Genomic DNA, 72,089 nt, shown 5'->3' on the forward strand with positions numbered 1-72,089 from the left:
TTCTGTTTGAGCTCAAAACCTTCACACAACCACTGCATTTCGATTTTCCTCAAAACAAGTAAGTTTTTCGACCCTCATGTTTCTCCAAGCCATGGTATGTTTCTAATAGGGTATGTATCACTGAGTTCATTGTTGCTTATATCATAATAAATGGTCGAGTTATGTGGAAGAAATCTGATGTTAAAGTGTCATGTGCAAAGTGGTTTTTGTATGATTCTTTTGCTTTAGCTCGATTTGTTGATTATGGCTGCTAGAATATGCATGAATGATGTTTGTTTGACATGTTGGTGGGTGTAGTTTCATTTTCTGGGCATGTTGATTCTTGATGATTTTACATGATGAATGTTGCTGCTATACTGTCGAAACCTTAATATTTTCCAGAACAAAACAGGGACTGTTCATATATGCATAAGTGTTGTTTATTGTTGTTATGTTTGCTGCATAATATCACTATCTTCATTGCCATGCTGCTGATGCATTCTGTTTGGATTTTGGTCGATGTTGATGGTTACATGATGATGTTCATGATGCTGTTAGAACCCTAGCAATGTTTCCAGAAATTCGCATGAATGTTCTTGTTGGATATTGTTTTGTTGTATGAACATTAATGCCCTGCTGTTGTTATTGGTATCTGCATGATCATTTGTTACTGCTATGCTATTTACTTGCTGTTGTTGATGATGAACATTGAATGATGAATGCACTGTTGTATTGAACCCTAACTCTGTCCAGAAAAACTCCCATAGTTATGATTGTTTTAATGTTAGTTGATGTTGTTTCATGGCCACGATTATTTGTTAATGTTATTATTCATGTTGATGATTGACTGATGAATGTTAGAGATGATGAATTACATGTTGTCCATGTTAAACTCTACTCTGCCCAGAATTTCTCATGGTTGTTTTGGTTTTTTTTGTTGTTTATGATGTGTTGGCTTGAAGAACATTGTTACTGCCTTGCCGTGTAAGTTGTTTACATTTGGTATGTGCTGTTGGAAGATGGCCAAATGCCCTGCTGTTTTGCTATTTTAAGCTGCCCAGAAAAATCCTTTGAATTGTGCTTGTCATGTTTGGTTGTTGTTGGTTAATGTTACATGATGAACTTGATGCATATGCCATGCTGTCTGCTTGATGTTGTTGTTCATGATTCGATGCTTGCAATGTTGGCCATGCTGTTAGAAACCCTAGGGTTTTTTAGAAACTCAGAATTTGAGTCCATTGGCCAGATCACTGTTTCATTGGCTGAGGACCAATGAAAACATTTCATTTGCCTTGCCAAAACGCTGCAGTTTAGTTAAGTGACTGCGCTATTTACAAGTATGCCATCGGTTGACCATGTTTGACCCCATTTGCCATGCTATCTTGTTCATACTTCATCCATTATTCACTCAACTTAAACAATTCATTTTTAATTCAAATTTCATCCAAAAATCATGAAACTTTTTGCATCATGTTCATGAATGTGTCCTCTATTTTATCATGATTTTTAATTAATTTTCCATTGGCTGGATTTTTAATTGATAAATATTTTCTTGACATGTATGCATAAATGATACATTGTGCCATTTCAATTGTGAAATACTCATGTTATATCCAATGCCTTTGAATTTTTTTGTGATGAAACTAGACACATTGACCTTTGTTTCCATGTAGAGTTTATACATTTCTCATTTGTGGTTTGCTAGTTGTGAATTTTTGAACTAGGGTGTGACAATTTGTGTCACACCAATGATATGCAAATGTACAATTTTTGTTCACATGCTTCCTTACATCCAATTGACCCCAAATTTTGCATGAATCATCTATCACATGTCTAGTTTGTGTATGAATTTTCTTGGAATTAATCTTGCTGTTTTCCATTTGATTGTGAATTTTCTTCCATGCTTAGTCACTTGTTGACTTTTTGTGCTATACATTGCCAAATCTTTTGTGAAATTCTCAAATCTTATTGTATGACCATGAAATTTCATATGTGATAACTAGACATCTCAAGCTTTGCATTGGTGTTAATCTCATTCATTTCTCTTCTGTTTTCAAATTGATATGATTTTTTGAAGTTGACCTATGCTTGTTGACTTTCACCATGCTTACTTGAATTTGGTTTGACTTCATGATTTTACTTGACTGCCTTCCTCTCATCCAAATGCCATGAAATTTTACATGTCTACCGTGCTAGATGTTAGGATTGAGTGTGATTTATTTCATGATTTTTGAGATTGTTTGGGTTGACTTTTGAAAGAGGTCTTGCTGTTGACCTATTTGTGCTCCTTCTTGCCATGCTTTGCATCCTTTTGCATATGAAATGACATTGATGCATGATATAATTATGAATCCAATTGAGAATGCTTCCTGAATGTTTAAACTTGATTTGGGTTGACTTTTCCTTGCTGCCTTGACTTTTTCTTTCATCTTTGACCCTAGGCTAGTCCTAGTGGTCTTCTGAGCTTATGTTGAGTTCATCTGTTTCAGGTTAAGCACCAATGCCTTGAGGATCATTCTAATGCGCTTGAGTTTGATTGTTTAATGTGCTAACTTTTGTTTTGTAGGTTGACTCATGTAACTTGAGTCTTTGTGCCTTGCACAATTGGTCCCTCTGTGGTTGACTTTTGTTTATCCATTTGCCTTTGATTTTGACTGTTGAGCTGTTTACTAATTGGTTTGACTTTTTCAGGTACTTTAGTTGCTTAAGTTCTTTGAACTTGCTTGCTTTGCTATTTAGCATTTGCTTTGAGGTATAATTACTTCTTCTTCATGTAGTCTGGAGACCCGGTCTGTTATTTGACCGGGCAAACTGTCTGAAGTCCTCCTTAAGAGGCAATGCCTGTGTTTGTTTAAATTTGTCCTAAGCAGGAAAAGTCCTTCAAGTAAGGCAATTGGTGGAAGGTAGGGATAAGCAATCTATCCCCCACTATTCAGTGTGTCCTCTCTTTGCTCCCATTACATGGTTGAAGCATTGAGATAAATACCCAAGATCTATAGAGTCAATAATGTGGAAAGAGCTCCATCTTTCTGAGCTCCCACACTTTCTTTGATGCTCTCCCTGATTAGGGATAGAAGCAATGAGGCACACCCCTCATCTCCTTTTTCATCTGCTTCACCTTAGCCTCTCGATGGCAAGGTTAAGAGCGACATTTACCTATTACAGTGGACTTTCATAGTCAAACCCTCTTGTATGAGCCCCTTTTGTTTGGCTATAGAGTGTGATGTCTGATATTCATTGATTGATTGCTTGCTTCATATACACATGTTTGCTTTCATGCTTTGTGCACTCATCATCATTAATTGCTCATCAATGCATAATCATCTCATTTGTCTTTGTGACATTATCATTGCTGTTTACCCATTGAGGACAATTGTAAGACCATCCATTGGCCATTGCTCCTATGATATGGAAGTGAGTATAAGACCATCACCTTGGCCACTCATCTTATCTTTGCCTGATGCATTTATTTGATTGTATGTGAGGAAGCAACTGTAAGTCCCTGCAAGTTGGCATTTGCTTTCCTATGATCACATGTTGTTTTGCTTGTTTGTATGAGAGGATACAACTGTAAGTCCCTGCAAGTTGGCATTTGTATTCCTAGGATCATACTGTGTATGTTAGAGTAAGTCCAGACAGATTGGCATCTGACATCCGTGTTTTGCTTTCTCTGTTTATGTGAGGTTGCAACTGTAAGTCCCAGCAAGTTGGCATTTGCATTCCTATGACCATATTGTTGCTTTTGTTCTTGTATGTGAGGATCCATTGTAAGTCCCTACAATGTGGCATTGGTTTTCCTATGAGCATCTGTGGAGTTAACCTAAGTCCAGACAGATTGGCAGTTAATTTCCATGTTTCATCTTTGTTTTCTTTTGAGGAGATTGGTGTAAGTCCATTGAGTGGCTTCTGATATCCATTTCTGTTTTAGGAGACTGGTGTAAATCCATCTATTGGTATCCGGTATCCGCTTTTTATTTCTTTGCCTGTGGAGATTAGTGTAAGACCATTGAGTGGCTTCTGACATCCCGTTTTGTTTTAGGAGATTGGTATAAGACCATTGATTGGCATCCGATATCCGCCTTTGCTTTGTTTGTTTATTATTATCCATTCCTATTCCGAAGGCCACACTTGAATCATCTCCCATATGATTTCAAGAAGTGAACCTTCTAAGAAGTTTTACTATCCATCCTCATCCATTCATCATTCATTATGTCCTGAACCTTTTCACACTATACCTTTTAAACTTGACATAAGTGTTGTGCAAACATCTTCATGTTTTTCTAACTAAAAACCTGGACCTCAAGTCCTTGACTTTTTTCAAACTCCATTTTCATAATACTTCCTTCGAATCAATCTTAATCATACTCTGACTTCACTTTCATAATCACAATCAATTAACTTCACTCATTCACTTGTTTTGGCTTTGCCCATTATTAATCTTTTCACATTAGCCATAGGTTTCAATTATCATTGTGGTTGATGTAAATCTTGCCTATCCTTAGTGAGTCGACAGTAAGACTTCCGTACTGAAAACAGGGCTAACCCCTCTAGTACGTCGAAGCTATCCTCGCATGGTGGATGTTGTTTCTTGGTCGAGTGTTCTCCCATTGATAATGAAAAGCCTCAGTGCTATTGTTTAAAACTGAATCCACCAACCTTTTGGAAATCTTTTAGCCGAACTACGGCGTTTTGATCCTTACCTTTGATGGAAGGTACGTAGGCAGCGGGTTCATCCGTTCAAACCCAATAAAAAATGTATATTCTTTTCTCATCATCCCAATCATGTTTGCACAATACTTATGTCATAACAAATAACAATTTAGTACAACAAGTGTGAAAAGGGCTCCCTAGGAGTACCTAGGACGTAGTGGGTGCCTAACACCTTCCCATTGCGTAATTTACCCCTTACCCAGAATCTCTGATCTTTTTATTAGTTTTCTACGTGTAAAACTTCTTAGGCTTTTGTTCGCTTTTTAGCCAGTCCTTTGGATAAATAAAAGTGCGGTGGCGACTCGAAATTTCAATGTATCTCTTAGCTTATGGTTTAATCGATAGATCATATAGCGACGAATACACCGCTACAATAAGGAAGTTTGATGATTGGCTTGACAACTTTTTATTTCTTCTTTATAGGCATTATCACAACATCCTCCCTTGCTTTCTCCGTTTCTTTGATTTTTAACTCAACTTCCAACAACCCCATCTTCTTCTGCAATGTTTTCTTCCGATTTCTCAGTAGACTTACCACTTATGGTCACCATAACGTTAACATTATTATGCTCACGAGGATTTGTCATTGTACCACTAGGCAAGGTATCTGGAGTTTTAGAATTTGAGACCAATTATTGTGCTATCTGATCCATATGAACTTCAAGATTTTTTATAGAGGCAGTGGTGTTTTTCTGATTGTTTCTAGTCTCTTATTAGAACTGAGTATTATGAGCAGTCATTTTTTTAATGGCAATCTCCCAGTCTGCTTTCTTTGGAGCTTAATGTTGATGCTGTTATTGGTATTGAGTATGATATTGACCTTGACCCTGTTGTGGAACATTCCCTCTCTGATCTTTCCAGGAGAAGTTTGGATGATTCTTCCAACCTGGATTGTAAGTGTCGGAGTAGGGATTATTCAACTTCAAAATTTTTATCTCTTCAATTTATTGAGGGGTTGCAAAGCAATACACCGTGTGGTGATGTCCATTACAAATTTCACAAGTGATGGTCTGAGCAGGTTGAACTTGAGCTACCCATTGAGTACCTATATTCATAGCTTTCAACTTCTTTTCCACTTCAACAGCTATTGTATCTTCCAAACAGATTTTATTAGTTTCCAACTTCAGATCAATGACTGCCTCAGGTTTGCTCGTACACCTATCATACAACTTTAGATGCTCATTTGCAACTATCACTTCAATGATCTTTTTAATTCCGGTGGCTGTTGAGAAATTTGTTGAGCCACTGATTGCTGTATCAATCAACTATTTTGTCTTTATTTTGAGCCCATTAACAAATATTTGCATCTGTTCAGTATGATTCATATTATGAGTTAGGTAAGCTACCATGACCCTTTTGAATCCTTTGTAGGCATCTCCTAAAGACTCACCCTCCTTCTATTTGAAGTTTAAGATTTCATACATTTTTCTCAGAAATACCGATGCTGGAAAATACTCATTTAAGAAATTTGTTTCCATCTATTCCCATGATGTATTACTACTGGCTAGGAGAGAATAGAACCATTCTTCCGCCTCTTTAGCTAAAGTGAATGGGAACATTCTTAACTTCTTTGCTTCATCAGTATGACCATCAATTTTCAAAGTAGTACTCATGGTCAGAAATCTCTGCAAGTGCTTGCTTGCATCTTCATTTACCTTTCTGGTGAAAGGTTTTCTTTCAAGTTGATTGATTGTGCTAGGATGAAGTTGAAAATTAGTCACATTCACCGGTTGGTTGACAATTGTTGATCTACCACCTGGTGCATTTGCACTTCCATAATCACCAAGGAGTCTTTCCGGAGGTGGAGGTGAAATTGGAGGAACTTCAGCCATAATTTCTGTTTCTGAATCTGAATCTGAGTGAACCAAGGGAACTTCTTCTTTGGAATTTGGTCTAGCCACTCTAGTATGTTTGAGTCTCTCGTGAAGGGTTCTCTCAATTTCCGCATCAAAAAGAAATCCAGCCGAGGGATCTCCTCGCATTAACAGATTAGACAGATTAGTGAGTGAAATTATATAAATGATAAAAAAATAATTTTATTGCAGAGCAATAAAATTTTAATTAAACTAAAATCAAACTCTATATTTTGGCAGTCCCCGGCAACGACGCCAAAAACTTGATCGGAAAAATAACAAGTGTACTAGTTTTCCTTTTGTAGTAATAAAGGGGAACTTCCCCGAATGTAGATCTCAAGGACTATGTGTTAATATCGAGTTCAAATAATTGTTCAATTAAACAAAAACTAGTGTTGGAGTTTTAGATTCAAACTTATAAAAATAAGGGCAAATAAAATAAATAATACTATAAAACAATGGTTTCAGGGAAAAAGGAACATGCCAGGGAAGGTGTATAATTTGTCCCTGTAACAACTCTGAGTCACTATTGCATCAACAAATATCAATTAATTACTACCAGTTCTCAAGAGTATTTTCTCCCAAGGCGTTGGTGAGAGAATATTTAATCATTCAACCCTAATCTCTATGTTCATAGAAAATTACCGGTGAAATTAAGCCTTATTATATTAAGAATCATCTGGTTCATACATGGTATCCATAGTCTTAGTTGATATCTACTACAAAGTAATCTTATGAAAACCTCATCAATGGCGATCAAGACAAATCGATAATCATACATCAATCTCAATTATTCAGAAAGAGAAAGCATTACACACATCAAAAGATTACTGTAATTATAAAAACAATATTGTCATTGCAATTGCAAACTCAAAGTCATTACAGATATAAATTAGGGACACCCCTAACATTGGGGGGTTTAGCTACTCATATTGTTCAAAACAGATTCAAGATAAAAATTAGTCATTACAAGTAATTGGATGACTTGGATCTTCAATTGCTTCTGCTAATGAAAGTCTTCCGCTATCTGAATTCCTCGATCTCTCCAATTCTTGATTGTGTGATAATTATATGTGCTCTATTCACTCCTGGCCAAAAGTCCCCTCTTTTCTCGTAGAAACTCTTCTAAATAGTGAAAATCCCTTAGCATTGGTTGAGAATCCCCAGAATGCCCTTGCTGCTCAAGTCTTGATAAAAACACAAAAGCTAAAATAATTAGCGATTGGGTGAACACGACCCGTGTCAGCTGACACGGGTGGCCGTGTTGCGCCCCTGTTTATCTGATGCATATTGCTTTCATCTCAGGTAGGCTGACACGATCCGTGTCAGCTGACACGGGTGACCGTGTCACGCCACTATCTTGGCTTCTCCTGATGCTTGTTAAGGCCCTCCTCCTGACACGGCCCGTGTCAAGTGACACGTGTGGCTGTGTCAGACTTCCTGTAACTTATCAATTTCCTTCCTCAAACGCTGAATTTGTCGACTTTCTTGCACTTAGTCATTTGGGTTTTCTACTTTGACCTGAAGAGAATCAAAGCAGACAACCAAAGTATAAAATCCAAAAAACACGAAATAAAACTAAAAAATGATAAAACGCTCAATTAACTTACAGAAATTAAAGCTGACTTGAAAGGTAACATAATACGAACAAAGTACTCCAGAATCCTTGGCTTCTTGTCGAATAAGTGATGAAAATACAGTAAAATTGGTGACCGATCAACCATCTCTCTGAAGGAGAATGGCGATCCAAAACGCAGTGGAATTTAAAATTTCTCCTTTAATGATCCTTACGAATGGGCATGATCAGTGATAGAATCGTTACCTCTTGTGGCGATCACGAACGTTGAACGATGACAACGCCTCTACTTAGTCCACACGAACGGATTCCTTCAATCCCAGTGCTAGCTGCTATGAATGAAGGCTTTGAGTGAGAGAGAGAAAGAAACGAAATTGCAAGAGTGACAATGCTTCTACCCAAGGGTTCTATTTATAGAACCACTTGTGTGGGTTGCAAGCTAAAAAGCCCACTCAAGTGTATATGGCCCATATCTTATAATATGCCAAAATCACTTAAGCTCGTGGTACCTTACCATGTTTCGTATTCTACTTAAGTACATCGTACCTTACGATGTTCTATAATTCACTTAAGAGCACCGTACATTACGGTATTCCTTAATTACTCTATCTCTCATCAATCCGTCCTTTGTGTGTGACCCTATAGCTTTTCGCGGAATTGGTAATTATATTAAATCACGTATTTAACATAATAAACAATGAGCGGTATCTAGCAACACATCACTGCTACCCAAGACACGAAAATATCATGTGATCTGACAAATCCTTCTGTGATAATAATTATGTGTATAATTTCCCTTTTGCCCTTATGTCTATATCGAACACAAGGCATAGACCGTGTCATCCTTGTCCAGTTCAATATTGGGCCCATAGACATTTATCCTGTTACGCAGGATGGGCAAATTCCATCTAGGTCACTCGTGTCCCTTAGCATGCGTCGTGGAGTACCCATCAACTGTCTTTATGGTTATCCAGTTACGGACAACGTTTGATCAGCAATAAAGCACTCGACTCTACATCTAGGGTCCATTGTGGTTTCAGGTCGAAGAGTGGTATACATCATTATCACATGAGAACAACTTATGACACTTTGCATAACTTTCTATATAGTACTCTCATAGAGGTTCAATCCGGTATAAATATTACTCTTAATATTCATACCTATGTTTGAGACTTGATAACTCTTTATCCATGATCCATGAGATGTGATCATCAGTCTATAAACATAATAGTCTTCATTCTTTAATGTTATTCCACTTCACAATAAAGCTCGACTACATATACTTTAAGAATAGTGTCCTTATGTTTAATGTGATCTCATGATTAAGTCATACTTGATACATTAAACGGACTAGCTATTCTAGGGACTTTATTAAACAAACATAATAAAGAAAAAGCCTTTTATTATTAATAAATAATTCGATACAAGTACCAGAAGTATTGGCCTCTAGGGCTTACACCAACAATCTCCGACTAGCACTAGAGCCAATCAGGCATACCCCTAATGCCCATAGATCTAGTATGGCCATCATGCTTCTGCTGCGCAAGAGGCTTTGTCAGTGGGTCAGCAATATTGTCAAGTGTGGGTACTCTGCATATTTTCACATCTCCTCTATCTATTATCTCTCGAATGAGGTGATAACGCCTAAGTATGTGTTTGGATCGTTGGTGAGATCAAGGCTTCTTAGCTTGTGCGATAGCACCATTGTTATCACAATAGAGACCAATGGGATCCACAATTCTAGGAACTATGTCAAGTTCACTAATGAACTTTTTGATCCAAACAACTTCCTTTGCTGCACTTGAGGCAGCAATATACTCGGCCTCGGTTGTAGAATCAGCGACTGTATCTTGCTTTGAACTTTTCCAGCTCACAGCACCACCGTTTAAGCAAAACACATAACCAGATTGCGATCTAAAGTCATCCTTATCTGTCTGGAAGTTAGCATCGGTGTATCCAATTACAACCAACTCTTCCTGACCTCCATATATCAAGAATGAGTCCTTAGTCCTTCTCAAATACTTAAGGATATTCTTGACAGCTACCCAATGGGCATCACCAGGATCAAATTGGTACCTACTCGTTGCACATAAAGCATACGAGACATCTGGTCGAGTACATAACATGGCATACATGATAGATCCTATTGCAGATGCATATGGAATCTTATTCATGTAATCCCTTTCCTCCTTAGTTGAAGAGGATTGTGTTTTTGACAAACACAAGCCATGTTGTATAGGTATGAATCCTTTCTTGGAATCATGCATGTTAAAGCATCTCAGCAATTTGTCTATGTACGTACTCTGACTTAGGCCAAGCAGTTTTTGTGATCTATCTCTATAGATTCTGATTCCTAATATATAGGTTGCTTCACCTAGGTCCTTCATAGAAAAGCATTTCCCCAACCAAGACTTTACTTGTTGCAGGGTAGGGACATCGTTTCCAATGAGTAATATGTCATCTACATATAATACCAGGAACACGATCATGCTCCCACTAACCTTTTGTAGACACAAGGTTCATCTTCGTTCTTGATGAATCCATATTGTTTTACCGTTTCATCAAAACGAAGATTCCAGCTTCTGGAAGCTTGCTTCAATCCATAGATTGACCTTTGTAACTTACATATCTTTTGGGCTTCTTCTGGTATGTCAAATCCTTCAGGTTGTGTCATGTACACATCCTCAAGAAGATTCCCATTAAGGAAAGCAGTTTTGACATCCATCTGCCATATTTCATAATCATGATATGCAGTGATAGCAAGTAAAATCCGAACAGATTTAAGCATTGCAACTGGTGAAAAGGTTTCATCATAGTCAACCCCATGAATTTGTTTATATCCTTTTGCAACCAGTCTTGTCTTATAGGTATGTAACTTACCATCCATGTCAGTCTTCTTTTTGAAGACCCACTTGCATCCTATAGGGTTAACTCCTACAGGAGGCTCTACCAAGGTCCAAACTTGGTTTGTGTACATGGAATCCATTTCAGATTTCATGGCTTCTAGCCACTTCTCAGACTCGGGACCAGTTATGGTCTCTTGGTAGGTCATAGGCTCATCTTAATCCATGAGTAATACATCACCTTGATCTGTTATGAGATATCCATATCTCTCAGGTAGGTGACGTATCCTGCTTGACCTACGATGGTCTTGTTCTACTTGAGCAGGTTGCTCTTCCACAACTACTTGTGTTTCCTGCTCTAATTCCTCCATAGGTGTATCAATGCTTTGTGATTCTTGAATTTCTTCAAGCTCTACTTTCCTCCCACTGATTCCTTTGAAAATAAAATCCTTTTCTAGGAAAACTCCAGTTCGAGCGACAAACACTTGCCCTCTGAAGGATTGTAGAAGTAATACCCTCTTGTTTCTTTAGGATACCCCACAAATAAGCATTTGTCAGATTTGGGCTCAAGCTTAGTTGAAATTTGTCATTTCACATAAACTTCGCAACCCCAAATCTTCATGTAAGACATATGTGGTTTCTTACCACTCCATATCTCATATGGTGTCTTCTCAACCTTTTTGGATGGAACACGGTTAAGTGTGTAAGCTGCTATCAATAGTGCATGTCCCCAAAAGGAGTTTGGAAGATCGGCGTGACTCATCATAGATCGGACCATGTCTAACATGGTTCAATTTCTTCTCTCAGATACACCATTCCATTGGGGTGTTCCAGGAGGAGTAAGTTGGGATACGATCCCATACTCTTTCAGATGGTCATCAAACTCTAGGCTTAAATACTCACCACCTCAATCTGATCGAAGAGTTTTAATATGCTTACCTAGTTGGTTTTGTACTTCATTCTTGAATTCCTTGAACTTTTCAAAGGACTCTGATTTGTGTTTCATTAAATACACATAACCGTATCTACTGAAATCATTAGTAAATGTGATGAAGTACTGAAAACCTCCTCTGGCTGGTATGTTCAGTGGTCCACATACATCAGTATGTATGAGGGCTAGAAGATCATTAGCTCTTTCACCTTTTCCTGTGAATGGAGACTTTGTCATCTTTCCAATTAAACAAGATCTGCATGTCTCATATGATTCATAATCAAAAGAGTCCAAGAGTCCATCTTTATGGAGTTTGGAAATGCGTTTCTCATTTATGTGGCCTAATCGACAATGCAAAAGGTAAGTTGGATTTAACTCATTAGGTTTCATCCTTTTAGTATTAATGTTATAAATAGGCATTTCAAGATCAAGGACATATAATCGATGGTTCATTTGTGCAGTAGCATAGAATATATCATTCAAATAAATTGAGCAACAATTGCTCTTTATTAAAACGAAAAACCAAACTTGTCCAAACAAGAAACGGAAATAATATTCCTGCTAATTGCAGGTACATAATAACAGTTCTCTAACTGAATTATTAAACCACTAGGTAAAGTCAATACATAAGTTCCTACGGCTAAAGCAGCAACCTTTGCTCCATTGCCAACTCGTAGGTCGACTTCACCTTTTGCCAAATCTCTACTCCTTTTTAGTCCCTGCACATTGGTACAAATGTGAGAACCGCATCTAGTATCTAATACCCATGATGCAGAAGTAGATAAATTAATTTCAATAACAAAAATACCTGAAGTTGAAGTCTCTACTCCATTCTTCTTATCTTCCAGGTACTTTGGGTAGTTTCTCTTCCAGTGTCCGGTCTTATCGCAATGGAAGCAGGTGCCTTCTTTTGCTATGCGTCCACTAGGCTTTAAAGCAGCAACGGTGGGTTTGGGTTTGGCAACTTCCTTGCCTTTCCCTTTATCACCCTGCTTAGTGGGCCTTTTGTTCTGTCTCTTTCCATTTCCGATCATCAGAATGGACTTCCCTTTTGACTTCAGATTCTGCTCAACAGTTCTTAACATGGTGAGCAGTTCAGGAAGAGATTTGTCCATATCATTCATATTGAAATTTAGGACAAATTGACTGAATCTATCTGGCAACGATTGCAAGATCAAATCAGTCGCAAGTTCCTTTCCGAGGGGAAAACCCAATCTCTCAAGGTTTTCCACATACCCAATCATCTTGAGCACATGGGGACCTACAGGGGCTCCCTCAGCTAACTTGCCTTGAAAAAGGGCTTTTGAAACTTCAAACCTTTCATGCCTTGCTTGCTCTTGATAGAGCATCTTCAGGTGTTCGATCATATCGAACGCTGCCATGTTCTCATGTTGCTTTTGTAATTCTGAGTTCATGGTAGCTAGCATGAGACAAGAAGTTTCATTGGCATCATCAACATGCTTCTTATAAGCATCTCTTTCTGCCTTAGGTGCAGAACTAGGAGGTTCCTCTTCAGGAACAGGTTTCTCCAAGACATACAACTTTTTATCATGTTTGAGGACAATCCTCAGGTTTCGGTGCCAATCCAGAAAACTTGTCCCAAACAATTTTTCTTTGTCAAGGATTGATCGCAAGATGTTGTTAGAGGTGTTTGTTGTCATGGTAATCTACATAAGAATTAATGAAAATATAAGTATCAATAACATATTTAATTAGGCCTTTAATTAAATATGCTCCCACTATTTTACTCAAAAACAAATGACCCTCACCATTTGATTCGAAAAATCCCGTTGGAAGATTTTCTAGTGGCTCGAGATCCATATTTCACTTTGTTTTAAGTCCGCGTAGGCGGATTACACAAAACTAGGTTATTTAGGTAGGAACTCCTTCCAATTGTATCTAATACAACTCTCGAATATTTTAGTTGGGTGAATAACTCCTTATTCCAATCCATCACATGGATCATTTCCAACTTTTGCTTCTAAACATATATAATCTTATTATAATTTGTTTAGTTAAGTTTGACCCATTGTTTTAATAATTGGATATTACAATTATCCCATCGCACCTTACTAATATAGAACATGCACCTCGCGTAGGCGAAACCTACATTATCCGATACTAGTCTTGATGAGTGTTAAAACTTGGAAAGCATAAACTTAATATTTAATTTGAGGGGATTTGCAATTATTTTGATCTCACCGGCTTATTTATCATATAAATCGTCTCTCACATGCATCAACATACATTCACATGCATCAACATACATATATAATGAAACAGTTATGGCCCCTAGCGCAATTGTTCTCCCAAGCCAATGAGAGAACCTAAGCTAACCTAATAAAGATCTAAGCTTCTCCAAGCAAGATCTTCAAGGTTGTCCTCCTTTGGCACTGACTTCTTTGCTTTCTTCATAACATTAGATTACATAAAGAAACTCGTTTTACATACGAGGGAGTGAGATAAGAAAAGAAGTTACATTGAGAGATTAAAAGAGAGGCACGACACGCAGGTCATATTTTAAAACCCAAAACAAAATAAAGAAAAACTAAGGCCATAATCGATCACCACAAGACAACAATAATAAACACATAATTATTATTATTAATTTTAATTCTTTTAATTAATTAAAACCAAATTAAATTTCGACGACCGATCACACTACGCAGAGTTGGCCGAACGGGTGTATTCTGTCTTGCGTTAACCGGTTAACCAAATGCGTTAACCGGTTAACACTGTTGAAAAACTGTTAGAAAATTGTATTCCGTCTTGCGTTAACCGGTTAACCAAATACGTTAACCGGTTAACACTGTTTGAAAATCTGTTAGAAAGTAGTATTCCGTCTTGCGTTAACCGGTTAACCATATACGTTAACCGGTTAACACTGTTTGAAAATCTGTTAGAAAGCACAACTCTTGTGCAGTCACAACCCCAATCGCATAACTCTTTGACAACACAATCCTTGTGCCGTCACTAACCCTAATGCACCAATTTCAGACCGTCAAACACATCTCGATTGTTGATTCAGTATGATTGATCAACACGTCATTGCTTCACCATACTAATGTCGAATCAAGAAGCAAACGACCATTGATCGCTCAAAGGAAAACAACCATTAAGTGTTTGAATGAATGAAACAGGAACAATATATCATATATACCATATTTTGCATCAGGATTACTTATATCATATATAAAACTTGATCGATCTCGATTTAATTACTCGTTTATTCTTTGATTCATTCTGTCTTTAATTGTATTATTACAGAAAAAAACAGTTATCCGATTCATGGTTTCGTAAGTGGCTCTGATACCACTGAAGGAGAATGGCGATCCAAAACGTAGCGGGATTTAAAATTTCTCCTTTAATGATCCTTACGAATGGGCATGATCAGTGATAGAATCGTTACCTCTTATGGCGATCACGAACGTTGAACGATGACAACGCCTCTACTTAGTCCACACGAACGGATTCCTTCAATCCCAGTGCTAGCTGCTATGAATGAAGGCTTTGAGTGAGAGAGAGAAAGAAACAAAATTGCAAGAGTGACAATGCTTCTACCCAAGGGTTCTATTTATAGAACCACTTGTGTGGGTTGCAAGCTAAAAAGCCCACTCAAGTGTATATGGCCCATATCTTATAATATGCCAAAATCACTTAAGCTCGTGGTTGTTCGCTGTGTATTTTGGCGAACAACCTCTGGTTTACCAAAACTTGTAGAATTGGGTTACTTGCAGGATCAACCACACAAATCCTAGGACATGTGCAGATCTAGATGGTCTTGAAGATGTCTAGAACCACTTTCATATCTTTCATTTTTGTTCTCTAAGTGTTTTACGTCGAAATATGTTGATTAAAATGTTAAATAGATGTAAATTTAACAAGATAAAGTAAATGGCGGAAAATCACTGACGAAAAGTAAAGTGTCGAAAAAGAGAAAGTGCAGAAAGATAAATGACTGGAAAACGTAAAAGAGATTTGTAAAGAACTTTAAACTTTATAAAATAAACTTTGAAGGAATTGGTGTTTGTTTACACATACATGTTCCAAATGTGACTCTTTTCTCTCACACGGGTACTTTGAGCGTTTTCAGGAATTTTGTACAAGTAATTCTTCACACCTTTTTTTCGATAACAACTACCCTATTTATAAACAAATAACATAACTGTTACTAACGACCAAATCCTAAAACTGTGACACATGGCTTTCTTCCTTTCGCCAGATGCTTCCACGCGTCTTCTGCCAAACGTTACAACTTTTTAAATTCAAATTTACACTTTAAGTCGAAATGACGTCTTCCTTCAGGCTTTTTGTCGAATTATCAATATACTGCAATGTTTTTCATGTCTGTCAAAAGTACTTTTCTAGCTGCAAATATCATGTCGAAATATCAAAGCTTCCATTTTGTCGAAGTGTCGAGCCACACTTATCAACCAAATCGTTTTATCCCATGTCATCATTTGTCGAAAAAGTCATTCTGTACACCAAATCTCATGGCGTCGAAAACGCACGTATACAAATTGCCCCCCAGCAAAGACGTTTCGACTGTTGTTCTGGAGAAACAGTCATTTGTTGTCAACCAGTGTTTTGATGCCATGTCATTTAATCTTCATTAAATGCAAGTCTGATAATCTCAATTTCCAATGCAGGTTCATCATTACACTTTCTTCACAATGTCACGTCTAGCCCACGTTCACAGCCTACTTCCATCATTTCCTCACATCATGGTCTCTTTTCAACTTCCACCTCTTTATCATTCCCATCAGAAATGGCCACGTGTCCCACTAACATCATTACCATCCTAAAACGTTTCAACATCTTCTTCCTATAAATACCCATAAACCTTTTCTTTAAACCCTTTTCCGTTTCAGATTTCCTTTCCTCATACCCATTTCTCAAGCTTTTCACATTTTCTGAGAAATCTTCTTAAGTTTTTCTAGCAATGGCGCCTCAAAAACCTTCAAGCAGCAAGCATTCCAAGAAGAAACAAGACTCAGCTTTTCCTCCTGTGCACGATTTAAAAGGGCCAATGACCATTGGACATCAACAGTATGTTCCGGAACCTCCAAATGAGAAAGAAAAAGACTGCATCTATAAATCTCAGGTACTAATCCCTGTTCTTATTTCTGGAAATTGTCATGCTATGTTAGGTCCCCTTCCAAATCCAGAGATTAAACCAGAGCGCTTAAGAGAATTTTTTCCCTCTTACTTTCACACAAAACCCATAGGCGCTGGAAGAAAACCTCATCCTAAAGAGAAAGTTGTAGAACAAAAAGATTCATCGAGTTCGACGGATATTGGAGAGTTGGACTTAGCCTATTTGAACTATCCCAGGATATTTAGAACTTGCCCATGGTCGAAAGATCCTTCTGACTACGTATCTTGGTTAGATAAAATCGAAAAAGTTAAAGGGGCTTTTTGGAAAGAGGTAGGCATTTTCGACCTTATCCAGTTGTCGAGAGTAGGACCCAATATTTGTCCAAATATGCTCTTAACTTCTCTCTACTTCTGGGATAGTACTTACAACACCTTTCACCTTCCTTGTGGGATGGTTACGCTTACCCTTTTCGAAGCAGCAACCATTGTTGGTCTTCACCCCAATGGTATAGATTTCGACCCTACTGTCTTAAATGAAGATACCATTGCTTTCGAGACTAGCCTTGCACCCTACTCCTTATTCATGTCCTATTATCACGATAAGAGTACTACTGAAGTTTCAGATGTCGAACATATAGCTTTTCTAACACTGTGGCTATCCAAATATGTGTTTTGTTCTCGCTCTCTCCAAGTTGCTAAGAGATTCATTACCATAGCCAATCAGCTTCATGCCGGCACAAAACTATGCTTGAGCGAAATGATTCTGGCGAACCTTTATGAATCTCTGAGTGAGAGCGTACATTTTTTAAAAAACACCAAAACCCAAGGGAAAATCAACTTATCAGGACCTTTCTGGCTCTTGCAATTATGGCTCAATGCCACATTTGAAGCCAATCTTCCTGTAGCACCAGAAATAGATGAAGAAGAAGTAAAAAATAGGACTGTCGAATGGCCAAGATTAGTGCTAATAACGCCATCCGATGAAGGAATCAGCCTTCGACAAGCTTTTAAAAGCTATGTTATGATGTTTGCTAAAAGGTATCAATTTACTTCGACCATGGCCCCTTTTGCTGATAGAAAGATTGGACCTAAGTGGTTTACCCAACAACTGCCTTTGGAGATGCAAAAGGATGAAAATACATTTCTGAATGTTTGGGAATCATTCTTAACCCCTAGGCTCCTTTTTTCTTACCGTAACACCACTAAAAATCAAATTGCTTTGATAGTTTATCAACCCAACCTTGTTTCTAGACAGTTTGGTCTAATCCAAATCAAACCTCAACCTATATTTCCCAAAAAAGGGGCCATCATCTTTTATAATTTACTCCATACTGAAGATGAGGGCAGAGAACTATCGAAGAAACTGACTGATGATTCTCTCGACATTCGACCAGTTATTTTTCGACCATCATTCCTATGCACTCCTGAGTTTGATGAATGGTGGAAGGATTATTATTCCAACAAATTTTTCGACGTAGCTGCTTTTGCTACACATTTGACAAATGCTTTCGCTTTTGTGCAGGATCGGACCAAAAAAGGTATTCAACGACACATTAAGGAAATACAGAAATTTCAAAAATATTTTGAAACTGCGTATAGACCTGATGATCTTAGTCGAACCATATGCGAAGCAGCGGCCGAATTAAAACGTAAATTGACGGAGAAGTTTGAAAAACTGTCATTGCCTTCCAATCTTTCACCAGAGGCGCGCTATGACCTGGCTTTCAGTTGTCATCCACCAAAGTTTCCTCCTTTGCCAACTGCTGACTTTGGGGTGGCGTTTAGTTTTCCACTTCCAGACTGGTTCCTTTGTGGGGATTTTATGAAAATTCTTCGTCAAAAGTATCAAAAACCTGCTGAACGTGTGGTTCCGACTAAGTATCATCTGGGCGAATATCCAGGACACCTTCATATTGGAATAGAACACGTTCGCGTGGAAGATCCCATTCTTGAAGGTATTCACAGAAAAACATGATTTTTCCTTCTGTTATTCTAACTGTCTTATCATGTCTCTCTTATATTTGTTTCTGAATTTTCTTTCTTTCCTTAGCCGTGAAGATCCCTGCTAAGAAAGTTGTTGTCGAAGCGTCGCCCAGTACTGCTAAGAAGCCTTCGACAAAAGTACAAAACTTTTCTCTTCTTATTATTTTTCTTCCCTTTTTCAAAACTAACTGGCTTTGGCCTGTATGACTAGGTAAGTCGAAAACCCTCAACAATCCAAAAGAAGAAGAGTGAAGAGGAGAGAGGCGAGGATAAAGTCCCTAATGAAGAGTCTGGTGATGAATCTCCAGAGTTAATCCCTCCCCCTCAAAAGAAAAAGAAACTCACGAAGGTCTCTTCCCAAAGATCCATCGTTAACCCAATCAGGAAGGATTCAGCCAGTACTCCTCCTGCTAAGCCTCAATCGAAAGATACGGGGAGTGGGAAATTCGGCTTTAATACTGAAATTCCTGAGGTAATTTTTTTTTTGTTTCGACAGCATATGTTCACCTTTCCTACATCTTTTCTTCTAAATCTTGGAATTTATTTTTAGGAACAAGTGGCTGTCGAAAGGACGCCTGAGAAAATTCTGGAGGAAACAGCCCCAGAGGAAGGTATCCCCACCAGTGATCATGACATGCAAACCGTATCAGAATTCGACACTACAGTGGGTGAAGCTTCTGAAGATGAATCTCCTCCTCATCCAGGATTACATGTTGCACCTCAGGGTGATGACATTGAAATGGAGGTTACGGTCGAAGATGACCCTGAAGATGGAGCTGCCAGAGATGGGGATAACCAGTCAAAACAAACAGAGGCTGAGCATGCTTCGACGCGAAACACTCCACCTGCTCCTGACCGGACCCAAGGAAGTGGCAAATCAACTGGTTCGACCAGCCTCTCTCGCGAGGAGCTTGAAAATCTCAAAGTGCAAAGACCTTTGGAGTATCTGAAAACCATGCTTAGCACCCGTTTTAATTTTCAGGATTCTTCGCAGAGTAGTTCGACCACTTCTGGGGCAACTTCTGAAGCACCATCACTTGGCAACATCTTGACCAAAATTAAAACGAAAATCCTTGATGTCGATTTGTTTAAAGTCTTGGACGAGAATTCCCTTGCTCATATTGATCTTAAGAAAATTTTGAAGCAAGTGAATGTCCTGGAAGCTTCTGCTGAGATTGGAAGTTTTGTGATGGAGCTGATGACTCTCATTGACTTGGCCACTGCAGATCTCCATCGTCAAAGAGATCTCACCAATCAGATCTCCTCCAAGTCTGAAACTCAAACTGCTGAATGGGATGCCGTTTCGACTTCGACTGACAAGGCTTCAAAATTGCAAAAGCTTTCTGAAACTTATGTCAAAGAAGTTGCTGCTTGTGATGACAATATCCAAAAATGGAAAAAACAGATAGCAGCACTTCAAGAAAAGATCTCTCAAGAGGAGACACGTAAGGCATCCATACAGCAACCCAAGCAGAGCGAGATTGACGAAGAATTGAGGGTGGGTATTCGACATGCAGAAAAAGCCCAGCAACTTAGTCAGGAGATTGAGACTCTCTCTACTCACAAGAGTCTTTGTGATCATCGACTCCAGTTTCAGAGGCAGAAATTCGCCACTTTGAAGGATGCTTTTTCCAATTTCAATTTTTAGTCGAATTTATTTAGCAACTCTCAGCCCTTTGAGGCTTTCTTTGTAATAACTTTTGAATGCCATTTTTATTTGGCCCATCTTATCACAATTATGTTTGCACTTATTCTGTTACTACTTTTACTTCCTGCAATATGGGCTTATACTTTTTCAAATACTTGCCATTTATTCTTAGGATTCTCTTATCCTTCTCTATTTCTTCTATTTCGTACGCGCCGTTTGAAAATGTTCTCAAAACCTGGAAAGGTCCCTCCCATTTAGGAGACCACTTTCCCATTAATTTATCCTTTCGATCCATAGGAAGGATTACTTTCCACACAAGGTCACCTATTAAGAAAGTCTTGAATCTTACTTTCTTGTTGTAAAATCTTTCGACCCTCTTCTTTTGTCTTCTTATTAGGTCTAGCGCGCAACCTTTCCTCGTCTAAATCAACTAGTTCGTCCATCATCATACTCCAATATGTATCTGATGGGATTTCATGATGCCTTTGCACTCTAACTGACTGCAGATATATTTCGACCGACAAAACTGCATCATGTCCGTAAGTCAACTTGAATGGAGTCGAATTCGTTGCCTCTTTGGGGGACGTTCGACAAGCCCACAAGGCTTGATCCAAAGTCTTATGCCAATTTCTAGGTTTTTCCCCACATGCTTCTTAATCAAGTTTATCACTACCTTGTTGGCTGCTTCAACTTGCCCATTTGCTTGAGCGTAGTAAGGTGTCGAAGTAAGGAGCTTAAAACCTGTTTCTTGTGCAAATTTCTGCATGTTTTTACCGGTGAACACAGATCCTTGATCTGTTGTTATTGTCTCAGGTATCCCAAATCTGTAAATTATGTATTTTTGGATAAAGTCTATGACTGCTTCTTGATCCACATTCGCCAATGGTATAGCTTCAGTCCATTTTGTGAAATAGTCTATCCCGACCAAAATGTACCTTTGTCCTTTTGAGGAAGCTGGTCGAATTTCACCAATCAAGTCTAAAGCCCATCCTCTGAATGGCCAAGGCTTTATAATTGAATGCAACTCACTTGCAGGAACATGGGGTATGCCTGCATGTACTTGACATTCCTGACATCCTTTTGCAAATTCGACACAGTCCTTCAGCATTGTTGGCCAATACATTCCTTGTCGAAATAATATCCACTTCATTTTATGACCTGCTTGGTGTGCGCCACACGCTCCACTGTGTACATTCGACAAGGCTATGTAGGCTTCGTCTTCACTCAGGCATTTCAACAAGACCCCTTCTGCAGTCTTTTTGAACAATTCGTTTCCCAAAAGTACGTAACTCAAAGCTCTGTATTTTATCCTTCTTTCTGCTTTCTGATTTGGGTCTTGTAGATAATTCTTGATAGGTTTTCTCCAATCTGTAATTTCTGAATCATCTATGTTAAATATCTCAAAGTTTTCTTCGTCCCCGTATCCTAATCTTATTGACTCCAGATCTGATGGGGACAACTTGGTGGATACGACTCTTCCTCTGACTTCAATGGCTTCTTCTAACTTTTCCTTCGACACTTTGTATCCGGATGCTAGTTGAGCAAGCTCGTTCGCTTCTTGATTCTCCAACCTGGGAATGTGTCTGAAGACGACATTGTCGAATTCCTTGAGAAGTCTATTGGCTATTACGAAGTACATGATTAAATTTTCTTTCACGCACTTATACTCTTTCGTCAACTGCTTTATCACTAGTTCGGAATCACCCATTATTTCGACTCTCGTTGCCCCCAATTTCAACAAGATTTCAAGTCCATCGATCAAAGCTTCGTATTCTGCTTCATTGTTTGAACACAGACTTTCAACTTTGTACTTGAATTTTGTTGGGATTTTTTCAGGAGAAATAATCAACACCCCCATGCCTGTACCTTTTTTATGACTGGACCCGTCGAAATACAATTTCCAAGGTTCTAATTCGACGTATTCCACATCTTCGTTTATAGAGTGGTCGGCTATGAAATCAGCGACCACTTGCCCTTTCACGGCCTTTAAAGGCAGATATTTCAAAGAGTATTCTGTTAAAGCTAAAGCCCATTTTCCAATTCGACTATGTAAAATAGATTTAGATAACATATACTTTATTACGTCGAAATGGGAGGAAATATATACATCAACAGGTTTTATATAATGCTTTAATTTGATACAAGAGAAATATACACACAGGCATAGCTTTTCTATAATGCTATATCTAGTTTCGGCATCGTTCAGGACTCTACTGAGATAATAAATGGCCCTTTCGACGCCATTCTCATCTTCTTGACACAACATACTTCCTAATGTTTTGTCTGATGCCGAAATGTACAATCTCATATTTCTTTTTCTGCAAGGAGACATCAGGATTGGGGGATTAGCCAGGTACTCCTTGATTTTGTCGAAAGCCGCTTGCTGTTCTTGCCCCCATGCGAAGTCTTCTTTCTTTAGTCGAAGTAGAGGAGAGAAAGCTTGTGTCTTCCCACTGAGGTTGGAGATGAATCTTCTGAGAAAGTTGATTTTCCCTAGCAGAGACTGCAACCCCTTTTTGGTTGATGGCGCTTTCGCTTCCATTATGGCCTTGGCTTTATTTTCGTTTATTTCGATCCCCTTCTTATGGACCACAAAGCCTAAGAAATCACCCGCCTGCACACCAAAAGCACATTTAAGAGGGTTCATTTTCAAACCAAACTTCCTCATCCTTTCAAAGGATTGTCGAAGATGATTTATATGACGTTTCCCTGAAACAGACTTAATCACAATGTCGTCAATATACACTTGCATGAAAGTTTCGATGAAGTCATGAAAGATGGAATTCATGGCACGTTGGTAAGTCGCTCCCGCGTTCTTTAAACCAAAAGGCATTACTACCCATTCGTACGTTCCTATTGCTCCCGGACAACGGAATGCCGTTTTAGGAACATCTTCTTCAGCGATAAAAATTTGGTTATAGCCAGAGTATCCGTCTAACATACTTAAGTACTCATGGCCGGCTGCAGAATCTATGAGCATTTCTGCCACTGGCATAGGATATTCATCCTTTGGGGTAGCCGAGTTTAAGTCTCGAAAATCAATGCATACCCTAAGTTTGCCATTTTTCTTAATTACTGGAACAATATTTGCAATCCATTCGACATACCTGGTTGTGCGATGAACTTGCATCTTAGAAGTCTTTCGACCTCTTCTTTTATTTTCGACAGGATTTCTGGTGCGAAGCGTCTCGGAGTCTGCTTCACTGGCTTCTTTCCTTCCATTATTGGCAACTGCATTTCGACCAGACTTCTGTCAAGACCAGGCATTTCGTCATAATCCCATGCGAAGCAGTCTTTGAACTCTTTTAGCAACTGGACTATCTCGACCTTGAACTGGGGGTCCATTTTTGCGCTTATGTATGTTGGTCTACGTTCTGCCCCCACTCCTAAGTTTATTTCTTCTAATGGATCCTGCGCCACCATCTTCTCGTTAGTTGACACCGGATCTTTTTCGAATCCTAGGGGTTCGTCGTCATAAATGGCGTCAAGCTTTTGGTGTTGCCATCCGCCCATTTGGTTGTTATCGTGATCTTCTGCAACGTCTCCTTGGGGACATTGTTTGTTGGAGTTTTCTTTGCTGGCTTCGACAGCCATGTATTTCACTTCAGCCTCAAGGGCCTCTTTGAGTTTGTTTTCGGCTATGTAAGCCGTAATCTTTTCGATCGCTGATTGTTCACTCGTCATCATCAAATTCGCTTCCCCATCCTGTTGGCGCTATGTGGGTAGTTCCCCACATATAGGTTTCGCCAATCACTTCTTTATCCCACTGGAAACCATGCGTAGGATGAAGGTACATGGAGCAGTAGGCATTGTCTGTCGCCTTTAAATCGAATTCGGCTGGACTGCATGGAGGTATGTGAGCCAGGTTTTTGTCGAAGCTTTGGCTGTTGATATTGTTTATTTCTGTCATGAAGTAGCTTTGATCTGCCTCAATGTTTTCGACGATCCCGTCTGGCCTCCATATGGCTATTCGCTGATGCATCGAAGAGGGTACGGCTCCTACACCATGAATCCACTCCCTTCCAAGCAGTAGGTTGTAGTTGGCCTTTGAAGCGATGACTATGAACATGGTTGGCCTTGTTATGGTTCCAACAGTTAAGTTTACTTGGATGACACCCATAGTTGTTCCTACTTTCCCTTCGTAATTCGATAGTACCATGTTGTGGGGTTTCGCGTCTGAATCGTCTTTTCCAATCTTCTTCAGCATGTAGTGGGGCATCAAATTCACTGCCGCTCCCCCATCCACCAGTATCTTATTCACACCGACATTTTCCACCCTCCCTTTTATAAACAAAGGTTTCAAATGCGCTTTCATTGAGTCGTCTGGTCTTTCGAAGAAAGCGTTCTGCTCTTCGACGCACCCGTTATTCATCACGTAGTAACAGACGGGCTTGTGTGCCATGGTTTCCTCTTCCATCTCGTCTTCTTCATCTTCGACCTCCATGACTCTATCATAGTCTCTAGGGAGAACGGAGACCACGTTGCAGATCACGTTGAAGGATGATTCTGAGTCAGAGTTGAAACTGTCAGTTACTTCGTCATCTTCCTGCATCTTCGCCTTTGACGCCACTGATTCGACAACTCTGCTAGGATTGATCTGGAGGGGAGTCTCTTTCCTGCTCCTTGTCTGACGATTGTTTCTAGATTCTGCTTCGTCTGGACCATTCATGTTCTTTTTTGCCATCTCTATTTCTGCCCTCTTCTGCCTCTGGAACCTCCTCCATTGGGATCTGGACATGGGATTCTTGCCTTTGTAATTCTCTGAAGGGTATGGTCTTGGCTTGTGTTTTTCCATTTCCCTCTTGCCCTCCATCGACGCGCCTCTCTGAACCTCAAACTTTCCCCATTTCTTCTGCCCCTGAGCGCCCCTAATGGGTTGAACCCATTTGTCGTCCGTTGCTTTGTCAGATGGTTTATAGGTGTTCTGGCGTCTCTCTCCGTGCCTCCACTGGTGGTGGTCACTTCTCCTTGGGTCATATCTCACTGTTCCCCAATTTTCTTTCCTCTTGGTCTTACCCACCGCTTCCAGGTTGGTTGCTGCCTTCCTGTCGAAGACTGCACTGCAGCGTGGACACAACATCACTTCGGTTTTCATCCTTTGGCACCTCTTGATGAATTCCATTAAGTTTTCCTCCTCTCTAGGATACGCCAGCCTTTGGTGCTCTTTCCGACGACGATCTTCGCCCTCTTCGACCTGGTCCTTCTGAGATATTTCCACCATATTTACCCCAACATTTCGTTCGTCGGCGATGCTTAATTCGTTCATCTTTCTAATGAGCCTCTCTTCTTCGCCTTCGACGCCTTTTGGTGTTTGGTCAACCTCTTTTTCTGGGCAGCAGCACCAAGATATGGTCCTGGGACCATGTTTGCAACAGCATTTGTTCCAATTTCTTTTGGGGTCTTCCATTGTCCTACGCAGAATCCCACTGATCACGGGCTTCGAAGGACCGTTAGCGGCTTCCGCTTTGATTTTTGTGACTTCTTTACTGAAAGGCCCCATAGTGTTGACGCAGTTGGCGATATCACCTTTCTTCGTTTTGTTAGAATCAAGGCCTTCAGCAGCCTTGTTTTCAATCGCGGGGTCTTCAGTAACCCTCTCTTGCGTATTAGGGGAATGCTCAATTGCGTCGACTGTTTCTTCATTGTTTTCTGAAGAAGCATCTCCCCAACCACTTGGTTGGATTGTGTTGATGTCGATCTGAGAGCTTGCCGGCGCGTTGTACTTCACAAGATAATCATATTTCCCACTTGGCTGTCCCAAGCGGTCTGAATTCTCCTCTTGTCGAAACTCCACATTCTCGACAGCATTGTCACCGTCCTTCTTGTCGAAACCTTCAGTAGTTTCTATTCTTTTCTGGCTTGCGAGATCATCAGCAATCTCGACCATGTTGACATTTGCGTCGAAACTTCCAGGGGCTTCCACCATTTCCAAATTGCCATCAGGAGCAACTTCGGCCTCCACCATGTTCACGACGGATGGTTCAGCGTAGTGGGCTTCGACTGCTTGCATAGGATTCGAATCGATCTTCATCTGTTGTTTTGGTTTGTCACCAAACTTCAGCCTTCCGTCACGGATAGCATTTTGAACGAGATCCCTGAAAAGGAAACAACGAGACGTCTTATGGCCCAGAAAATTATGGTATTTACAAAAACCCCTCTTTTTCTGTTGTTCCATAGGCGGTTCTTTAGCGCCTGGTGGTTTTATTAATTGACCATCTTTAACCAACAGATCGAAGATTTCGTCACATTTGGTGATGTCGAACGTATAAGTCCTTTTGGGGAACTTATCGTTGGTTTCGACTGGGTTTCCGTTCGACGGAGTTAGTACTTTGCACGAATAAGGTGGCCCTTGCTTTAGTTCTGCTAGGTCAATCTCTTGTTCGTCGAAGCTACTTGGTTCGTTTTCGTCGAACTCATCATCTTGGCGAACCCCTACGTAGGCTACCCTCTCTTTTTTATTCTTATTTGCCCTGAATTTTTCGTCCCTTAACCTTTCGACCTGTCTCACTCTATCCGCTAATTGTGCCATATCCCTCAGATACTGGGTATCTAGTTTCTTCCTTATAGAATAGTCTAGTCCCCCTGCGGCCATTTCGACCAACTCATGTTCTGGCACTTGGGTGAAACATCTAGCCTTTAGCAATCTGAACCTATTTAAATAATCATCTATTGGTTCGGAGTGTTTTCTCTTGACACTGGCTAATTCTTTCAGACTTATTTTTGTTTGTCCCATGTAGAATTGTTCATGGAACAGCCTTTCTAATTGGGTCCACGTGTATACTGAGTTTGCAGGCAAAGATGTAAACCAAGTAAACGCGTTTTTTGTTAAGGAACTAGGGAAATATTTTATTTTCAAATTTTCATTACGGGCTATCTCCCCTGCCTCGATCAGATAACGTGCCACATGTTCTATAGTGGACTCACTAGTGTCCCTTGAGAACTTTGTGAACTTAGGGACTTTCCACCTTGGTGGCAGTTCTTCTTGCAGAATATATTCCGATAGTGGGGATGCGTAACTAGGCCTTTGTAAACCCATGTTCATCCCATTTTGTGCCATTATCGTTTCGACCATGGCTGCCAAATTGTTTTGGACAGGCGGATTATTATACCGTATCCGTTGTTGCAATACAGCATCCGCGTCCTGGCCTCTCTGGATTACTATCCTTCTAGGCTCTTGTGGAATGGGGATTTCGACACGAGGCTGTTCGACTACATCCTCTTGGTTTCTGACGTTTGTTTAAGGATTATCCAACGGTATCTGGTTTATCGTAGGCTCTTCCTGGACCGCTACCACTGGGTTATGAATCACTTGTTCTCTGTGTCGAGTTTGAGGGACTCCAAAGAAATCAGCAATGCGCGTCATCTGCGCTGCCAACACTTGGTTTGTTTGAGTGGTGTTTTGTATTAGTGGGTTAAACACCGCTCCCATTTGTTGCGTCAACATTTGGACCATATCATGATTACTCTCGTCCATCTGCTGTCTAATTACTTGCGCCGAATTATTTGTTATCGGCGGCACGTAAAGTGGTTGTTGATTCAGTCTACTCATGTTTCCACCATATCCTGACCCTTGTAAGGGTGAAGACACGTTGGCCATCGAATCTGAATATATTAACGGGGAGTTGTGTAAATTTGCCATCACCGAAGTTGGCATTCCAAAGGGTTGTTCCCTACCAGGCGGAGGCAAGGTGAAATTTGTTACAAAAGGCCTAGGAGTGTTCCCCACAGGAGGGGGTGTCCCAACGGGCATTTGTTGTGCCCTGAAGGACGAACTAGGCGCGTTTTGCGACATCGAAACCGCTGGTATCGACCCTGTTGACGAAGGTACAGCCTCTGACACAAGGACCGATCCTATATTGCCTTCTGTCGAAGGGGCAGGGTTGGATACTGGGATGGATTCGTTTGGATTATTTGGCTGGTTCGCCATTTTCCTTGCTCTTGTTCTTTTAGGTATTTCTACGTCGGATACGGTTATTTTACCGCTTCTCAGTCTCATACAATGAAGAACAAATTTTGATTAGTGATTATCTAAATTTCTAGATTTCTGCACCGTCCCACCGGGTGTGCCAATTTGTTCGCTGTGTATTTTGGCGAACAACCTCTGGTTTACCAAAACTTGTAGAATTGGGTTACTTGCAGGATCAACCACACAAATCCTAGGACATGTGCAGATCTAGATGGTCTTGAAGATGTCTAGAACCACTTTCATATCTTTCATTTTTGTTCTCTAAGTGTTTTACGTCGAAATATGTTGATTAAAACGTTAAATAGATGTAAATTTAACAAGATAAAGTAAATGGCGGAAAATAACTGACGAAAAGTAAAGTGTCGAAAAAGAGAAAGTGCAGAAAGATAAATGTCTGGAAAACGTAAAAGAGATTTGTAAAGAACTTTAAATTTTATAAAATAAACTTTGAAGGAATTGGTGTTTGTTTACACATACATGTTCCAAATATGACTCTTTTCTCTCACACGGGTACTTTGAGCGTTTTCAGGAATTTTGTACAAGTAATTCTTCACACCTTTTTTTCGATAACAACTACCCTATTTATAAACAAATAACATAACTGTTACTAACGACCAAATCCTAAAACTGTGACACATGGCTTTCTTCCTTTCGCCAGATGCTTCCACGCGTCTTCTGCCAAACGTTACAACTTTTTAAATTCAAATTTACACTTTAAGTCGAAATGACGTCTTCCTTCAGGCTTTTTGTCGAATTATCAATATACTGCAATGTTTTCCATGTCTGTCAAAAGTACTTTTCTAGCTGCAAATATCATGTCGAAATATCAAAGCTTCCATTTTGTCGAAGTGTCGAGCCACACTTATCAACCAAATCGTTTTATCCCATGTCATCATTTGTCGAAAAAGTCATTCTGTACACCAAATCTCATGGCGTCGAAAACGCACGTATACAGTGGTACCTTACCATGTTTCGTATTCTACTTAAGTACACCGTACCTTACGATGTTCTATAATTCACTTAAGGGCACCGTACATTACGATATTCCTTAATTACTCTATCTCTCATCAATCCGTCCTTTGTGTGTGACCCTATAGGTTTTCGCGGCATTGGTAATTATATTAAATCACGTATTTAACATAATAAACAATGAGCGGTATCTAGCAACACATCACTGCTACCCAAGACACGAAAATGTCATGTGATCTGACAAATCCTTCTGTGATAATAATTATGTGTATAATTTCCCTTTTGCCCTTATGTCTATATTGAACACAAGGCATAAACCGTGTCATCCTTGTCCAGTTCAATATTGGGCCCATAGACATTTATCCTGTTACGCAGGATGGGCAAATTCCATCTAGGTCACTCATGTCCCTTAGCATGCATCGTGGAGTACCCATAAACTATCTTTATGGTTATCCAGTTACAGACAACGTTTGATCAGCAATAAAGCACTCGACTCTACATCTAGGGTCCATTGCGGTTTCAGGTCGAAGAGTGGTATACACCATTATCACCATGAGAACAACTTATGACACTTTGCATAACTTTCTATATAGTATTCTCATAGCGGGTCAATCCGGTATAAATATTACTCTTAATATTCATACCTATGTTTGAGACTTGATAACTCTTTATCCATGATCCATGAGATGTGATCATCAGTCTATAAACATAATAGTCTTCATGCTTTAATGTTATCCCACTTCACAATAAAGCTCGACTACAGATACTTTAAGAATAGTGTCTTTATGTTTAATGTGATCTCATGATTAAGTCATACTTGATACATTAAACGGACTAGCTATTCTAGGGACTTTATTAAACAAACATAATAAAGAAAAAGCCTTTTATTATTAATAAATAATTCGATACAAGTACCAAAAGTATTGGCCTCTAGGGTTTACACCAACACTCTCCACAAATGCGAATACCCGGTTTGTGTCTGTAACACCCCTTTTTCTACCCCAAAATACTTAACATATAATCAGAGTAAATAAGCACGCATATAAACAAAAGGGCGTCACATCGACGTTTTCAAAAACTAAAAGCTTTCAAAACCAACATCATTCATCATCACTACACAATACACCTGGTCATTTAAAATAACACATTCCAATTATCATGAATATTCACGAATATACGTTCGCAGCGGAAAATAATGAATACTCATGCATTTCATCAAATGATCCATGTCCCATACCATGATCATCTCTCAATCATCTTTTCAAAATAAACGGAAACTATAATCAGAATATTTGGCACTATGGCCTCTCAACAGCAATTGCAAATAAGCAGGTTCGCAAGTAATAACATAATACTTATCCAAATAGGATACGAGTTCAATACTACTAATCTACCCAGTGTTACATGACCAGAGCATTGACTCATTACCTAGTCTTCAAACTAAAATACGGGAACTCTCCAGCTAATCTCGAGCGAGCTACCGTCCACTTACTTCAGCGCTACTACTCCTGAGTATCTGCGCAATACCCATGTAAAGGTAACATTCAAACAGAAAGGGTGAGAATTCAAATCATTATGAAGGAGTAAAATCAAGCACAATGATTAAATCAACAATTAAAGGAATTCATCACACTTCACATAACCATGTAAACAATATTCACCAACATCTATTTCACATGTTTCAAACATCCATCAAACTCAAGGAGTACAATATTAAAATCCAATATTATATTCTCAAATATACACATAACTATAATTATCATATAATCACATATGTTGTCAAGTTATGTATCCAAACATCATCACATTCAATTGCCATATCTCATACACATATCACAATCACAATAATGCATACACTCAATTATCACATAACTCTAATGTGACTCAATGCAAGACATGTGACTCTATGCATGTGGTACCTCAATGTGAACCCAACGTTTCACCGTTTTCCGATTCAATATCTAGAATCCAAGTCACCACGTCTGTTTCCAATTAAGGATCAACGTCTGCTACGCCTATTTCCAATTAAGGATCAACGTCTATATGGACCCAACGTTCCACCGCTTTCCGATTCAACATCTAGAATCCAAGCCACCATGTCTATTTCCAATTAAGGATCAACATCTGCTACACCTATTTCCAATTAAGGATCAACGTCTATCTACCACGCCTATTTCCAATTAAGGATCAACGTGTGCTACCATGTGAACCCACAGTTTCATCGCTTCCACTATGAAGCCGACCATGCATGCCATGAATGAATGTACAAATACCAATACATATGCAATTAAGATCATCTCTACCATCTTAATATTCCACATATCACCATAATTCAACTCTATGAATTATCCACCAATGGTACATATACACATTTATAACAATATATCATTCACAATCCACCAATGGTACATATACACATTCATAACAATATATCATTCACAATCCACCAATGGTACATAAACACATTCATAACAATATATCATTCACAATCCAGTAATGGTACATATACACATTCATAACAATATATCATTCACAATTCACCAATGGTACATATACACATTCATAACAATGTATCATTCACAATCCACCAATGGTACATACACACATTCATAACAATATATCATTCACAATCCACCAATGGTACATATACACATTCATAACAATATATCATTCACAATTCACCAATGGTACATATACACATTCATAAAAAATACATCATTCACATAATATCTATTAGAGTCACCTTTCTAATGCTTTAAACCCCAACCCAAAATGATTCACGAGTTGAAAGTTATGAATAAAACCGTGCACGAAGGCGTTACTAAAAAGTTGTTGTTTTCTAAATTTTCCAACATATTTTTCATCTTCTTCAACCCCAAAAACGTCCATGAAATAATCTTCAAAATTATTTTATTCCCGAAACAAAGTTATAGCCTTCTGTTTCAGCTATCCAACGCTTCAAACGACACTCAATTTGGACTTACAGATCAAAAGTTATGACCAAAACGATTTCGACAATAAAACATAAAAAGGGCCGCGATTGTGACGGACAACATGCAAAATTTTCTGCGGTTTTCATCGTTGGAGGACTTCCGGACCTCCGATTTCGATTCCGTAAAAAGCCACACGTTCAGAAAATTATAACTCACACAATACTCTAAATATATAACGTTAATTTGCAGTTTTAACACAATCAATCACCACAATCGAACATACTCATAAAAACCTAACAATTCCAAACAACCGTACAAAATTAGGGATTTTAACCTAAACATACATCTACCCATTGACCCAATCATACTAACCCATAATAATAAGGATTCCCCCCTTACCTCTTCAATTTTCTGGAAACCCTATCTCTTCTCTTTACTTTTCCTCTCCTCTTTCTCTATTGCCTTCAAATGATCAAATGAATCCTAATTCTCACTCTCCTCCCCTCTTATATACTAGTATTCTATTTGGGCTTAAAGCATGATACTTCTAATTTAATTAATAGGCCCAATAAGACCTAATATTTAAATATCTCTAATTAGTTCAATTAAATTAAACTAACCCCACATACACACTAAGTTAATTAATACAATTATTTAATTATATCTCATATCAACTAAATAATTAATTAACACACCAAAATTAATTAATATAATCAATTATTATACTACCTAACAACCAATTAATTAATTAACACTCCACATAATTAAAATAAAATATAATAATAGTATAATAAATAAATACTAAAATTGGGTTGTTACAATGTCTATCTTCGTCAAACTGGTTCTCCGAAGTGAAGATAATCCAGACCTAGAAACCAACTCTCCATGTGTTGTGGAAGAGTTTGTGGAACCCTCGATGTCAGCTTCAGCCCGTGTCCAACAACCTTTAACTCTTTTTTCAAACCACTCTCCTAGAAATAATTAAAATACATATTATAAAACACAATATAAAAAATTCAAATATTATTCAATGTCAAATACACGTCGTTTACTTACCTCACCGAACTATAAATATCGAGCAACATGATGATCATACTTTACCAAAAGAGACATATTGTACGACCATCCTGGAAAGTCAATTGGCTTTGCTGCGGATGCAGATTCACCAATATGCCCTTCCTCACCAACCAACATCGATGGAACACCCCGTCCTAAACCAAAATCTGGAATCCTACCGTCCTTGCCTCGTGCTCAAGTCACTATAAATATTAAAAGAAAAATACAAAAAACAAACGAACCGAAACACTTCTTATAAAGTTCCGGTGTGAAAAACAAATCACATATTCGAAACACTTTTGAGAAAACTTTTGGTGAAAATAATGAAAAATCAGAGGACTTTTGTGAAGAGCTCTAGTGCAAAATTTGAAAATTAGAAATCTTTTGTGAAGAGTTTCAGTGAACCGGAGAAAACCAGAACACTTGCTAAATGCGTTCCGGCATGTGAAATGTGAATCGAAAGACTTCTAAAATGAGTTTCGATTTGCAGCGATGAAATGTGTGTTTCCAGAAGACTTGAAGCAAAAGTGAAGTAAAAATGAAAATTTTAGAAGTATAGCTTATTTATATAAGGGTATTTTGGTCTAAAAAATTATAATGTAGGGGTAGAGGGATAATTGACGAGGTATGGGGTAAAAAAATTTTTAATGGATTTTTTTAGTTTTTAAACCCATATCCACTCAATTATTCAACTCAATTCACTTTTTTAGATTTCTTTTAGGTGAATTTGACCGTATTTTATGGGATCACCCAACCCACATACACCCTACCAAGACATCTATTATGCCTTGAAAAATAGAATAATAATAAAATAAATAATTAACGTTATAAATAAATAATTAATCACCATCATTCGTTTATATTATTTTATAGATTTTTAAAATAAAATTCAAACTTCTTTTAATATCCGACGTCTATATTTAATTTACGGTGTAAAATCCTTTAAATTTTCAATATATTTCAATTAAACACATAAATAATTTATAATTTAAGATATTTTAATTTGAAAAGTGGCATATAATTTGTTACGGAGAAAGTAAAAGAAAAACAAAGTGAAACATAAGACGCTTGGCGTGAAAAGTAATAAATAAAAATTAATAAGAAAGGGTTGAGAAGTGAAAGTGTTGGATCATCTTCTTCCCATGTTTGTGTGATTGAAACAAGAGAAAAAGATGTTGCGGAGTTTAGACACCACTCACCTCACTCACCTCACCCTCAGAACTACCTTACTCCTTCGTTCATTCCTCTCGTCTCCTTCTTCTTTTTCTTCTCATTCCTCTCCCGCTTTCAAAACAATCACTACTCTCTCACAATCAAAATCTTACTCTTTTCCTTCACTTTCTTCAACAAAACAACATGCATCTTCCTTCACCCTGCCTCTTTTTCGCTCATCCGTTATACGCTGCGTTTCTTCATTTCCTACACTTCACTTGAACGATGCCGTTTCTTGCTCCGAACTTGATGCTCATGCTCATGCTCATGCTGATTCTACTCATGATGGAACCTTCGATCAGGATACCAAAGCTGCCATTCCTGTTAGAGCTTTCTTCTTCTCTACCAGGTACATAATATCAATTTTCATTGTTTTTCTGTCTTTTCTCATTCTCTTAATTTCAATTTCAAATTCTCAACAATCAGAAAATACCAGGAATTTTCAATTAGGTTTTCAGGTTGGATTTTGATTTCCATATTTCAACTTTATGTTGCTGTCATTAGATTTGTAAAATGTTATTGAACTAGACAAGAGTTACTTCAAATAAATATTTTACTCTCCTTCCAAATTCCTCTCTCCAAACTCAACAAGGGATAGGGCAAGTATTGCAGAGTTTTCAAAACCAGATAGTTAAACGTTTTTATCTGCACAAATGCTTTCAGTCTTATATACATGTTGACTTTATGTATCTCACTTTCATTTTGGATCTAGTGTTGATTTAAAAACCTTGGTGGAGCAGAACAAACCAAACTTTGTCACACCATCATCACGAATGACCAATTATGTAGTTCTCAAGTTTGGCAATCTTGGCGATTCCAAGGTAAGTCTCTATTGAGCTATCCTACTGTATATACCCCATGTTCTTCCATGTTTTCGTTATTTTATATTATTTTGTTAGAAAGTGTGAATAAGAAAGTCGTTCCTTGACCAATATTGTCTATCTAATAATCATGTCATTCCCATTTGACTTTAACCTTATAGAACATTCATGAAATGTGTTTGCTACCTTATCTTCTCTCCAAGACTGTCAAGATCGAGTTTAGGACCAAGATCGGGAGGAGGGGTAGCAAGACTGCCCGTCGCAATATCACAACTAGGAGAGGAATATTTCAGCCAAGTCCAGAAATATAACTAATCAAAGCTTAAACAAAAAAACAACCAAGTCCACAAAGAAAAATACTTAAAGCCTAGATCAATTCACAAATGCCAATTAGTCATATCATCCTCATAATATCCATCCATCTTCGTTAATCTCAGTCTCTCCTCCATCAATTCTGTTATCACCTCTATCATCACCTCCTCCTTCGTTGTTACTTTCTATAACTTTAGGGAGATCCAACGCATCTATAGGTGCAACCGATGTCGCACTAGTTCCAATCTCTTCAATACAAATCAAATCAAATCATCATCTGGAAAAACCACAACCACACAACTGACACCTACTTTTTCTTCCTAAGTTGAATATCACCAATCATCATCAGGAAATTATCGCGTGTTTTGTTTTTTGTTTTCTCCTTTCAGCCTTCTTGTTGCCAAATCTTGCAATTGTCATTATAAACAAGAATTCATTCATATTCTTTTGCTTAAACTGATTTATTTTCTTGGTATGGACCTAAACAAATTAAATATTAAATTGAAATGCGTAACACGTAGTAGGTATAAAAATTAAATATACCAGTGAGTGAATTTGAAAACATACCATCTCAAATGCACTCAAACTCCTCTCACAATCAGAAGAACAATAAGTCAAGCTCAACACACGGATGCCCAAGTTTTGCAACTTTTGGTGTGCATCACCGTAAGATTCCCACCTGAGTTGGTGTCTTATTTGCCGAGCTATTTCATTATCAAAGACCACGTTGAGCCCTCCCACATCTTGTTTTTTCCTTGTAGCGTTTTTTGGCACATTTGTGTCTTATTCTAGTCCCAAAACTTGCATTTGATTTCTTGTGGAAGGAGGCTTACTGCTAGTACTGATCATCTATCCCAAAACAAAAAACAGAGACAGGCAATTTAGATGCCAAAACGGAAAACAGAGGTCAAAAACGAAAAACACGAGACAAAAAAAAGTAACAATCAACTTGCCAAAAACAGAAAAACAGATGACAAAAGAGACAGAAAAAGCCTTTCACAAAAAACAGAGACAAAATGAACAAAAACGAAGATGGCTTCGAAAAATAGAAAACAGAGCCTTACTGCGTGATTGAGAGTGGGACTGAGAGATCTCACTGTTTTGCCTTGCGTGCGACTGGCAGAGAGTGAGAGGTAGGGGTTTGCATGGCTGAGAGAGAGGCAGAGATGGTTGTGAGAGATGGTGAAAGTCGAGACAGAGAGATGGTGCAAGGTTGTGTTAGACTCTTTAGTTACTGTAACTGTTATTAAATTATTATTAGGATTGATTAGTGGAAAATTATTATATTATTAGGGACAATTAAGTTTTATTAATACTGTGAGCTTAGGTTTAGAATAAATAGGGGAGGATAGGGAATAGTCAAGGGTTGTGGAGTTTGATAGGGAAAAGGGGCCATTTTGGCATTGGGAGGTGCAAATCCTCGAAGTTCTGCGATTTAATCTGTAACTCAAAGGGGTTTTCCCTATTTTCTTTTATATATTAGTTGGTTTCTATCAACCGGTATCATAGCACTTCTGATCCGGGAGAGGAAATAAAAAAAAAAACAGAGAATGGAGTTATCATTAAAAATGGAAGTAATATTTGACATTTTTGATGAAGTGTTCAAAGAAATTAGAGATTGGAGAAGAGAACTCAAAGAGGTACGACTAGACATACCAATCTTTGAACGAAGAGATGTTGTTGGATGGGTGGTCAAGGTTGAGAAATATTTTGATGCAAGAGGTGTATGTAAAGAAGAAGATAAAATACCAAAAGTTTCCCAGTGGATGAGTGGTAGAGCCGTCACATGGTACAAATTATGGATTTCAGACAATCCAAGATCCACTTGGAGAAATTTTAAAGATGCAATTCTCAAGAAATTTGGGTCAAAAAGTGATTCTATGGGGAATGAAGAATCATATGATAGGCCATTATCGGGATGGTTAGACCAATAACCTCCATTGTCAAAACCATCAAACATCGGCACGACCATGTTTCTTGATATTCCTAAGATAAAGTCTAGGAATAAGAAAGTTCCACTATCAGTATCACCATCGCCCCAACAACCATTCACTAGAGGACTGATGCAGCAAGCAAATTTGATCTAGGAGGAATTTTTCATATTTCATGTACTACTCAATTCTTTTCCTTCAAGTTATGGGATCCATGGGGATACATATTTCCTACTGTGTTTTATTTCACCTTGAGGACAAGGTGGATCTTTAGGGGAGTATTGTTAGACTTTTCATTTACTAGCAGTTATCTTTTTAAGTAACAATTATTAATTATTATTAGGATTGATTAGTGGAAAGTTATTATATTATTAGGGACAATTAAGTTTTATTAATACTGTGAGTTTAGGTTTAGAATGAATAGGGGAAGATAGGGAATAGTCAAGGATTGTGGAGTTTGATAGGAAAAGGGCCATTTTGGTATTGGGAGGTGCAGATCCTCGATGTTTTGCGATTTAATCTTTAATTCAAAGGGGTTTTTCCCTATTTTCTTTTATATATCAGTTGGTTTCTATCAGGATACAGGAAAAAGTAATATATTATTAGGTTTTTTTCCTCAAGGCTGTGCACGGACCGATTAGGTTCTTGCTAAAAGTGCACAATAGCTTACCGAATTGTTTGATTTCATGATCAAGGAATTATTTGTTCTGGTCTTGCTTCGATCTTAGACAAGTATTGAAATTGTTCGCGATTCAGAATGCAGGGGGTGACTGAGATCCCAAACTCGTGCGGTCTTGCAAGTTAACTTGCAATCTTGATAATATTGCTTCTCTCGTTTATTGGTGTTTATGATATGCTTTTTTTCTACTTTAGTTGTTTGTTGTCATGGTTTTAAGTTACTCCTTTAACCTGAATACAATCAAAAAAAGCTTAGAATCATCATTCTAACAAACATATTTTCCAAAATTGGTCAATAAAGTCAAATAGAATGATTTCAAAATTATAGTTCACTGTCTTCACATTATAAGTTATAACCATTTCTTCTTTCATTTTCTTAACCTTTCACAAGCTATTATGTCTGTGAAAAGGTTTTATCCACGGGATGATTTAATGAATTGTCCGCCTTCTGCTTTCTCGACTGTTAAATATATATTTGGAGTCTTAGATCTGTTGATACTAACTGCTAAGTGCTTTTTGTTTCAGGGTCCTGGTTCTTCTTTCTTGAATGGAACAAATGGCTGTTACATGGTAGTTTTTCAGTATGGCTCCATTGTATTGTTTAATGTCTGCGAACACGAGGTTGATGGCTATTTGAAAATTGTTAGGAAACATGCATCTGGTTTGCTTCCTGAAATGAGAAAGGATGGTGAGTTCTTGTATCTAATATGAAGTTTTTTTTTTGGTGATTGGGACGGGCTAAAGCCCCCAAAACAAATAAAAAAAACTAGAAACCTCTTGGAAAACTAACATCTCAAGCATCAACAAAAACATTCAAAATGAACTGTGGAGAACAATAAAAAACTGACTACCACCATGTAAGGATAACCGAACTTAGCCATTCCAACCACAGCTTTTTTAGCTTCTCGTAACACATGATACCAAGAAAGGTGACCTCCTTTCACCTGGAAGGCTTCTCGTAAGTGGCCTCCTTTTATCTGGAAGGCTTATCATAAGTGGCCTCCTTTCATCTGGAAGGCTTGGACATCTACGATCATAGAGCTACATAGACGTGTGTTCACACAGTCAGCAATAATAAGCTGGATAGGAACCTTGGATATCTCTGATCAAAGAGCTGCATAGACGCGCGTTCACACATCCAGTAGTAATAAGCTGAATAGGAACCTTTAAATCCGGCTGAATCATGATCTTCTTGAAGCCTCTATTCTAAACAAGCTTCAGCCCTGGCAAGATAGCCCAGATTTGCATCTAAAGTTCTTAACCATACTTTGTCAAGGTTATCATTTTATAAATTTCAAAATCTTAAAGAAAACAGGATTTATAAATGTAGAAGGATTAAACTAATGATAGCGTAATAACATTGATGTAAAGGGAGATTGGTGCTATAAAGTGGCTGCCTAATATTCACTGTGGATTTATAATTTACTGGTGATATCCTTATCTCATATATGCAATTGGTTGATTCGATGACAACTTGAATCTTCGAGCTTGTAGTCAAACAGTTGCAACTCCTAACACAACACTATATAATAGGTTTTTAGGTTCAAATATGGATTAGTTTTGGTTTAGCCCCGCCCCAAGCAGATTACAAAACATTAGCCACATTGTCCATTGGCTTCAATGGCTTGGGCTGAGCTTTGCAACTTATCCATTTTCGCATTGATGGGTATTATTGGTATACAGCTGCAGTCTGCACATTTACTGTGTGCACATAATTGCTGTTGTGGGGTGAATTTTTCCAATCTGATTTTTACTGTACACAAATTAAATGCTTTTTATTTGTTTGTTTGTTTAGAAGCTGCCGCTCAGTTATTATGAATATGGGTCGTTCTTGATGGACAAATAGTTTAGTATATGGAATGGAAAACATTATTTGTCTTGAAAAGCTTCATGGATTACTCAAATCCTTATTCCCATTCGTAGCTCATTTTTTGAATCAAGTTATTTTCCATTTTTAATAAACTAGTAAGTTACCTAAGACAGTTCATTGGCCCTGAAGGCAAGTAATTTATTTGTGTGCATGTTGTTTAAACTCTTTCCCTTGATATGTCTTGTATTGTGTTTGTTACTCTATGGAAACTGATCTGTTGTTATATGAATGCACTGTCTGCCTGAGTTTGTTAGACTAACTTTGCGATTTTGATATTGACAGAGCTAAAATTTTGGGGGTATTGTGCTGCTATTTTGTGCATATGGTCTGTTTAACACTTGCATATCATGTAGACCTTTTTTTGGGACTTGAAGCTTTCTCCACTAATGTTTTCACCTTTATTTATTATTTTTATTTTCTTATGGAGGATTCTTTCCCTCCAATTGGAAATTCTATGTCTTAACAAAATTCTGTTATTTGTAAAACTGAAGTTGGGAAAGTTGAATAATTTTGAAAAAGGATTAAATGGTAGTTTATTTTAATGATTATGAGGTAAACTTTGTTCTTTGACGAGGATAGGAAGGGATGCTCTACGGTTGTTCAATAAAGCATCTAAGTGTTCTAAGTTAAAATATTGTTAAGAAAATGCTGGACAACTTTGTTATAAAATAGATCATGCACTTTATTTTAGTGGTCCAAACTAAAAGGTCATGGTTCTTAACTTCTTATTATTGGTCTTTTCACTTATCTCAAATGATGAGACTACTCTTCATTTTGGGAGCTTTTGATTTGCCAAAAAGTGAGGTACTGGACTAAACAAAAGTAGTTGTTCCTTGTTTGATTTAAACATCAAAGAAAAAAAAGCATAAAGTAATCTACGTATACACGTTTACCTTTATATTGTATAATGATAATGTATTGAGATTATGAAATATGTCAAGATTAATATTGTTTCATAAAAGCGTTTAAAACATCAATCTTGATGCACCTCTACGACATATCAAATGGGTTTAAAATTTTAAAAAGATGATCTATATGACATAAATCCAACTGTGAGTTTTATATAATACATGTGTAACACTACTCAAGTGCTACAAATGTAAATTAATATCACTTTTATTTTTCGTCCATGGTCTACCAAACAAGACACAAGACAAAGAGTTGGGCTGTGACTCAAATTTTTGTCCTTTGCTGCTCTACTTTTCTTGTACTGTGGTGGTGTATCAAATGCATCCCAAGAGAACTTATTATATAGCAGTATTGTTGTAGTATTCTGCCAAACCCAATATTACACTGGAACAACTATCGTGTTATCCTTTTCTTGATTGTTGTGTTGCCATTGCTTATAATTCCTGTTGAAATGCTTCACATTTGTGATTCCTATTTTCGAACTGTATAAAGTATCCTCATTTGTTAAGCGCCTGTTACAAATTTCAATGGCATTTTGGTTGTATGAAGTGTGTCTCAAAACTGAAGAAAGAATCATCCGGAAAGCTTTATTTTCATTATGCATATTGATCAAAATACATTTTTGCAGATCTTGTACTGTTTATTTCTGTGTGATTGTTTTATGGTTATCTATGAATCTAGCAAGAAAAGTGGGGCTTTCTTTTCCACTTTTTGGAGTGTCCTAACTCTCCTCTTTCTTGGAGCTTCAACCTTTTTAAAAGGATATGGTCGCTTTCCTCTAGGTTTTTTTGCTGTAAGGACTTTTTTATGAGTAGCTCCTTCATTCCTTGAATAGAAACAATTCTCTTAATATTTTATCCGGACTATGGCACTTAATAAAATTTAATGTTCCCTCTAAGGTCAATATTTTATTTGGACTATGGCACTTAATAAAATTTTCATTAATGCATCTTTTGCAGGGTTTTATTAGGCTAGATAAGCCTCTTGTATGTGATACATATGTACCTCACCTCTTTTTGCAGGTTTAGAGTCTTAGGTCCTTAGACCAATCATTGATGATTTGTTTTAGTGTTTTGGTAGAAACGGACTAAATTTTTGTTGAGACATGCAATTTAGTGTATACAATTGGAGCTGAACTTTTATTTTTCTAATGAGGTTTCTTTGCCCATTACTATGTTTTAGACAAGACTGGTTGCTTAGTATGTATTGGTTTTTCCTAGAACATGGGCTCTATTGATTATTGTTAAGAGTCCCACATCGGACAATATATGGCCTGGACATGAGTTTATAAATGGGGGCAATCCTCACTCTACCAACCGGTTTTGTAGGGTTGAGTTAGGCCCGATCACATTTCTTAACATGATATCAGAGCCTCGTTGAAGATCCGGTGGGCCACCTATTATGGTTTCCGCTATCGGACCACCCACCATTTATTTCCACGCTCCAGATATTCAGTCCTGGGCGTGAGGGGGTGTGTTAAGAGTCCCACATCGGACAATATATGGCCTGAACATGAGTTTATAAATGGGGGCAATCCTCACTCTATCAACCGGTTTTGTAGGGTTGAGTTATGCCCAATCACACTTCTCAACAGTTATCTTGTTAACCGACAATATAAGGGATTTGGAATCTTTGCTTAAGTATGTTTTCTCTTTTCTTGGACTGTGGTTCTCAATGGTTTTGCGCACTACTGTGCATCAGGATATACACCCATCTTCGATGTAAAAACTTGTAGGCCTTATGCAAGTATTTTTTCTTGTGATGTAGCTTTGTTGTGATCCAATCCAAGTGATGAAGGAAATGAGCAATATCATTTTTTTGGGGGGAATTTTACATCTATATGTGCGACAGCAGTCAAATATTTTCACTTTTCCTTTAAAATCATGAGATTTGGACTTATAGTTTTATAGATATGCCATTGCCATCTGATTGTGATTACTTTATTTATTGATTTTAGCTAATGTTTCCATTATCTCAGAATGTTTGATAGGTTAACATGGTTTTACACTATTTAATTTTTCTCTGTTTTGAGAATTTAGAGTATGAAGTTAGAGAAAAATCAGCTTTAAGCACATGGATGCTAGGAGGACTAGATTACATAATGTTACAATACTTGGACGTTGATGGAATTCGAACTATTGGCAGTGTACTAGGTCAAAGTATTGCTCTTGATTACTATGGCCGGCAGGTATCTTCTGCATATTAGGATTCTTTGATATTTTTTGATATACCACATACTGTTGATGTTCCTCTTAGGATTTAACAGTCTCCTTCGACTTGTATTCTAGGTTGACGGAATGGTTGCAGAATTTACAGACATAAATCGTGAGATGGAAGCGACTGGAAAGTTCAAGATGCAAAGGAAAAAACTTTTCCAGTTGGTTGGCAAGGCAAATTCAAATCTTGCTGATGTGATTCTAAAGCTTGGACTATTTGAGAGGTAATAATTCTGTTGGTGGTAACTCATTGTGTTGGTTGTCTTATGGGAACAGATTGTCTCCCGTTTAAAAAAAGTTCAGTGAAATCTCATCACTTGATTTCTTTCAAGTACATATACAAAAATTAATTAAAAAATTATTGAATGGTGTTGAGTTTCACAGGACCCTCTCCAGTAAAAAATTCACCGGAGGCAATCCATACCCGTTGTCTTAGAGTGTTGAAGTTGAAAAGAGCAATTATACTTTGTTGCCAGTTTCAGAATATTTTCGATGACTTGTGTAGTTTGAATTTTCCAAATGTATTCTTAAAAAAATAAAATTTTATTAAGGGTAATATTATAATATACACATTTCTTTTATTTTTATTTTTTCTTACTTATTTGTTACACACATAGCCCCAACTTCAGTGTTTGGTTGATACTGAAAACATGTTTACTTTTAGTTTTACACATGTATAATCGAATGTGCAGTTAACATGATTTCCAGGACTTGTCAATATGTCATTCTCTAATTTTCCATTGTTTTAATAAAGCTGGAGGTTGTGTGCGCCCTAAAGGTACATTAGAATATTCCAATTTCCAAGAGAAAACTTGAATCAACAACACTTTTCCACGGCAATCCCTAGTCTTGCAACTGCCATGACCGTGCTTGCTTACCTCTGTAGCTATGTTTTATTGTTGTGATTTTCATTGACGTCTTCCAATAATTTTCTCCTCCCAAATGCCCACACAATCACATTGAAACCCTATCTTGTGTGAATGAGTCAGTGAATTATACTGTGTGGTAGAACAGGGTAGATACAGAGTACAGTCTTGTACATGAAAAAGTAAATATGATTAAAAAAAATGTAAAATAATGTGTGTATTCACTCACTCTTAGGTTGTATCATATTAATAATTGTATTCACTCACTCTTAAGTTGGATCATATTAATTATTATACAATTGGACTTGACAATATATGTTTCTTTTAACTTAGAAAGTTTTAAATGGTGTTTGCAGATCAGACATCGCATGGAAAGATGCCAAATACGGTCAGATATGGGAGTATCTCCGGGATGAATTTGAGTTAACTCAGAGATTTGCAAGTCTTGATTTCAAGTTGAAATTTGTGGAGGTTTATAACTTCATTCTCTATCCGGACATCTCTATGACTCGTATCTTTTTGTTCATAACTTTTTGCCTTTTTATTTTGCAGCACAATATCCGATTTCTACAAGAAATTCTTCAAAACAGGAAATCCGATTTCCTAGAGTGGCTCATTATTGCATTGATTGGTGCTGAAATTCTGCTGTCTCTATATGACATTGTTCAACGGTCTGCAATGAGTCTTTAGCAGCAATTGGTGCGAAAAAGTAAAGCCCACATGTCAAAGAACAAATCAGGAGAGGATAAGAGATATCAATGAACAACCATAACAAAACATGAATCAAGTGATCAAACGGTTTTATTTATATTGATGCAGCTTTGGTGCACAAAATTTCATATTTATTTTCTCTTTCCGGTGGCATGTACGACCAGCTTGGTGTTGTAGCCTAACAGAACTTTGTGCTACTCATCAAGATGTTGCCAATGCATTCAAATATCTCTTGTAAATAGCAATTTGAAACCATTTGAACTCGGTTCTTTACTAGTTAGTTTGTATAACTTACTATATATGCAGTATAAAACTATACTGACATGTTTTTTTGAATAAAAAATCATCTGCCTATTCATTCTATTGCATCAATCAATTGTTTTGTTTAATTTTGAGAACTATGCTAATTTTGATGACCTATTTATCTTGATCCTCTGCGTTGTCTTTCCATCTAAATCCAGACCAAATGCAGATTGCTGAGATTTGCCTGCATTGATATTTTAAAATCCAATGGATCTGGGAATGATGTTGAATTATATCAATACTAGGGGTATTTGTGATACGGTTTGGATCGATTTTGAAGTAAAAATTCATCCGATTTAAAAGTGAATTTATTTGCTGTTCGGTTTTTGATGATTGATTAAAAAAATTTGATTCAATTTCACCTAAGTTTAATCTGGAACAATTTTTAGATATTCAAGTTACAAATTATATATTTTTATTAAGATTATAAAAATGCTAATAAATAATAAATTTAATATTATATATAACATACTAAAAATTAATAAGGTTTAAACAGTTAAAATAATAAAAATAAATAGATTAAACTAAATTAACAAATAGTATTAAAAAATAAATATTATGAAATAATAAATTAATTAACACAATATATCATATTAATAATAAATAAATAAATATAAAAAGATATACATGTGATTAGTTCAGTTTGAAACGGTTTTAAAAAATCAATTCAAAATTCAATCCAAATCCAATCCGATTTTAGGGATTTTTACAAAATGACATCTAAACATATTTAATTATTAATATTCAATTTTATGTGATTTTTGATGTTTTAGAACAATTTACAGTTTTTATTTAAATACGTTTAAATTTAAACATCCCTAATTAATATAGATGCAACATGCACAAACTTAAAGGTACATTTAATATGCAAACTCACTAATTTGGTGTTTCATAGGTGGTCGATTTTCTGGTTCTTCATTCATTTTGTGAAAGAAGCTCCTTAATTTCTTTGGTTGAGTGGCTCATTGTTGTAAGAGGAAATAAAACATCAAACTATTAACTTTCTCAATAAACTAACTACTCGCGATCCCATGCAAAAAGTCTGATGGAATAAAGGTTATAAGATATAGGTTTTCACAACCAACTACTAAGTAATGAAAAATTCTTTGCACATTGTAATTTGTTGAGGCCCAGGGTTGAAAACCTTGAATATCCCTAAGGACGGTGGTTTTTCACGAGTATGATGAGAGCTCATTTAGACTAAGAGACTCTTTGACACTCATGCAGTCATGCTAGTATAGTATTCTTGCAAGCTTACGCTATAAGGGGATACTGGGGCGTTCCTTTACCCGTGTGATTGTGAGGTTTATTTATATCATTCTATGTTGGATTCATAAACTATTAGTTGGAGGGTCCAGATTTTCCACACACGAGAGGTTAGACTAATAAAGTGATGATGATCACTCATCCCCTAAAATGAAACATTTTATGAGATCAGTAGATTTGAACATATAGGTCGAAGGATTGAAAAATCCACTAAAGTGATTCGGCATGGCAATTTCAGTGGAGATGTGACCGGATGTACCTGGCCGCCTTATCCGCTCTAAATTATGTGATTGCTCTTTTTACTCTTAGTGGTGAATAGCCACCTTTTTGAAACACAAAAATGTTCTTCCTAAATTTGAAAATATACTTTCGTATACACCTTAAACACACTACATCTATTTATAAGTAAACCATCCACTCCAATTAGACAAAAGTTACTCCGAAGATGTATTTATGTAAAATTTACAAAAATATACTCCTGTAATCTTTATATAGTAGGATTTAACATTTTTAAAAAATCATATATTATAGGTCATTTACAGTCAGCACACTATCATATAATAAATTTGTTATCAATTAAAACATACACTAACGTAATTCAATTAAAATGCCATTTATTAGAATGAATTCAGAATCCAAAATCAAACATCATTGTTGACACGTTACAAATCATAATACAAATATTATCAATATAGAAGTAAAAAAGAATTACTGGTATATCTGAGCCCATGTTTCTACTCTGTCTCCTGAACTACAAGACATTCCGTGTCTCAGATAGAACAACCCATTTAGTGACCACCCTCTCTATAACCGCTCCCATATCCGAAATACGACGACATAAAGGTAACACATTAGTGACATGATCTTCCATTTTCTGCTCCTCCTCCAATATATACTAATGAGATGACCTAGGTGGATCCCCGTGAGCATCTGGTGTCATGTAAAGATGTGACATTGTGAAGTACCATTTGATTTAGCTGAATGTACTACTCGATGACTTAGGAGCTTACACCATTCATGCTTTCTCTAGTACCAGATGATTATAAAAATCATCAAACATCATAGCAACATCTCAATAGACAACATCAGAAGGACCAAACATAAATGGGTCTATTGGAATACCCCACTAGAACTCGAACGGCACATGACTTGCTCATGCATATGTGGGTAAATACAACGTGAACCATAAATTGTCCTTCTTCTTCTTCTCATTCTCCTTCTCATTCTCCTTCTCATTCTTCTTCTTCTTCTTCTTCTTCTTCTTATGTTTTTTGTGGTTTTGGTGTTTCTGCAGGTGTCCTCGATTTGGAGAGCTCTAGCCTCGACTCATGGTGGTTTTCTATGCTTTTTCATTATTGTAGTTTTGTTGTTCATTCCTTTTTGGTGGTTGAGAGTAGTTTTTTCTTGTTGTTTGTTGTTCTTCTCTTTTCTGTTTGTTTTGGCTACGGGGTTGGTACTTCTCGTACCTTTCTCCCGGGGTCACCGTGTACTTTGGCATTAGTGCCTTGCTTTCCCTTTGTTTTTTTATATATTTATTTCGTTTTCCTATCAATTTTTTTATCTGTAGGCTATTGAATAGCTAGAGGAATGTTTTATTTCGTCCTTGCTTGGCATCTATTTTCTTCTTTGGGGGATAATGTAATAATAATATTGGGACATTGATTTCTTTTACTTCATTTTATCTCCCCCTTCTGCTAGTTGTTTGGTCAAGTCATTCAAATGTGTTTGCATTTGTTTGTGGCTTGCTTCTAATGCACTTTGAGAATAAAATTCTCCTCTTTTTCCTCCTCTTCTAACGCCTCTATCAGCTATAACACGACACTCATATTGGACTATTTTCACAATCAACTATTTTACCTCCGAATCAAACTTTATTCTCATAACACCTTTAATTGAGACATCAAATGAAAATCTTGTATATCATCTAAGTTCTTGAGTAAAGTATTGTAACTGTACCAAATCATCAAGATAATATGATGGGTATCTTTTAGTCATAAGTTTACACCTTTCTCACACATCATGGAGAGATTCAATCTCTCCTTGCTCAAAATCAGAGATGTTCACCATCTTGTCCTTATATTTGTTTATTGAATATAATCTATATAAAACATACTTTCTAGCCCCAACCAAGTACTTATTACACCACTTGGTAATGTCTCTATCCAATATTTACCTCTTTCTATAAATGTTAGTTCAAACAATCAAAGCCTCTTTTGGTTTTCAGTTACTTATGCTAGGTTGGAAAACTAACATGTATCTTTGAACCTCACAAGATGCTTGTAACGATATATTAGATCACTTCCATCAAATTGAGTATATGAAGCATATAATTTTTTAATATGAAATAAAAATGGGTTCTTAAGTTGGAACCTTAAGTTATCTATACATTAGATAATTGTTGTCTAAAATCTTCTAGACTACGTCTAGGTGGGTTGGCTTTAGGTGATCCGGATGAAGTTCTATGAGGCGATCCATTAGTACTATAGTTGTCTTTTGAAATCTTTGATCTTTCCTCTTTTTATTCAAATAAATGAGCGACTTTCCATATTGCCTCAATAGTCATCATATCTATTTTTGGATTAAATTCCAAATTCTCCAAACCTATACCATACATAAACTAAACAAGTAGATACCTTCGTAGTATCGAGTAAAGTAAAAATAAAACTAAAATAAATAAATAAAAAAAATAAAATAACAAAACTTATTTTTTTTTTGGTATAAAGTATAATCACTAAATATTTCCTTGTTGAACTAATTAACAATCCTGAGACACGACTCCCTTTTGTTGAACCATTGGGATTCCCACAACAAATTACAAAGACTTACTCAAGGTTCTAAGAGTATTGATGAATACTACAAGGAGATGGAAGTTGCAAAGATTAGAGCCAACATGGAGGAAGATGGTGAAGTAACCATGACTAGGTTCCTTCATGGCTTAAACCGTGACATTAGTGACATAGTGGAACTTCACCACTACGTGTATATTAAGGACTTAGTGGATCAACCCATCAAATTATAACAACAAATCAAGAGAAAGGGCCAACTAAGGAGAAACAATACTTTCAATTCACCAACTTGGATGGACAAATTGAAGAAGGAGGGCGCTACATCCTCCAATTGTTTCAACTAACAAGAAATTCCAAGTGGTGAACTTTTCATGGTTATAAGGTTGTTAGGAAATCAAGCCAAAGAGGAGGAATCAAATCAAATGGAAAACCTTTTCCGCACCAGATGTCTAGTGAAAGGAAAATCACGCTCTTTAATCATTGATGGTGGTAGTTGTACTAATGTTGCTAGTACACGCTTGATTTTAAAGTTAGAGTTGGAAACAACAACTCACCCTAAACCTTACAAACTTCAATGACTTAGTGAAAATGTTGAAAATCTTGTTAACAAACAAGTAGATGTGTGTTTAAAAAAAATTGGCAAATATGAAGATTCTATTTTAACTGATTATAGAGCCATCAACAACATTACCATTAAATATAGGTACCTATCCTTAAGTTAGATGATTTTCTTGATGAATTATTTGGTGCATGCCTATTTTCAAAAATTGATTTAAAAAGCGTCTGCCATCAAATACGAATTAGGGAGGGCGATGAATGGAAAATAACTTTTAAAATAAAATATGGTTTATATAAGTGGGTGATCATGCCATTTGGCTTAACCAATGCACCAAGCACATTTATGCGATTAATGAACCATATTTTGAGAGAATTCTTGGGAAATTTTATTGTTGTTTATTTTGATGACATCTTAATTTATAGCAAATTTTTTGAAGATCATTGTCATCATTTAAGTGCTATTTTGGAAGTGCTAAGACAAAAACGTTTATTTGCAAATTTGGAAAAATGTGTTTTTTGCCCGAATTATTTTATTTTTCTAGGTTTTGTTGTGAGCTCCAAAGGAATCCATGTAGATGAAGAAATAGTGAGAGTAATCAAGGATTGACCGCCACCTAAAAATGCAACAGAGGTAAGAATTTTTCACGGTTTAGGAAGTTTATATATGAGGTTTGTGAAAGATTTTAGCACTATTGCTGCACCTCTTAATAAATTTTTAAAAAGAATGTTGTTCTTAAATGGGGTGAGAAACAAGAGCAATCATTTGCTGCACTTAAAGAAAAACTCATCAAAGCACCAATTTTAGCATTACCAAAATTTCCAAATCTTTTGAAATTGAGTGTGATGCTTATAATGTTGGAATTGAGGTTGTTTTGATGCAAGAAGGACATCCAATTGCTTATTTTAGTGAGAAATTAAAAAGGGGATGCCCTTAATTACTCTACTTATGATAAGGAATTGTATGCCTTATTTAGAGCTTTGAAAACTTGATAACATTATCTTTTGCCCAAAGAATTTGTCATTCATAGTGACCATGAATCTTTGAAAAATTTAAAAGGGCAAGGTAAGTTGAACGAGAGGCATGCTAAATGGGTTGAATTTATTGAACAATTTTCATATGTGATCAAGCATAACAAAGGAAAAGAAAACATAGTGACATATGCATTATCTAGAAGATATTCTTTGCTTTCTACTCTTGAAAACAAAAGTTTTTGGTCTTGAACACATTAAGGAGTTGTATGAGAATGATCTTGAATTTTCTTCCAAATTTTTAGCTTGTGAACATGCTGCCATTAATGGATATTTCAGGCACAATGTTTATTTGTTTAAATAAAAAAGACTATGTGTGCCTAAATGTCTTATTACAGATTTACTTTTAAGAGAGGAACATGAAGGAGGTTTAATGGGTCATTTTGGGGTTGTCAAAACCTTAGAGTTCTTGCAGGAACATTTTTATTTCCCCCACATGAAAAATGATGTTCAAAAGTTTTGTGAAAGGTGCATTGTGTGTAAAAAGGCTAAATCAAATATTTTGCCTCGTGGTATTTATACACCTTTTCCTACACCTGATTTTCCTTGGATTGACATTACCATTGGCTTTTTTTAGGTTTACCTAGAACAAAGAATGGGAAAGATTCTATTTTTGTTGTTGTTGACATGTTCTCAAAGATAACACATTTCATTGCATGCAAGAAGGTGGATGATGGAAGTCATGTGGCAAATCTTTTTTTCAAGGAAGTGGTGCGCCTTCATGATCTTCCAAGAAGCATAGTTTAAGATCGTGACACCAAATTTATTAGTTATTTTTATAGGAGTTTATGGAGTAAGGTAGGAACAAAATGGTTTCTCTCTACAACTTGTCATCCACAAATAGATGGACAAACTGAGGTAGTGAATAAATTTTTTTCTACTCTTCTTACGTGTGTCATTAAAAAGAATTTGAGAATGTGGGATAAATGTTTACCACATGTTGAGTTTGCTTATAATCGTGTGGTGCATAATACAACACAAATATATCTCCTTTTGAAATTATTTATGGGTTTAACCCACTAACTCCACTTGGTTTGTTGCCTTTGTCTAACACTTCTTTTTTGAAGCATAAATTTGGAAACGCCAAGGCATAATTTATGAAGAAATTTCATGAGCAAGTAAAATTGAAAATTGAGAAGAAATATGAGGGCTATGCTAAGCATGCAAACAAAGGAATGAAAAGAGTCGTTTTTAAACCCCTAATGGCATCAATATAAATACATGTCCAAACTAAAAACATCAATGGGACATGTTATATAATGGTGTCTAAAAATAGAAATATAAGAACTATGTGCAATATCTTCATTACGCACAACTCCACTGCGGAAGATCAGGATAATCACCGTCCCTTGAAACATCAGTAGATAACTTCTCTTCAATTCACCTGCAAGGAATACCTGAAAAATAACAACACTAATGGGATGAGATAATAATCTTAGTGAGTTCTCCTATCCTATGGATCCACTCGGCTCTACAAGGTTTTCTAATCAAATCCTAACTCGAGTCTTCATCTCTTGTTACTTATGTATCATGCACACAAGATAACTAAGACTCAAGTATCTAAGGGATATTCGCAATGTATGGAAACATGTTACTTGAGTGCATCCACTCAACAAAATCATTATTCGGATACACGAAACATCAATCCCCGAGCGGACTTACGTCTAAGCCAGGCCCAGTTCATGCATGCTCATATGATTCGACTTTCACGGTGGATATCGGGTCCTCTATGAGTTCCAATCTCATTTTAAGCGACCGTCACCCGTTTGGGACTCTAACCCACTTAGGGTATCTTTCACCGTATGAGACTCTAACCGACTTAGGTGTCCACCTTTCCCCCACGCCCGCCGTGGTTGGGGCTCAAACCCAATTGAGGCACAAATCATTGGTGCCACATCCCCACTTACCGCTTTACCTAAGCCTTTGAAGTGGTATGTGCACCCTCAAAACTAATTCTGAATACGTGATTAATTCACAATAACAAATAGGACTTTTGGAGCAATGCTCCTCACCAAAATAGGGCTTTTGGAACAAAAGTTTCTCACCAAAAATATCTAACAAATTCTCATGATATCATATCAATTTTCATGGGATCATAACATGATCCATTCTTATTACATAAAAACCACACATGTTCCATATAAAGTATATTGATTCATTATCAAGTGAATACTTGTCCACGATACACACCTAGGTACCGTTGCATCCAAGCATCACCGCATACCCATTTCCATAACCTAGATTATCTTTCTAAGTTATTAATCAATTTATTCTCCTAGGCTTCCTCACTCGTTCTCATAGGATTTTAAAACATGTTATTTCACATTCAACATAATAATGATGTTTAACATTCATCATAATATAATTCATAGCATTTGTAAGGCACATAATATACTATAACATGGTACAAGAATAATAGTCTTTTATTTTATCTTTCTAACGCATCTGTCCACATCCAAAACGGAGTTATAACACTAAATTAATTCATCAATCTATCCTAATCAAGATTTAGATTAACATTTATTCATTGTATAAGTATTCAACAACAAAATCCTTGGCCTAGTGGTAAGGCTTGTACCATACCAAAAATGTCCCGGGTTTGAACCTCATTGGTGGCATATTTTAATTTATCAAAGAATTAATTCATGTCAATTTATTGATCAAATGAATCAATCGATTGAATGGAGATTTCTCACAAAATTTCACTAAACTAATGAGAAGAAGATGGGATGATGTTGGTGAAGATGATGATCCTCTGCATGGTTTTTTCTTCTTTTTCCTCCAAGCTCTTCTTTCCTCTTTCTCTCTTCTTCTTTCTTCTCTTTCTTTCTTGTTCTTATCTCTCCCCTTTCTTTTTATTTCTGATATCTCTCCTTCTCTCTTACCTACTAACTCTCTTTTCCTTCATTCCTATCCACTTCTTCCTTTCCTTTCCCCACCACACAAATATATAACATATAATTAATATATATTATAATATTAGGTAGTAATATAAAATATCTCAATTGATATTTTATCTTCCAGTACCAATTGACCAATTATTAATGTTACCAAAAATGTCCTCTCTTGTACTTATTAATATTGGTTTGTCTCTTTTATTAATAATTAATCTCTTCAGAGTTCACTGATTACTCTATTGGTCCCAACTGATAACACTTAGAGCACATGTGAGCTCGAATTGTTACAACTGATAATATATAGAGTACATAGGAACCCAATTGGTCTCAACTGACAACTAATTGAGCATTTAAGGGAATATGGGATATTACATTCTCTCCCCCTTAAATTGAAATTCGCCCCTGAATTTCCTCCAGTCCATAAGTAAACTCTTCTTGTATCACCACCCTAGGTTAAAACTTGACTTCTCTTCGATTCAAACCTCAGACATATTCATTCTTCCGACTTATCTTCCTTGGCAACTTCTTTCTTGTGTGAACTCTCACTACTTCATGGTCTTAACCATCTCCTCATTCCAATATTGGATTAACATTTAAACTTGCTCCCACTCAATTCATCTGATATACAACTCTACATCAGTTGGTCACTTTCCTCCCGGAAATCACGACTTCCCTTCCTTGCACTAAGTTACACAAAACATAATTATGACATCTTATCTTGACTTGGTTAATCAATACTTGAAATTCTGGTATCAGATATGAGATGTCGAAGGTAATGTCACGACACTAATATCTGAATAATACAAATAGGATAAAAGATAAAGAACAATAATGCAAGAGACACAAGCAATTGTTAACCCAGTTCGGTGCAAACTCACCTACGTCTGAGGGTTACCAAGCCAGAAAGGAAATCCACTAAACAGAATCAGTTCAAAGACTCTCAGTAAACAACTTCAAGTTACAGTCTTTTCACCTAATCTCTACCCGTGTGACTTCTACCTAAGAACTCTTAGATATGAGATCCTACTCACTCCCCCTCAATCACAACAGTGATATAAAACAAGAGTTACAATGAAAAGAAGACACTCTTCAAAGACACATACTTGATCTTGCTTAAAAGCTTCAATCAAGTAAACACATACTCATGCTTCAAAGCTTAGAGTGGACAAATTATAACTCAAAAATCAGTCCAATTCAATCATCTATGGATGAATGAATGACTTACAATACACACGACCACACAAGACCCAAACCCTTATTCTCTCTCAATATTTCGTTCGTTATTTCTTGTGTATGAAACCAGGTTTTCCATGTCCTTTATATAGAAGCATTTGGCTGGGCTTGGACATCATAAAACCCTAAAACTATTCCATTCATATTTTCTCATGACAGTTGATTAGATCTCGTTGGAAAATAAGTCAATCTGATTGTAATTACTGATTGAGAGCGCGTTCAATCATCTCATCAATCAAACATAGATTAGCATAAAAAATGCAATCACACAATACATAACATTCAGACTGAATGTTCTGTATATAGATGTCATGACATTGGGTCTGACATCTCAGTAAAATCCCGCATATTCACATTTTAAACATCCTGCAGGTACATGTTATCTTATGTCAAGACAACACTTGTGACAACTTGTGAACACTGTAGGTTTTACCAAAATTGCTGCCAACACATAGAACCAATAAATCCCCCTTTGGCAAATTTTGGCTAAAACATACATCAGTCCATTTGTTCACAAGAGTAAAAAAAACCATATCAGAAGTTTAACAGCAGAAGTAATAAACCACACATTTACTAGCTATAATAGCGACTAGTAAACACATTTTAAACACACAAATGTGCTTCTTCTCCCCCTAAGTCTGTTCAACACATACATCTCCTTCAACAACACCTGTAACATCCATCACCCCATCTGACATCACCTTCAACATCACCTATACTACACAAAACATCCTTTTCAACATCATCTGTCATCTGTTTATAGCATATCTACTTCATAGGACATATTAACTGCAGCTCTCCTTTAGCTACTTCTCCCCCTTTTTAGTCAAAATAGACCAAAGAGACCAATGAGACAAAATAAATGTCTATTAGTCAAAGAGGATGTCACATAGAATGTTAAAACATATTGTCAGGTGTTACAGAACCAGAAATATACACAGCTATATAAGCTGAGATAAAAAGAATCCAGAGAAGTCACAAAGAACCCAAGAAATTATATCAAGGCATCAAAATAAGACTGAAAAAAAAATCAAACATCAAGGCATCCAGAACAGCATATCAACATAACAGGGAAACAATCTTCACCAACACTCAGTCAAAGGAGCTAGCATCTTCATCGACTTTAGACCCAGAACTGCCACTTGATTTATCTTGAGATTTAGACCTCTCACTAGAGGTGTGGGCATATGTTTCCTTGGCTTGACCAACATTTTCTCTATCACCTTGCTCCAAGCTATTAATCAGAACTTCCAAAGCTTTTTTCCTAGCTTTAGCCACCCTTATCCCAGTCTCCAATTCCTTACAGGTCTCTTTCAGTTCAGCAATCAGACCACCTTGAGAGGCTGGCTTCTTCACAGCAGATTCATGACAATGTCATCGACATGACTGCCTTCAAATAATTTGTAATGAACTGACAAGGGAGGTTTTCTTCTACTAGGGATATCACTTGTGCTCAGAATTCCAGATTGCTGGCTTAGGATTATCCCATAAATTATTGAGGGAAAAGCTATGGGCAACTTCACTGTATTTGTAGAAGCATGTTTGACAATTTGTTCAAACATGAATCTACCATAATCAAAATTAAGCTTGGTTCCAATAGCAAATATGAGCCTTCCAAGAGCATTTAAGATTGTAGAGATGTGATTTGTTGGTACCCAGTTTGCTGACCCTATCTTGTGCAAGATAGCATATTTCACAGTTAGTTTTCCAGCAGAGAGATGCTTCTTGCTTGGCCACTCCTTGACCTGTCCAGCATTTATTTTCCTACAGACCTCATTGTTTGTGGCCTCTAGTTCATCAGCACCTTCTGTTCCTCTTCCTAGGAACTTATTAATCATGGTTGGAGAAAATTTCACACACTTTCCTCTAACAAACACCTTACAAAACTTTTTGCTGTTCTTGTCAGCAATGTCCTCAGGGATGTTCACCACAAATTCTTTAATAAGATCTTCAAAACACTGAGATAATCCACTAACTGTTTTAATTAATCCAGCAGACTTAATCAGGTCCATGACCTCCTTAACCTCTACAACATCCTTTCCCAGTTCTCTTTCCACAACCACTCTCCTTTGGGTTACAAATTTCCACTTTGCTGCACCATCTTCAAGATGGAAGGAAATGTTATCCAAGTGTACAGCAGCAACCTTAGCAGGAGATCTTCTAATAGTTGACCTTTTGATAGGAGAGATGTCAGGGACATCGTCTTCAACATCTTCCTCTGAATCATAACTTTCTCTTACCTTTCTCTTCTTTACCTCAACTTTAATCCAAGACTTTGAAGGGCCTACAACAATAGCCTTCTTACCAGTTTTGGCGGTCATCATCTCAGCCACAGACCTACCCTTCCTGGTCTTCATCCTCTTAGAAACACTTGGCTTCAAGTGATGAAGCAAGCTATCATCTTCATCATCTGAGATCTCATCTTCCAAGTCGATCACCTTCTTAGCAGAGTCATGCTTCTTAGACTGAGAAGCATCTACAGATTTCTTACAAGGCAAGGTTTGCCCTAAAGAACACAGTCCTTCTACAACAATATCTTTCTCAGACCTAGATGAATCATCATCTTTCTCATTGTGAGGTCCAACCTCAGGAGAAGGGTCCCTTCTAGATAGAGGAGTAGAAACTCCCTTTACAAAGTGTCCTTCATTTAGGATCCTCGTGACAAGATTTCTAATGACACGATCATTATGATGCATGTCATCTTTAGAGGTAAGGTTATCAGAACTGTTACCTTGAGTATGTCCTGCAGTGGAGGATTGACCAGGAGCGTCGCCTGGGATGACTGATAGGGGAATCACTTCCAAAATGTCTTCATTAAGAAAATCCATAGAGGGTGTTCTAGCTTTGTGCGCAGGTTTGGTGTTTTTAGAACTAGAAGGTGAATGATGTTGTGACATCTTGTTGAGCTTGTGAAAGGATTTATGTTGCCCTAACAGAGAAGGTTAATGAAGTTTGAGGAAGGTGGAAATGTTTGAGCTGAGGTTGCATGTGAAAATGCTATAGATGGAAGTTCCAATACTAGGTAATGATTTACCATAAATGGGGCACTTTCTTTAAAGTGGGCAGACAATATTTTTATTACCTTTTCCACTCCAAATTAATTGCTTTAAATTCTCATTGATACAAATCCCTAATTTCCCTCTTAGACATTCAAATTGATTAGCATCTAAAGCCTTTGTAAATATGTCAGCTAATTGCATTTCAGTAGTAACATGCTCCAGGGCTATGATTTTCTCTTCCATTTGTTCTCTAATAAAATGATGACGAATATCAATGTGTTTTGTCCTGCTTTGCTGAATAGGATTCTTAGAAATATTTATAGCACTCAGGTTGTCACAGTACAATGTCATAACATCTTGCGTGACATTGTATTCAGTCAACATCTGTTTCATCCAAACCAGTTGAGAATAACTACTTCCAGCTGCTATGTATTCAGCTTCAGCAGTGGACAGAGACACACGATTTTGTTTCTTACTAAACCATGATATTAAGTTGTTCCCCAAGAAGAAACATCCTCCTGATGTGCTTTTTCTATCATCAACATTTCCAGCCCAGTCAGCATCACAGTATCCAGTCAACATAGATCCAGATCCTTGAGCATACAATATCCCATAATCACTGGTGCCATTGACATATTTTAGTATCCTTTTCACTTGGTTTATGTGAATGACTTTTGGTTCAGCTTGATATCTAGCACAAACACCTACAACAAAAGCAATGTCAGGTCTGCTTGCTGTGAGATATAACAGACTTCCTATCATGCTTTTGTAGAGACTTTGATCTACACTAACACCATTTTCATCTTTGGAGACTTTCAGATGTATAGGAGCAGATGTCCTTTTATGACTTGCATTCTCCATGCCAAACTTCTTAACAATGTTTTTGGCATATTTGCTTTGAGATAGAAAGATAGAATCTTCCATCTGCTTGACTTGTAGCCCAAGAAAATAGGTCAGCTCTCCAACAAGGCTCATTTCAAATTCAGACTGCATTTGTTTAACAAAATGTTCGACCATTTGATCTGACATCCCACCAAACATAATATCATCCACATATATTTGAGCCACCATGAGTTTTCCTCCTTCATCCTTAACAAATAGGGTCTTGTCAATGCCTCCCTTCCTGTATCCATTGTTAGTGAGGAACACTGTGAGTCTATCATAGCAAGCCCTAGGAGCTTGTTTCAAACCATAGAGGGCTTTCCTCAACTTGTATACATGCTTTGGAAGATTTGGATCTGTAAATCCTTTAGGCTGTTTAACATATACTTCCTCATTTAAGTAGCCGTTCAAGAAGGCACTTTTTACATCCATTTGGAACAGTTTAAACTTCAGAATACATGCCACTCCAAGAAATAGTCTAATGGACTCAAGGCGAGCTACAAGGGCAAATGTTTCATCAAAGTCAACTCCTTCAACTTGAGTGTATCCCTGTGCTACTAATCTTGCTTTATTTTTAGTAACCACCCCTTGTTCATCAGATTTATTCTTGTACACCCACTTTGTTCCAATGACATTTATTCCTTCAGGTCTTGGAACCAGTTCCCATACTTCATTTCTTTTGAATTGGCCTAAGTCTTCCTACATGGAATTGATCCAGAACTCATCAGTCAAGGCTTCCTTGACATTCCTAGGCTCAATCTTGGACACAAAACAGCCATGTGAGATCACTTCCCTTGATCTAGTTATGACCCCTTTATTTGGGTCTCCTATAATGAGATCTTTAGGATGATCCTTCTGAATTTTGATAGAGGGTCCCTTATTAATTTTGTCAGCTTCAGATTCAGCTTGAGTGAGTTCACTCTCATTACTTTTGTTTGGGAAATCAACTGGTGAATCATTTAGGGATATCTCAACATCGTCTGTGGCATCAGTCTGCTGATCATCAACCACAACACTGACAGATTCCATCATTACTTTTGTTATGGAATTAAAGACTCTAAATGCTCTGCTGTTTGTTGAGTAGCCCAGAAATATTCCTTCATCACTCTTGGGATCCATCTTCCTTCTTTGTTCACGATCAGTCAAGATATAACATTTACTACCAAACACATGGAAGTATTTGATTGTAGGCCTTCTCCCTTTCCAGACTTCATATAAAGTAGTAGGAGTCCCTTTCTTCAAGGTTACTCTGTTGTGAACATAGCAGGCTGTGTTCATAGCTTCAGCCAAGAAGTGGTAGGGCAATTTCTTAGCATGAATCATAGCTCTGGCTGATTCTTGGAGAGTTCTACTTTTCCTTTCTACCACACCATTTTGTTGAAGAGTAATGGGAGATGAGAACTCATGACTAATTCCTTCTGATGCACAGAATCCAGCAAATTTGCTGTTCTCAAATTCCTTCCCATGATCACTTCTGATTTTGATAACCTGACTTTCTTTTTCTCTTTGAAGTCTTAGACAAAGATCTTTGAAGACTTCAAATACATCAGATTTTTCTCTTATAAAATTGACCCAGGTGTATCTGGAGAAGTCATCCACCACTACATTAGCATACTGCTTCCCACCAAGACTTTCCACCTGCATGGGTCCCATCAAGTCCATATGGAGAAGTTCCAGCACTCTGGAAGTGGTGTCATGTCTGAGCTTCTGATGTGACATCTTTGTCTGTTTTCTAATCTGACACCCCCCACAAACTCTTCCTTCATCAATCTTCAAGTTGGGAATTCCTCTAACAGCTTCAACAGATATAATCCTCTTCATTCCTTTAAGATGGCCCAATCTTTGATGCCATATCTTCACTTCTTCTTCTTTGGCTAGAGTACACATTGATGAATAACCAGTTTCTTGAGAACTCCACATATAGCAGTTGTCCTTAGACCTGACTCCTTTCATGATCACTTCATTTTCTTTATTAGTAATCAGACATTCAGTTTTTGTGAAGTTTACAGTTAGACCTTGGTCACATAGTTGACTGATGCTTATTAGGTTTGTAGTCAGTCCCTTAACAAGTAGGACATTGTCAAGGTTAGGGACTCCATGGCAGTTAAGCTTACCAATCCCCTTGATTCCACCCTTTGCTCTATCACCAAAGGTTACATAGCTGGTGGCATGAGGATGAAGGCCAGTTCGCAGGTTTTTGTTTCCAGTCATGTGTCTGGAGCATCCACTGTCAAAATACCAGTCTTCTTTGGCTGAAGCTCTGAAGGAAGTATGAGCTATCAGGTTTGTAACACTAGTCCTAGGAACCCATTGTTTTCTGTTGATAGGTATGTGATGTTTAGGTCTAGGTTGATGATGAGAAGGACTAGGATAGCCATACAACTTATAGCAGAATGGTTTTATGTGGCCAAATTTTCCACAGTAATGACATCTCCGTCTTTGATGTTTCCCTTTATGCTGTCTTCCTTTATGATGTTGTGACATATGATGTGACATCCTTGGTTTGCTACCAGTGTGACTGCACTCAGGTTTGGATTTTGGTTTGCTACCTGTGTGATTGCATTCAGGTTTGGATTCATTGAACCCAATGCAATACTTGTCTCCTGCCATTTGTCCAGTATGGAGTATTTTGTCTAAGGTGTCAGATCCATTGTTTAGCATTCTGACATACTCTGTCATCTCATCCAGTTTGGAATTCAAGAACACTGCTTTAGTCTTTAACTTAGAGATGGTTTCCAAGTGTTCTACCTTCTCATTCTCCAGTTGTGTTATCACTTTCTTCTGACTTTCAACTTGTTGACACACTTCTTCACTTCTGTGACACAACTTTCTGTAGGAAGTGGCTAACTCATCAAAGGTTACTTCATCATCACTTGAGTCTTCATCAGAACCTCATCTTCCAGTCAAGACAATCACAAGATTCGCAGACTCTTCTGTTTCACTTTCATCAGACCAAGTAGCAGCAAGACTCCTCTCCTGTTTCTTGAGGTAGGTCCCACATTCAGTTCTAATGTGTCCATATCCATCACATTCATGGCACTGAAGTCCTTTTCCTTCTTTGGACTTTTCATCAGATCTTGTTCTTCTTCCAGCATTATTGGACCTACTGATGTCAGATGAGATGTTCTTGACATTAGACTTAGACCTTACGTCCATCTTTTTCAGAATTTTGTTGAACTGTCTTCCCAGTAATGCTACATCATTTGCCAGATCTTCATTAGTATCTTGACCACTTTCTTTCTCTTTCTCTTCAGTGTTTGACATGAAGGCTATGCTTTTGACTTTCTTTTCAGATCCATCACACATTCCCATCTCAAATGTTTGGAGGGATCCAATTAGCTCATCAACTCTCATATTGGAAATGTCTTGAGACTCTTCTATGGTTGTCACTTTCATGGCAAATCTCTTAGGAAGTGACCTGAGTATTTTCCTCACTAGTTTTTCATCTGACATCTTCTCACCCAGGGCTCCTGAGGCCTTAGCAATTTCAAGGATATTCATATGAAATTCATGAATATTTTCATCTTCTTTCATCATTAAATTTTCAAACTTGGTAGTGAGCAGCTGCAGTCTAGACATCTTTACTCTAGAGGTGCGTTCATGAGTGGTTTTGAGAATGTTCCTAGCATCTTTAGCCACCTCACAGTTGTTTACTAATCTGAAGATGTTCTTGTCTACTCCATTGAATATAGCATTCAATGCTTTAGAGTTCCCAAGGGCTAGATCCTCCTCCTCCTTGGTCCATTGTTCCTCAGCCTTCTTATCAGTTGTAGCTTCTCCTTCCTTAGTAATAACTGGATGTTCCCAGCCTGTTAAAACAGCCTTCCAAGCCTTATTATCAGAAGATTTTAGGAAGGATACCATTCGAGGTTTACAGTAGTCATAGTTGGATCCATCCAGAATAGGTGGTTTGTGAACAGATCCTCCGTCTCTATCCATAGTACCAGAAAGTAACGTCCCTAGATCTCACCCAGAACCACAACAGGATGCTTGCTCTGATACCAATTGAAATTCCGGCATCAGATATGAGATTTCGAAGGTAATGTCACGACACTAATATCTGAACAATACAAACAGGATAAAAGATAAAGAACAGTAATGCAAGAGACACAAGCAATTGTTAACCCAGTTCGGTGCAAACTCACCTACGTCTGGGGGCTACCAAGCCAGGAAGGAAATCCACTAAACAGAATCAGTTCAAAGACTCTCAGTAAATAACTTCAAGTTACTGTATTTTCACCTAATCTCTACCCGTGTGACTTCTACTTAAGAACTCTTAGATATGAGATCCTACTCACTCCCCCTTAATCACAGCAATGATATAAAACAAGAATTACAATGAAAAGAAGACACTCTTCAAAGACACATATTTGATCTTGCTTAAAAGCTTCAATCAAGTAAACACACACTCATGCTTCAAATCTTAGAGTGGACAAATTACAACTCAAAAATCAGCCCAATTCAATCATCTATGGATGAATGAATGGCTTACAATACACACGACCACACAAGACTCAAACCCTTATTCTCTCTCAATATTTTGTTCGTTATTTCTTGTGTATGAAACCAGGTTTTCCATGTCCTTTATATAGAAGCATTTGGCTGGGCTTGGACATCATAAAACCCTAAAACTATTTTCCATTCATATCTTCTCATGACAGCTGATTATATCTCGTTGGAAAATAAGTCAATCTAGTTGTAATTACTGATTGAGAGCGCATTCAATCATCTCATCAATCAAACATAAATTACCATAAAAAACGCAATCACATAATACATAACATTTAGACTGAATGTTCTGTATACAGATGTCATGACATCGGGTCTGACATCTTAGTAAAATCCTGCATATTCACATTTTAAACGTCCTGCAGGTACATGTTATCTTATGTCAAGACAACACTTTTGACAACTTGTGAACACTCTAGGTTTTACCAAAATTGCTGCCAACACATAAAACCAACAATACTCTTTAATTTTTCATAAGACAACTTATTGATTCCTTGACCGCACACAATATTGACTACTCTTATCTTATTATTCCTTCAACAAATGTGACAAACTTGTAATCCATCTATCGATAATCTCATAAACTTCACTTGACCTGATATTATATGTTGCAAGCCTCCACTCCTACTGTTTCACTTCTCTCTTACTACTCCAATAAGATAGCACCTTTAGCACGAGATTGTTTTACTCCCTCTCTTATGAGTAACTATCTCTCTGATTCCCATAATCTTAATTGAGCGTTTTCCTCCATCACCTTCCATTGTGGTACTCTGATTCCAACAGTGGAACACCTGGGATTCCTAAGCACCACTGGTTAGCTAACAGTTTACATAGAAGATCACGCACATCCTCCAGAGTTCCCACCACCCAAAACAGTACTAAGACCTCTCTGACATCCATTAGTAGAATAAATTTCTCGTTGACACACAAAGGTTTAAAATATGACCAACATTCTCTATAAGATGTATATATACAGGAGCAACGCGACTACAACCATAAAGGTTTATGACATTCAGGTTTATCCTGTGCTCAAATGAACTTATCCTCCAAATTAGTTTGACAATGTACGGTTCTGGTTACTATATTCCATATCGGATCCTCTTATATGGTTCTGATTCATTCAAGATTTCTGCTGACACATGATCTCGACCAATAACAAAATAACACCATCAAGGAACTTCAAGTCATTAATGAGACACCGCTTCCAAGAAACCTTAAGAAAAACTAGACTATAACTGTGAGCTTCCATAATACTCACAGAGTCCCACATCTTAGGGAGACATCATACTACCTGATAACAATTATTCCTTCTTATCGTCTTGCTTTATCTCATGGGAACCTTAGCTCATGTTCTTACGAATATATAATCCAAGTTACACACTTACACTTATGGACATATTATTTCCGTTCTCTCTCTTGGGAGAATAACTTACACATCCTTCCGACATAGTATAGTAGTATTGTGTATATTCGGTACCACTTCCGTGGCAAGTCTACTTCTGCGGCCATACTGTAAGACCCCAATTTTGACCCTAAGATCCCTCATGCAATTTCATCATATGAATTAGCATTGGGATCATACATTGGCATCCTCCTTACCCCTCTTTCATAGGGTTTATTTTGGGAGAGATCACCAAGCACCATGTGATTGTATCATACTTGTATATTATCATTTTTTTACTAACCAAAATACCAAAAATATGTCTTTGTATTTGCCTAACTCTTTTGTAGGTAGGACATGATCACCGTTGATCTATCATGTTCACATCTAGGGTTTGAGACCCTCATTGCTAAGAGCACAACCAAGAAATGATCCATAATGTCTCTAAGAATAATTTATGAGTCCCAATGATCTTTACATGTTATCTTGATCAAGATTTCTTCAAGAGTTTGGAGTTGGTTTGCCTTGGAAACCCTAGTTTATTTGGGTATTTTGAGTAACTTATTCAACAAGCTTCCTCACCAATTGATCAAATTTCTCAAGGGACATTTCAAATTCTATCATCTCATGCATATATGATCTACCATGAGCCTGAAAAGTCAAGAGATTTGCAAGTTAGCAAGTTGGTTGATGGTGGTTGGCCAGATGAATTCATTTGTTCAAAACTGGGTCTCCCTAGACCCTATCTCCTACAATTTTCATCATATGAAAATGACTCCAAGAGGAACGTTACTCTAAGTGACATTCCAAACAACTTTCATGTTGAGGTCTAGAGATAATTTTGCTTGTAAAGTCATTTTCTATGTTAAAACATTATAGGTCATCTCGTCTAAACCCTAATTTGAAATTCAACTTCCCAAGGCCATAACTTGCTCAATTTTTATGAGATGAAATATTTACAAGTTGCACAATCCAATTCAAGGTGTCTAATTCAACTTTGATGTTTGTAGTGAAAGTTAGTTCAACTTTCATGAGCATGTGATATGAGGATACATTATAGGTCATTTTGGACCAATACCATTGAATAAGTGATTTTCCTCAACTTCAAAAATGCATAACTCACTCATTATAAATCCAAATAATGTCAAATAGGTGACCATTTTTAAGGTCTTTTAAAGAGCTACAACTTTGATGAAGACACTCTTCTTATTTGGAGCTCACATAAAATGTTAAGCAATGTGGACTAATGAAGTATGTGACTTGACACTTTGAAAATTTTTCAACATGTTGAAATTTCCAAACTTCCACCTCAAAATTCACCATGATACAAGTTACAAATGGAAAAGTGTTCAACATAACAGTTGTTCCTCTTGATCTAAGTTTCCAAAGAGTCCTAATTCATTCATTTCGGATGAAGTTTAAGGGGTATGCACATGGTGTAAATAGGGCTGTATCAGTTGGCAAAATTCAAGCTTCAAATGATCAAATAACTTTGCCTTGCCATTCAAGCTTCATTCAGACTTCATTTCATCGTATTTTGGATCTAATTGAGATGCTTCATGGGCCTGTACATTCCCCTTGCATACGTTCCATTCACATTGCCAAATTTGGATAAAATTTCAAGTGTGCAGATAACACTTCATTTTGCTATAACTAGAGACCCTCTGTGCTCATTTCAAAGGACCCTTGCGTGCCAACTTTGCCTCCATACTTGAAACCCTCACACTTGAAAGGAAAACCTGATAATTTTCATTGGAAAATTTAGTTTGAATCTCACTGTTTGGAGATTCCAAAACTCCAGGATCCAAAGATTTGTACCAATCCTAAGTCACTTATGCATGCTATCTGGGCAAGATCAAACACGAATTGAAGCAAGAGAGATCAAGTTCTACACAACATTGAAGGCATTTTCCATATTTTTTATTCTCTTCGATCCTCACTCAATTCTCGTTAATTCTCTTGGATATTTGGTTGTCTGAAGTCCTACCAATGTAGGAAAGAAGATTGAGTTGCTTTGAGGTCAAATCGAAGCAACTCAGTTGACACACCTCAAAATTCAACTCCCCATATCTCTCTATATATTTGGAGTTAGTTAAAATTGAGGTGATATTCGTGATCTACGCCATTTTATCTTTCAAACCATGTCCTCCTTTTTCATTACTGTTATGGTGATGACTAAACCAGTCCGACCAGGGTCATCGGAGAAGATGACCGACCTTTGGCTCCGGCAATGATGTGGCATAGTTCAAAATCGTTGATTCATTTTAAAATGTTTTAATCTGAAGCGTCCAAAGTGATTACCACGCATGTGAAATATTTGACTTGGTGTATGGTGGAACAAGCACTCAGATCTACTTGATCTTCCACCTCAACTAATGAGGGAGATCAAGTGGTCCAGGTTTTTTTGGTTTTTTGATTTTAATTTTTAATCCTTTGGTTTTCATTAATTCATATGAATTTTAATATTGATCCAAAAAATATGAGAGTTTCACCATTTTTTTTAAATACAACCCTCTTCAATATTTTGAATTAAAATTATTTTTTGGATCATTATTAATATTTTTCATGATTTAATTGATTTTATGAATATTTTTAATTATTTAAAAATACTTTTAAGTTTCCAAAAATTCTGAATTTTTTTCTCCAGAGTCCTTTGACCTTGTTTGACCTATGATAAATCTCACGACCATTTCTTTGGTGTTTTGATGAGGTTTTAGGAAATTGACCAACCATATTTAATTTAATGTATTATTTTTAGTATTTTTAATTGAATAAATGCCAAATAAATTGTGTAGAGTCATTTTGATTGACTTTGGAAGTTTGACTTGTGTTGTTGGGCCTTGGTCAATGTTGATTTGACTTTATTAAGTTAAGATCATTGGATTTAGGGGATTGATGGAATGTACATTCCATCTCCCAAAATGAATGAATGATCTTAATTTGGTAAAAGTCCTCATTTGTCCAATTTGAGTTTGATCTATTTCCCTCCCTCTTCATCTCATTCTCATTCTTTATGCATTCATGTCATGGACCTATGATATCTCTATATGCTAAGGCTAGTTGATTGCAAAATCAACATAAGTATGGATGAGATTAGGCCCCCACTTTTGCATATTCTTTTTGTGTGTGGTATGTTTCATGAGCATATTTCATCATACTATGTCTCTAACATGCATTAACACCAAAATTCTATTGCCCGACCTCAAATAGTTGTAACTTCTACATAAGTCCAATTACGATTGCTTAACATAGCGTTAAATTTTTGACACAAAAGGCATAGTATTCTAGTTAGTAAGATTGTAAGTCTCCACTCTTTCATGGTATTGTATGGAAACTTGGCCTTTTTCCCTTCCTTTGGAAGATGTCTTGGTTCAAGGATCCATGCCTGTGATAAGTGGGTTGAGTGTTCTCCAAAGAATGACTGAAATAAAAGAGCAAAAGCAAAATCAATACCAACTTCTAACTCATTAACAACTAACATTTAATTCCAAGTCATTTACTTTTAATGCACTTTATTTTTTAAGCCTTATTCATTTGCCATTATTCATACCATTCTAATTGTTTATGTTAATGTCATTTTCATATTGTCCACTTGGACCATATCTTGTGATTATTTTGTTTGTGAATATTGTGTTTATTTGTGTGGTCTTTGACCATTAATGTACATAATAAGAACCAAAACCCTAAAAAATATCTTGTGTGGACTGTTCGTTTGATTTGAGACAATTGGACTTAGAATTTAGGTAACACTCCCTATTCAAAGGACTTGGCCAATGCCAACTTTCATGTAACCAAGTGCTTGTAGCTTGAAACTTTATCTGATACATCATTGAAAATCCATTTGAGTTCACTTGCAACATGATCATTGTGAAGCTGTTACTTTGAACCTGTGACTGATGGTATCCTGAAATTCATCTGCTACTTGGGCAAATTTGAAGAAGATCATGGAATTTCTAAGCTTGGATGTGGCTATCTTTATTTGATGAATTGCTATTCAAGTTGATATGTTGTGCATTGTTTGTTGCTTGATTCTAATGTCCAAGGGAATTTGGGTTTCTATATGACATTCTTGTCTATTGGATTGCAGCCCATTGGTCAGATCTTTTCAACTCTTAACTTTTAAATTTATGCTTAGGATTAGTCTCTTCATCTCCTCCCCATTTCTTTAATTTCAAAATCTCTCCCTCCTTTTAAAAACTTCTTTGATTGTGTTTGTTTTTTTCTAAACTTAGACCATATTGCAAACTAGAAACTTTGACCTTATGCCATTGCACTTTCAAACTTCTTTTCTTAATCAAACCTGTAAATATACTTAACTATACTTGACTTAAAATTTTCAAAAGCCAAAAATAATTAACTCATTCAAACCATTTTTCGGCCTTTGTGCCTTTCAAACCTAACTTTTGTTAAAAGCAATGCATCCACTTTGAAATTTATACCATGAACTACGAGGTTTTGATCCCTCATTTTTATGTTGGTACGTAGGCACAAGTTCAAAGATCTTGTCAAACACAAAAATATAATTAATGAATTCTTTTCTCACCCCCATTCTATTTGTTTGCAAACATCATTTGTACAAAAACACATATGCACACAAGAAAGGGCTCCCTAGGAGTACCTAGGACACTTTGGATGCTAACACCTTCCCTATGTGTAACAAACCCCCTTACCTGTAATCTCTGGCATTTTATTAGTTTTGATTTGAAAACTTCTTATTTGTGGGTTTTGTTCGTACTTTTCTCTTTTCCCTTGGAAACAATAAAAGCGCGGTGGCGACTCTTAATATTTGATATCTAGCTTATCCATAGCCTGATGATCATGAATTTACCGCTACACATACATATTAGCAACATGTCTAACCACTTACACGTTACTATCACTTACAAGATACTGAACTGACCTCTTGAGATCACCTGACTAAGAACTCCACTCTGGTCATGACGACTCAAACTTGTTAAACTTTGCTAGAAGTTTCCTCTCTCACAAGACTCGTAGGATAAATCCTTAGATATTCCTCAATCTCTTATGGAGTACAATAACTGATAAGGATACTGTCAACAACTATTACTAACCAATAAGACTCTGTTATAAACCATATGCAATCACTTCCTCAAATACCCACACACATCTCCACGAATTCAACATTGCACGAGAATTACAACCCTGGTTCACCACTTCTTTATTATCCTCATGGAATCCAATCATGGAAATACATCAGAACAACAAGAACAATGGAGTAAGAGCGTAACCTCAACCTCATGGATCAACATCCACAAGTTCTCCACCGTGAGGTTTGCATACATAGGTGTAGTGTCACAACGTAATTCATAACTTAATAATAATCCCACAATGACACAATAGTCAACACATCATCGAAGGGATACCATGAATAACCCATGTTAAGCATACCACCTCATTCCCTCAATTGATTTCTTGGTGAGGATCAAGATAACAAACTTTTCTTATTCAACAAAAGATAGATTCGAAATACTTCGACAAAGACATAAACAGGTAGTTCTCCACTCTTGAAAACCAAAATAGTATGCATTCAATGTGAACCTTGACACTACCACATACTCATTGACTTGGATTATCTTCCATACGGATATCTATTGAACAGTTTATCAAACAGAAGCCACTTATCTAGATGACCTGCTACTGACAAACCTTATCGCCTCCTTATGAGTCCATACGACATAGTTTGTTTCATGTTCCACACTTAACTCCGTATTCAAGCTTGGTTTTTCTTTTGTTGTCTAACATAAACTCAATTTCTCGGAACACAAAACTCATTACTCAACAAAGTGTGTATTACTTTGCATCCATCTCAAGACAAGGAATCATTTACACACACTTGTGACCATAATTCTGCCATCACATACTTCTCTTAATACCAAGGTCTAAATTTTCCCACCACACTCCCTCCTCTATAAATCTCCACATGTGAATGATCATCAACCATACACCCCTATCTTAGCCTCAACAAAATCCTTATGACTCCATAGTCTTCTTATCTGAAATGTATTCCATTATAGTAGTTGTAATGCAAGATTTACACAGCTCCCAAACTCTACATTTTCTTCCTTTCTAAGGTAATCTTCTAAACTCTAATTACATAACCATTCTACTAGAATTCCTTAAATCCAACTTTTTTTCTCTTCTCCTCAACCAGATCTCCTACAACCAAAACTTACTGGAGCTTCCATTACTATATAATGTGCGTTCTCTCTCTCCAACACAAACTCTTAAAATTGATCCTTAGGTAACTCGACATTACATAATGGTATCTTACTAACACTAAACCTTTGATGAGCTATCCTGAATCGAATCTCCCTTCTAAGACTGAATATACTTGATTTATCTTCTAGCCTCAATTTGGTCCATACCTGTTTCACTTGAAATAGGTAGCCATGTCCTCGAGTCATTCGTTAAACTTCACCACTACCTTAGGCTCCCAACAAAGCAGAACATCCTTATCTCTCAAGTTAAATCAACCACTTGCAAGGTACCATTCCAAATATATACTCCACAAAGTACTCTCATTCTTCATAGATACTCTACTGACCTTAGAAATTGAAACGCCGATGAACTATCTCACTTCCAGAACTTATGACATACGAGCAACATGTCCATACTTTCTCCTTGACCATATGGAATTTCTTATAATACTTATTCCATATCCGTGGGTATATCTTATTCTACTAGCAACATCTCTTACAATACTTATTCCATATCAGTGGGTATATCTTAAGTGGCGACTCTGCTGGGGAGTAGTCTCCAGTGGGTTTAGCCTACTTAGTTTTGTGTATATAATTGTATATTTGATGTATGTATATTTGTTTGTATGATATAATCTGCTTGTTGAGCTTGGTGATCTCTGAGTGGTGAGATAAGTTCTAACCCGAACTTGAGTGCAATTAAGATATGAGGATGGTATAGTCATGTTCGACTTGTGTGGAGTAGTCCTTAACAAGTTGGCTTGAGATCCATCTACTAAGTTGAGACCGTTTTGGATTTGGAAATGTCACACAAGTATTTGTGGTTAGGCATTACTATCTCTAATTTGGGATCCGAGAAGTTGAGGACCTTAGAACGTTTAACCCCTCTTGGCCTATTTAGGAGGTAGTGCGGAGACTGTCCAAGTGTAGACTTGATCACAGTTGTTACGCGATACTA

General features: G+C 37.1%; 1 protein-coding gene across 2 annotated transcripts; it reads left to right on the forward strand.

Annotated features, from left to right (window-relative positions):
- Positions 1 to 34,643: 34,643 nt before the first annotated feature.
- Positions 34,644 to 45,442, forward strand: LOC127091595 (protein RETARDED ROOT GROWTH-LIKE). Of its 2 annotated transcripts, XM_051030282.1 has the most exons (7): positions 34,645 to 35,105; positions 35,469 to 35,577; positions 39,024 to 39,186; positions 43,317 to 43,465; positions 43,566 to 43,717; positions 44,716 to 44,830; positions 44,912 to 45,442. In XM_051030282.1, exons 1-7 carry the CDS (start codon positions 34,717 to 34,719, stop codon positions 45,047 to 45,049), a joined length of 1,215 nt encoding a protein of 404 aa, XP_050886239.1. In that variant the 5' UTR covers positions 34,645 to 34,716; the 3' UTR covers positions 45,050 to 45,442. The 2 variants fall into 2 exon arrangements, with proteins under 2 accessions (XP_050886240.1, XP_050886239.1); XM_051030283.1 differs by lacking the exons at positions 44,716 to 44,830; positions 44,912 to 45,442 and adding an exon at positions 43,878 to 44,061 and having other exon boundaries at positions 34,644 to 35,105.
- The last annotated feature ends 26,647 nt before the right edge of the window (positions 45,443 to 72,089 follow it).

Source organism: Lathyrus oleraceus, chromosome 6 (assembly GCF_024323335.1).
Source record: "Lathyrus oleraceus cultivar Zhongwan6 chromosome 6, CAAS_Psat_ZW6_1.0, whole genome shotgun sequence".
Taxonomy (NCBI): domain Eukaryota; kingdom Viridiplantae; phylum Streptophyta; class Magnoliopsida; order Fabales; family Fabaceae; genus Lathyrus; species Lathyrus oleraceus.

What these genes read in the sequence shown, in the direction of transcription:
- LOC127091595 (XM_051030282.1), top strand. Translation starts at nt 34,717, where the DNA reads ATGTTGCGGAGTTTAGACACCACTCACCTCACTCACCTCACCCTCAGA. An exon ending in GCAATCTTGGCGATTCCAAG is followed by an intron (nt 35,578 to 39,023) that starts GTAAGTCTCTAT and finishes TTTTTGTTTCAG; the next exon opens with GGTCCTGGTTCTTCTTTCTT. An exon ending in TCAAGTTGAAATTTGTGGAG is followed by an intron (nt 44,831 to 44,911) that starts GTTTATAACTTC and finishes TTTATTTTGCAG; the next exon opens with CACAATATCCGATTTCTACA.